A 51,203-nucleotide genomic window follows, 5' to 3' on the forward strand; every position below is an offset into this window, starting at 1 on the left:
AGTTGAAGATGGAGAGAATGTGTGCCTCTCCCCGAGAATGGAGAAGACGCCTCCTTTTATAAGCGTAGATCCCCCTTTTGTGTTGTATTGATGATTGTTTTTATTCCTTCTATTACGTAGTAATGATCTATCATTAATGATATTGTTGACCGATGGTTGTCTTGCTTGGTTGAAAATGGAGATTTTTAAATTTTTCTAGGTCGTTTGGACATTACGACCTTAGATAGTCGTATGCGACGACAGTCTTGTAGTCTGGACCGGTGAATGGGTTTTGCCACGAAGTGGTTGAGAGTGGAGATTATGCTTGACATAGCCCCTTTCTTTATATAGCATCGCTTTTTTAGAATAGTATTATAAAGAAAGATAATAAAGGAGACCGCGTGTTTTACTTGGTTGAAAATGGAGATTGCTATGAATTGAATTTTCTATGTTTGTAGGCTGGATGTTGTTTGTCGTTTAGAGCTTTGTTGGGAGTTAATGTGGTAGTGCGCAGATAGATTGTAGCTCGTAGTGCGTAAATCGTAAATCGTATGTCGTAGCTCATAGTGCGTAGGTCGTAGATCATAGTTTGTAGATTGGTTTTGACTGATAATTAGCCTTTGAGTGATAATTACAGTTGAATCAAACTTAACCCTGGCGTTGGTGTTAAGTTGATTGTACGCCTTTTGGGGGCGTTTTTATTGATAGTTAGCCTTTTGGAGGTGTCACTATAGTTGATAACTAGCCTTTTGGGGGCGTCACTATGATTGAATCAAGCTTAACCCTGGCGTTGGTGTTAAGTTGATTGTTAGTTTTTGGGGGCATTTTTGTTGATAGTTAGTTTTTTAGGGGCGTCACTATGGTTGATAGCTAGTCTTTTGGGGGCATCACTATGGTTGTTTCCCGTTAAGCGTCCTTGATTGCGATCTGACATCGTAGTGCGTGGTTCGAACTTGATCCTTAGTAGGGCGTCAAGCTTTGATTGGTTAATAGCTAACCTTTAGCTGGCATGCTTATCGCTAGCCCCCAGTTCGTAGTAGAAGCAGCCATTTGTGGGTGTTAATGTTGTTTAGCCCCAGTGAAATAACTTGTCCCAGTTCGGAGATGGCTATGGCTAGCCCCCAGCTTGATTCGAGAACACTTGGATGTTTCTCGGTTTGGAATTGTTGATTCCTTGATTTGACAAAGTATTGATTCCCCTTGATTTGTTATTTCAATTGATGATGGATATGTTGGCAACTTTTTGTGTGTGGTATAACTCCATGGCGAGTGAGCTTTTTTTAGATTGATTGACATCATCGACGCGAACTTTGCGGTGTGGTAGTCTGGGACGACCTGGAATATTGATGTTCGTTCAAGCTCCAGTTAACTGATAACAACCTATGTACATACATCGAATGTTTGGGATGTTATTTGTTGTTCGAGTTGTTTGTTGTGTGGTTAGTGACAGTTGGAATATTGGTTGCTTCTTCCAGGTTGTAGACCTGCTTTGACCTGAATTGAGAATGACTTGATCAGAGGACGACATGACTTGAGGAAGCCTTGAGCTGAGGATGACTTGATCAGAGGATGAGCTATCTGAGGATGACTTGGCTGAGGACGACCTGAACTGATGATGAACTGATCTAAGGATGAGCTGACTTGATGACGAGCTGTTCTGAGGATGAGTTGACTTGAAGATGACCTGTCTTGAGGACGACCTGAGCTGAGGATGAGCTGACTTGATGATGAGCTATTCTGAGGATGAGCTGACTTGAGAACGACCTATGTTGAGGACGACCTGAGCTGAGGATGAGCTGATCTAAGGATGAGCTGACTTGATGATAAGCTGTTATGAGGATGAGTTGACTTGAGGATGACCTGTCTTGAGGGCGACCTGAGCTGAGAATGACTTGACTTGAGGATGACCTGTCTTGAGGGCGACTTGAGCTGAGGATGAACTGATCTTTAGCTAATTGGAGTAAGTTTGGATGTGTTTTAGTATTTTGGCCATAACTTTGGCTACAGTTGTCAGAATCATGTGTGTGAGCCCAATTCGAAATCTCGGTGGCGCGCACGCTGTCACCATCCAGCCTTTGCTCCATGGTGACCATTTTCGAGGTCAAAATCCGCTGTTTTCCCCTCCAAATTCATTTTTTTCTGTTTTTGTCCGACCTGACTTGATGATGCACTGATTTGATGGATGACCTGGCTGAGGACGATCTGGCTGATAATTCCTTTTGTCAGTTAAAGACGTGGACAAGTATGATTCGATGGAACCAATTGCCTTTTCAGGTTTTTAACTTGGACCTCATTTTAGATCTCTAATATAATTCAACCACGTGAAATGTGCTTATTCTTTTAAATATTTAATATCATTGTTGTGTTTGGGCGTAGTATTCTAAAATTGAATTGATTAGATATAATTATGAAAATTTGATATTTTTATTGTATTTCAAACAACTATTTAGAAATATGTCATATAATCAGATTATATTATTATATATTTTGAAAGTGTGAAATATATAGATCCAATATAACCGATTAAATCCCAAATTAATTACCGATTAACCTATTAATCGCATATCGTTACCGATTAGTTCAAAAAACCGCTTAGCATGACAACATGCAAGTGCTGCTTTATTCGACGGAATTTTGAATTTTGATCAGATGTTGCTACAGCCAATAATTAATCTCAGTCCTAACATCTAGGGGAATCCTCTTGCTCCCAAACAGAAGCATTTACTTGGTTTTGTCAGTTTTCTCAATTTTTCCTCTGGACAGTATTCATTATCCGTATTAATGCCAAAACCTTGTTCCAAGAGTAGTAAGTAAAATATATTTCTCAATTATTTCCATCTTCTTTCCACCTATATATCACCATTGCCTTCTTTGAGCATAAACAACTACGATATGCATGCCTTTCTGATTAAAATGTATGGGATTTAGCTATGGTAACCATGACGATGCAAACTTCACTTTCAACAAGAAAATCAAGCTTAAGCATTATTGAGTATGATGATCGGTCTACAGGTAAACTAATTTCTATTTTCTCACTTTAATCTGCATTACTTATACCATTTGTTATCCTAAATGATAGAGCTCATACAATCTGGTATTCCACCTTCTGGGTTAACTTTTAACTTGGTTTTAGATATCTAGCTCATTTTCTGGATCTGTTCTTCATGCGGTCCGACAACCTAGGACCTAAAATATTGTAGCCCCGTGTCCATATCATGCACCACGATACGCTACATGGATACATCATGTTTTTTTTTTTTATTTGATTTTATCTGTAATTTATATTTTATTTTCAATAAAATGAGTTTATGAACTTTGTATACAGTATTATCAATAAACTATAAATGGTATCTTCTTACAAAGATAGGTAAATTAACGTAATGAACTTTGCTGAGTATGAAGTATATATGCATCTTGCACTATTAAGTTGAGAGAGCACCATTAAGCCAAGGCACTAGGGTTTGGAGAATAGAAACTTAAAGACTATATCTATGTTGGTTTTTTGGTCTTTGTATCCAAGTGTGTGTTTCAAAGGATGTTTTTAGATCAAGTCTTTCCATCCAGAGTTTAATAGCTTATTATGCCGTCATTTCTCACCACTTTATTCAGCAAATGTTACTTTACTTTATTTGCTGAAAAATATTGATCATATGATAATTGGATCCCTTGCTTGTTTCTCGGACTCTTTTAAAATAAGTTATGTTGAACTTTGGAGCATCCAATTTAAAATCGATTGGTGATGAGTGGAGAGGCCCAAAAGGAACTAATATATAATTATACGATTGTGCAAGCTTTCAATGTCCCGTGGGGACTATGTTAAACAATTCAACAATCCCCTCATGTGGCATTACTTGATCTTAACACATGAGCACACATACTAGGGGTGATGTGGAGTAAATAGGTCCTTTGGGTCAAACACATTAGCCTGCTTTGATACCATCTTAAATTTGGGCATCCAACTCGAAACTAATTGGGAATGAGTGGAATGGCGTAGGATTCTTATATTATTATTGAAGGCTTTACATACCTGATATGAGATAATAAATCTCAAAAGCTCCCTCATCTGTCACGTATCTTTAGCCAAACACGTGGACAGTTTTTAAAAATGGGTGGCGTGGAGTAGAAATAGCATTTTCAGGTGAGTTGCATAAAAGGTCAAAAGAAGTGCCTGCTTGTGTTTATTTTCAGCAAGTCCAGCTGGGGAGAGTGTGTTGAGATTATTTCACCCCATTTCTAGGTTTGTCCCACCTATGTCTATGTCCAAGCCTCCTTTTGATATTCATAGAATTTGCTCTATTTGAGAGTAATTAACAATTTGACAAATTCCTTCACCGTTTGGGTTACAGACATATTCCAACATTGTATATGGACCAAGTCTGGATACTATTTGTTATTGGTATGAGTATATGTAGCACAAGCATAGTACATGACAAACATGTGAATCGCATTTTGGAAACAGACCGTTGATGACACTTTGCAAACAGGACTTTTTCCGAACCAGGTTGTCAACGAGTATGAACCTTATCAGCATAGTTGCCTGCATGCCTGCATAGTTTCCGAACAGTATTTCATGCTGCATGCCTGCATGACCCATATGAATGGTAGGAACGTTTTCCTCATGCTAATTACAGAAGCATGGGAACTGCATTTTGAACATGTACCATAATGGTACAAGAACCAAATGTTACTGTAACTTGAGAGTAGCTTACACAACATGATCAAGAAACTTATTCAACTATTCTATTATATTGCTTTTTCATCTAAATTTCGTATTTATGTTGGATGTCTTATGTTCTGTGTTTTACTTTGCTAGAATTATGGTCAATGGTTTGATGTTGCTGGTGCTTGAATCTTCTCTGTTTTTCTTATTGACTTGAACACCAAGGAGGATCTTTCTTCAAGAGAATGGACCTACCAGGTTTGATTTCTTTGGCTTTACTAACTATGGTTGTGCTTCTTTTCCTGTAACAAATTTCCATGTAAACTTATTTTAATATTAGAGTAGTTTTGAACCAAACCGTGTATTACAAGTAGTTAGTAGCAAAGTCACATTGACACGGATACGCGTGTTGGTGTCCAATACAGATAGAGTGTTCCACATGGTGACCTATATGAAATAGGACATGGGGACATGGCTAATTAAAAAGAAACCTCTTACTATTCTTAAGTTACACAACTAATTTTTGGGTTCAAGACCTTACAAAGCATCTTCTTACAAATAAATAACTATGAAAGTGGCATATCATGGTGTTGTAACTATACTAACACATTATTTGGTTGGTCTTTTAGGGTGTAGAAGAAAGCTTAGTTTGAAATCGTATGCACAACGAGTCCATGTGTCCGACACGAGTGCCCGTGTGTTTGTGTGTCTGGCATGGATTGTTTTAAGAATATGAAATGTTCATGTTGCTTAGGTTAGTAGGTATTTTCACTAAGAAAAATCTAATAAATATCTTCCATTTCTATACTGAAAAATGCTTACCTGTATTGGCATGTATTGGGAAGGAATTTGGAAGGATAAAAACCTGGAAACATCTCTATTATTTTAGAATGCATGACTGTTTTTGTGAGATTGAGCCTTAGTGATCTGAGCTTGCTTACAGTCTGAATAGCATAAGTTTATCAATTCTTTCCACTTTGTAATCGTAGTTCTTGTTACTGTTGTTGTCATTATTGTCTTTGGCAACAAGGGGATTTTAGTTTCCATTTTTATGCTCTAAAATAATTCTTTGGCACCCTATTCTCAGGTAGGACTGGAGGGTGAATACCTGGGACTTGATAAATCGAGTCTTGCAAATAGTTCATTATGGACTTCAGGGATGGACTTGCCAATTAATTAGACTCTCATATGGTACAAGGTATGCCTTTATAGTTTCAAGTTCCTTAATGTAGAAGTGAAAAATGCATATTAAGGTCACACTTTAACTTTATAATCAGTACTCCTGAACTTTTCAGAATAACGGGACAGGATCTGCAGTTGACCTGTAACTTAGAAAGTGGTGAGTTTAGTTGATTAGGCATGAATGTGCAATGGTGCAGTCAATTTATGCTAGGTATCCTCACTGGAAAATTAGGACAGAAATGTTGACTCGTATTAAATTAGAAAGCGTAGCTTTATGTGTGATTTCCAGGTAGCCAGTGCATAGACAATTCTCGACAAAAGAAAACAAGGGTTCTTGTTTTTTCTTGGTAGCTTTGACAATGTTTGATTGACAAGAAATCGACCGCCAATGCACCTCTGTCTTTTCTGACTCTATCAGAATGACTGCCATGTTGACATATAGTTGTTACAACTTACAAGGCTTATGCGTGGTTTGAAACTTATGACATTAGTGGACATCACGAATTGAGATATTTTTTCTTCTTCATTCCATAAATTTATGTAGTACAAATTGTACAATTTCACCTACCTACATATTTACATGCTTACTGCAATCACTACCATCCTTACCTTGTATGTTCTCTGAAATTGGCCATGTTATTTGTAGAACACAAAAATAACCAAATTGGAAAACACCAAAATTCTCCTTTGTTATTGGTTGACAAATGTTCTTCTATAAAGCTATTGTTTTTAACATTGTTATGTTTGGCTTAATATTCCCTGATTTCCTTCTTGTCATATGCAGACATCATTCATTGCTCCTGAAGGAAATGGCCCCTTGTCTTTGAATCTTGCTAGCATGGGGAAGGGTCAAGTATGGGTTAATGGACAAAGCATTGGGCGCTACTGGTCTGCATATCTTGCACCATCAACTGGGTGCAACAATAGTTGTGATTACCGAGGATCCTATGATGCATCAAAGTGTCTCAAGAATTGTGGTCAGCCCGCTCAAATATTGTAAGACTCTCCCCCCGTGTTTACAATTCCTTGGCAAATCTACTATTGCAACAACCAGAACTATCATTGTCTTATATGCCCCTGCATGCGTTTTCCATTTCAGGTATCATGTCCCCCGCTCTTGGGTACATTCTGGGGAAAATCTTTTGGTTCTCCATGAAGAAATCAGAGGAGACCCTTCAAAAATCTCTGTATTAACTCGGACAGATTAGGAAATATGTTCGCTTGTATCGGAGTCTGATCCTCCAGCTGTCGACTCTTGGAAGCCAAATTCTGAAGTCATGTCTGCCATCCCTGAAGTACGGTTGAGCTGTGAACAAGGGAGGCATGTATCATCAATTAATTTTGCAAGCTTTGGAACTCCTACAGGACAATGTGGAAAGCTCAGTCATGGGTTATGTTATGCTCAAAATGTTCTACAAATTGTTCAGGAGGTAAGAATATCCCTCACTCGCTAACTGTCAACCGGAAAAGACATGAGAAATAGAAAATGATGAAGTAGTGCATTAAGTGCCCTATCACAGGCATCACTCATGCACTACGCTAGATCATCATAATGACATGTTTGGTAACACTCACGTTATTTTGCCAGGTAGGCCACTTAACTGTCTTTTGATACCACTGCTTTAAAATCATTTGAAAATGATGACCGGCATGCAAGGTAGATGGGTTGAAACTAGGTCATGTTTTTTTTTTTTTACTTCAGCTATACCACAAAAAACCTGTAGATGCGGATAGGGGGTTTAATGGAAAAAGATAAGTAGACAAAAAGTGAAGGATGCCTGGCGTGGATGGAGAAAAGTAATGGACATGAAAGGAGGAAATACAAGGATGAAGCGCAAGAGCACATGGCATCCTTTTGTTTCCACTGACCTACTACTTATAGCTGAAGAGGTGGAAAGCTTCTCGACTGTAATCATGCGAGACACAGATGACGAGATTTATTTACGTATTCACTGGCTGGAATATTTTGTGTGGACCTTGTTCAGTGCATGTCCTTGTCCTTACAGTGGTCATTATAAGTGACATTGCCATTGAGTGTGTGTGACTGTGGTAGCGGTAGCCATAGCTGTAGTCATAGTGGTGGGGAGGTGGCTTAGAGTATTTTAGACCACAATATGTTGCTTGATAGCTGCCAGTCAAGTTTCTGTTTGTAAAGGGTCTATTATATAGGTATTTCCTGAAACAAAAAGTGAATGATCATATGGCCAGATATCAATTTAAGTGGGTTCGGTCGACATTTTCTTTTGAAGGCAGTCAGTTTAGTTAGTAATCACATAGCGACCGAAGCTTAAAAATGAAAATTCTTGTCAGCTTTTTAATATCTGAAGGAGTTGTTGTTCGCTCATATAGTTTAAAGCCATTTTATAGTGATCAAAACTTTGTAAAGGCCTGCTTGGTACCCCTCAAATCACTTAGTTTAAGCAAAATGTACTTTTCAAACTTCAGCTGGTAAGAGCAGAAGCTGCAATCCAATGAGCATATTTGGGGTGAATGATTCATGGAGATTGAATGTAGATTGAGTGAGGTCAATCCAATGTACAAATAAAAATTTGTGCATGCTGCTAATCGGCAAATTTTTTGTGGCACTTATTTTGACATATGTTTTCTTTGATTACAGGCCTGCATTGGTCGTGAGCACTGTTCAGTTCCCGTTTCCACCACTCTTCTTGGGGACCCATGTCCTGGGGTGTTAAAAAGTCTAGCAGTCGAAGCTCTATGCACTCTGCAGTGATTGAGTGACTATCCATTTTCTTCTTCCTTTTTCTTTCTTTTTCTTTTTATTGCAGGAAAAAAAGGTAGCAGTCGACACTTGTGGTGACTCTATGTTGATTGTATATCAAGAAGCATTTTGTTGCTCAAGTGACTCACTAACCCAAAATGGATAAAGCAGTTCTGTTCCAACTTTCAACGAGTCTGTTTTCCTTTTGGTCTTAAATTCGAAGGCAAAGATGATTTTATACTCTTGCACATTGTGTTCATGGGTCTACTAGCCTTCTCACTCTTGCACCAAAACCACTACCATACGAAAAATGATTTGCTGAATACAAGCTTTCTCCTAGTTCAATCTGTAGTAGAGAATCAGAAAGTCTGACGTAGTTCAAAGCATTAATGCTCATCTGCTCCTATGGAAATGTTACCAACTAAGGATATGGTATGAAGATGTAAGACTGATGGATGGATTTTCCGCTTTTAGTTCATGCTCCATAAATTGACAAATCTTATAGCTTGAAAACTCCGATATCCTAAATAAGTTTTCAGTTCACATTCGGTGCATGATCCAATTGCTATAAAACACAATTAGCGATTCATGTTTGTGGGTCTAAGAGAATCTCCAGACCTTGCTGTTTACTCATTCGAAAGTAACAATGGTATTTGAACTTCAGTTCGTAGTTGTAAAGATAGGTGGCCGGCTTCAAGTAAAACCTCAAAATAAATCAAATAACCTCGTAATATGGAAACTATTCTAACAACGGTTCCAAAGGATTGAATTTCTACATACACAAAACCTCGTATATGGAGAACTAGCTCGAATATAAAGCCTTGAGTCACAATATGTAAACCCTGAGGCAAATCATTCTGTAAGGATTTACCAATAGTTGCCAATGCGTATATGAAACTGCAAATCAACTTTCGCATTGAAAATTTATACTTACACTCTCACTGTACCAGCCCTGAAGGTAATCGACCCTTGAGCAATAACTGACTCTAGTGAAATTTGGCCTAAATGGTATAATTATCGTCCCTGAAGGGCTTAGAATCTGGTTATGGCTCCCTTATCCATTTCCTCCATTGTGACTAATTAGGTGGCGACGCATAGCATGTTTAATTGATTAATTAAGACCTCGTCATAACACATAACATAGCAGAAGTAATTGACAATTCTTTTCAGTCTAGAGTTAGAAAAACAGCTTAACTTCTGGTTGACATGCATGCTGTCGTGCCCGTCCAATTCATCAATCAAATGGTTGGGAGTTCCTATCTGCATTCAAATTTGCATGAATGGTGCAGTTATGTGGACTGTGATGGAACAGTCCAATTATGAATCTAGCCACTAGGCAGTTAAAGTTTGTTGATCATTTTGATGGTTTGGACTCTTGATACTACTTACTATCTCTCAATTAGGTTAGATCAGCCATCGACTCGTAACTCTCTTGTATATGTCTTTCATTGAACTTACTACAGTGATATGATGTTTGATTATAAATCATACAAGCACAACCAAAAACAGCTTACACAATTTAATGTTCTGTACATACCCTTAAAACTGCAAGCTACACACCTATATATTGCACCTCATTTGCCTTCGTATCCCTCACAAGTTCTATCCTTCTTGCCTTCCGTTCCTAACTAGTTTTGTCGAACACCACCAAAGAATCAAACCATGGTTAGACTTGCATTCGATATGGAGGCACAGTCCTCTGCAGATAAGTTATGGGGTGGAATTAAGGAAACCACAACTCTCTTCCCTAAGATCTTTCCTGAACAAATTAAGAGCATTGAGGTACTTGAAGGAGATGGATTTAGTGTCGGTACCATTCGGCTCCTGAAGTACGCAGAAGGTTAAATAATATGTAGAACAAATTTTTTTTTGCCTGCCTAATTCATCTTAAACGGACTATCCGTTAACGGAAATGTTATATAGTGTCTTATTTTTTTTTCCCATAATACCTTATATATATATATATTGACAAAAACTAAAGTAGTACAGACATAACATTTTGTGGTCAGTAGAACTTGATAGCTTGCACACTTATAGCTGATGGTTAGTCCATTTTGCTAACAAATGTGCATCTCCATTGGACATTTACTGATCCAATTAAACTTACAAAAGGAGAAGGATATAATCAAGTTTAAAATAGTCTCTCAAGCTTTCTAGTAGCCGTGAACAAGTAGAACAAGTAGGGCTATTGTCTTGCACAACTTATAACTTATATAAATATCGTAAATATAAATTGCTCACACGAACATATTCGTTTAAGAGAAAGCCTGGCTAATTATATGTGGATCAGGTTTTAATGTGGTCTCTTGTGTTATTTTATTTTTCCATATTGGCTAGCTAATAGTTCATACATCTTACTCTTAATTGAGTCCAAATTCTTTTTACATTTTTAACAAACTTTTGGCATTTCGGCTATAGGAACTCCAATGACCACCTTCGTCAAGGAGAAGATCGAATTTGTAGATATTCCAAACAAAACTATAGTGTGCCGTCTCGTAGATGGAGAAATTACGTCTCTTTACAAGAATATAAAGGCTAAGATACAAGTTGTTCCAAAAGGTTCTGGGAGCTTGGTGAAGTGGTCTGCGGAGTTAGAGAAACTAAGTAACGATGTTCCTGATCCCATCATGATCCAAGATTATGCAGCAAAGTTCATTTCTGGATTGGATGCTTATCTCCTCAAGGCATAGAGAAAAAAGGCATACACTTTAATGATGGTTCTCCTCCTACACAAATAAATGCATCTTACTTCGTATGAATAAAACGGCTGCTGATGTTTTCCTTTTGGGCTTTGTAAGCACTAGTATGGTTACCTGCCTTAAGAAATATAAGTACACACTTTGGTTGAATCTAGAAGAAAACATACAATTTGATATAGAAATCATTTCAGCAACTAGTAGATTTTGGTTTATCTATCTTCTCCTCTCCTTATCCCTTTCACCCTTTGAACTAAAATCCAACTCAAGATTGGGTTAGTCATTAGTGTTCATTAGCCATAACCGAATTAGGGTTGCCTAAATCCCAAGTCTAACGTCAAAACAGAAGTTACGTACGCTGTTGGTGGCGTGTATGTTAACTTTCAACCTGTGTTTATCTTCTGCAGTTGAATATTAATTAGCCCCTGGGTGGTCACCTCATATAGGTAAACATTATTAGCCATAGGATGTTAAAAAATGAGGTTAGCAGCACACTCAAAACTCATTGTCTCTCAAATTTGATTGGGCATTTTGAGTGAACCACTGGGGTTTGCTTTCGTTCCTTCTTACTCGGTGAAATATTGTGTGAATGGAGATGCTCTAAGCCTCTAAAGCCATGGCTGGCTTTCACACTGAGATATAGGCATTAGAATATTAGATAGACCATGCATGTCCAATAAAGAAGAAGCTGGTAAGGCAGTAATAACCTACGACCACTATTTGATGCAGACCAAAAGGGTTGAACACGTAACGATCCAAATCAAATTAAGGATGGCTTGCTGTAAATTGAATTACTGCAACTATAACCAGATTAATTTGGTCAAATGAAGTCAAATCTAATAAAAAATAAATGTTTTTCTATTAACCAGAAGTGACCAATATACACGAAAGAGGAGGGTAGAGGTGCCGACTAGCGAAGTCGATAAAACCTTTGGGTGATGATACCAGAGGTCTGGGGCTCGAACTCCGTCAGCCGTCAGCATCAAAGAGTTACTGATATCATTAAAATCAGATTAGCCAATCAAAAAAAAACAAAAAACAAGGTAAAGGGAATTTCATGTCTCACATAATTGTTGGCTATAGCCTATAGAAGATCACAAGGAGTACAAAAAGCTGGACTCTATTCATGGAAAGAGAAGGATCTTCCCAATATGCTTGCTACTTTCCATTAGCTGGTGGCCCTTTGCTACCTCGGACAAGGGGAAGGACTTGTAGACAATAGGCTTCACTTTGCCTTCAGCGACTGCAGGCCAAACATTTTTCTCTACCTCACTCACAATTACTGCCTTCTTCTCTGGGCTTCTTGTTCGTAAGCCTGCCCCTGTAAGCACATTACTGCAGTTAGAAAATGATTTATAATGACTGATTTATCCTGACATTGAAATTACGGCTAACACATAGGATAATTATGTGTCGAATAAGATATTTAAGATATATATCAACCGATATGTACCCCTTTTTTTCCAACTTTTACTTGTCCAGAATATAGGGATTCAATATGTACACTGGTGGAAATCAATATTTTGGCCTTTAGAAGAAAGAATTCGATGAAATAGCAATGCCAGCAAAAAATCAAGGTTGATCAGCCAAAACAATTTGCACCTACGCCACACAGGAAGCGATGCAAAATGAAATCACTTTGGCATACTCCCATAGACATTTAATTGCAATCACATACCGAGATAAACTGAAGAAGCAAACCAACAACACATGTCCAGAAAATAAACAAAGTTTTTGTTCTCGGTGTTGGGCATGATCACAGTCAAGCTGCTTCTTTTTTCTTTTTTTGATAAGTAATCTTTATTGGAATAAAAATATATACGTGGAGAAAGATCACACAAGGTGTTACATGAGCATGAGGGAAATCCTCATTACATCCCCCAGCTAAAATTACAGTTCCCTTAGTTAATCCCTGAGAAATTCATCTTCTTCCCAATATGACATCATTCCAATTAGTAATGAAGTCCTTGAAGAGATATTTGTTCCTCTACAACCAAGCTGCTGCCCAAAACCTAAAGAAAGCCTTAACCTCCATATTTGCTCTATTAATAGAGCCCACCTTGTTTCTAAACACAAAATTATTTCTCGACTTCCCGGTAACCCATAACACAGCATAAGGTGTCAACCTCCAAATTTTGCAGCCAAAGGTCACTACTGCCATGTCATCTCTATTTGCTTTAGAGAGCAAACCATAGAAAGATTTAACAGGGAAAGATTTACTGGAGAATGTACTTACACCACCTCCAAGAATCTTCCTCGTCACTGAGAAAAATGGTATCCAAAGTAGAGGTTAGGTAGAGGTGAGATTGGTGTACTGTTGCAGCTCCCAATCATTGCTAAACCTCCTAAAATGAAGATTCCAAGACATACCACCAATTTCGTGATGACCAAGCTAACCATTTAAAGGGATTTCAGAGTTGTTGCTTGACAAACCAGGGGGATGCGGTCACATAAGGGTTTTCCCCCTGTCCGGGTATCCGCCCAGAAATGAACTTTATCACCACTCCCCACCTTGTAACTAATACCCCTGCAGAAATCAGGTAGAATAGCCACTACACCCTTCCATACACTGCAACCATGCGACTGTGAAACACCATTAGGCCACCACTCTATTACCATTTTCAATAAAGAATGGTCTTCCACTCCATATTTCCACTGCCAACGACCTAGAAGAGCCTTAGCCATTGTTACCAGACCTCAAACGTCGAGTCCTCCTTCCTCTTTTGAAGAGAAAACCTTATCCCAGGCCACTAAGTGAGTTTTCCTCCACCTCCGTAGAACCCCATGGTTTTTGCAACACTTACTGGAACAGTAAGAATCGACACATAGTAACTGGCTAGTTTGACAGCACACTTTTGACAAAATCAGCCTTGCACCTTTGGAAAGGAGTGTACCACACCATTCACGCCGCTGTCTTTGAACCATCTCAATCACGGGATCCCAAACAGCTTTGTTTATATAAGAAGCGCCTAAAGGCAGTCCCAAGTACCTACAAGGCAGACTATCTTTCTCGCATCCCATAGTACGAGCGAAAGTTTCTAATCTTTCCTCACCAACTTCAAAAACCTTAGTCTTCGTCATGTTTGCCTCAACCCAGATACGGCTTTGAAAATTAATAAGACAGACTTCGCGACTAGGAGATGAGAGATTGATGCATCCACCAAAAAAAGTGCATCGTCGGCAAACTGCAAGATCGTCACCTAAGGGGCATTTTATCCGGTTTGAACCCCTCGGCAACACCCCAAACTCATTGACCTTGGACATCAATCCACTCAAAGCTTCCATTACAACGTTGAATAGAAACGATGATATGGGGTCCTCCTGTCGCAAACCTCTCTCACTTCTAAAGTGCCCTTCGGTGAACCATCCACAAGGACAGTTTAAAGTAATGCATAGGCTGATCCACCTTCGATACTTCTCCCCAAATCCCATTCTTCTCAACATGTAGCCAAGAAACTCCCAATTCACATGGTCATATATGCCTTTGTAATATCGATCTTGCATAGAACACCGGGTTTTCCACTCCTGGTGCGTGCATCAATGCATTCACTTGTTGTAAGAGGATCATCTAAGATTTGGCATCCGCCCACAAAAGCACTTTGGTGGCTTGACAAAATAGATGGTAAGACCAACCTGATCCGAGTGGCAAGTACTTCAGAAATGACTTCATAGATATCCCCGACCAAACTGATTGGCCTGTAATCTTTAGGTGAGCTGCTCCTTCCTTTTTCAGGATCAATGTGATGAAGGTCGAACTATTTCTTCTACCCAGTGTAGCATGCTCTTGGAATTCCTGTACCACGGCCATGAAATCAGATCAGAAATTCTCCCAACACGTTTTAAAGACCAGCATTGGGAACCCATCTGGTCTTTCGGCTCTAACCCCACCCAAGTCCCTAATAGCAGCCAAAACCTCATACTCTGTTATAGGATCTTCTAGCCCAAGCGTTTGCTCTTCGGAAACAGTGACAAAATCTATACCGTCTAACAGCGGTCTCACAATCGGATCTTCAGAGTAAAGTAACTCGTAGAACACCACAATGTGTTTCACAAGCCGATTTATGTCGTTTACCTTACTCCTGGCATTTGCAGTCTTATGAAAAAAGTTACCCTTCGTTTTGAGAAGCGCGCTCTAGATTTTTGTCTCCATGATATTTTCTTCCTTTTTTTAAAGAACTTGGAGCCCATTTTTCAGGCTAGCTCTATGAACTTCTTCATTGAGGGATAAAGTTGAGTTCTCATTCTTTCCATCCAACTCATGAATCTCCTGACCCTTGGATTTAATGAGCAAATCAACTCTACCAAGCACTTCCTTGTTCCACACCTTGAACTTATTCTTGAGTTCTTGAACTTTACTCCACCATACAAAACAAGGAGAGGCTTCAAAAGATAGCGAACACCACCACTCTTCGATTAGCTGAGTAAGACGCGGGTCTTCAAACCACATAATTTCGAAGCGGAAACGAACCTCTTGTAAACTGGTACACCCAAGGCCAATCACTCTGGTCAAAAGATACTTCGGCTGAGTAGCCTCTTTTGCTTGACTGAACTGATCCTCCCACTCTACTAAAGCTAGAAATTTGGCGATTCTACAAAGACCTCTGCTCTTCGACCAGGTATATTGAGCTCCAGTTGGTATATTGCGCTCCATTATAAGAATAATCCACTAAACAGTTCCTGGTCACAAAGTCATCGAATACACATGTATTTGGTAATCCTGCTACCTCCACTTCTTTCATGGCTAAACCTGATCAGGTTAAAGTCGTCCCCTAAATACCACGGTAAATCAGATCATGCCCTTACATCCTCTAGCTCATCCATAAAGTGAGACTGACACTCATTTTTACTTGCAGGTCCTAAGCCAAGAGAAAGCATTTGTCTTCTAACTACATTCTACTGATAAGGTGAACAGCCCAAAGAAACTATCATTAACATCAATCAAATCGGAGTTCCAAGCCACTATCAGATCCCTGAAAAACCAATAGTGGCCCCACAAATCCGCAAGCCTAGAATGATGCTTCTCCCCTAACTTAGCTGGCCTATGCTTCGACATTAACAAATAAACATTATTACTTGTCTTGTCATTTCAGAGACCCTTACATTCCAGAGATGATGTTAATCGACATGACCCACTGTATTCCTCCTACCTGTGTCGTCCAGGTCACCAGAACCATCACCACTTGTTTTTTCAATACAATTCTCCTCAAGCGACATATTGACTTATTGCATAATTCTCCAAATATTCTTTCAAGACCTACACCAGAACCATCACCACCTGTTTGTTCAATACCATTCTTCTCAAGCGACTTATTGTATAATTCTCCAAACAGTCATTCAAAACCTGTTCTCTCCAATCGTGACGAAATCCCTAAGTTCCCTGCCAAAGGCACCACCATATACTTAATCCAATTGCAAACATCGTCAACATTTTGGCAGAAGAACAAACTATTCGCTATGCTAGACACATAGCTAGCATTATGACCAGTATTTTGACTACACTGTAAATGATCGCTCCTTCCAACACACTCAGTTGGAGACTCACCAGACCCATTTATGCCCGTACCAGATGTGGATGCTGAAAAAACCACCAAAGGGAGGGAGAGAGATACCGAACCTACATCTTTTCATTGAGAAATCCTTCCATCTCCTGATGTTGACAAAGAAGATGGCTGTTCAGATGGGCCAGGATCTCCTTCCTTTCTTTTAACTAAGTCAGACTTCTCACCTGTGTTTGGCTTTCCTTTTATGGGCCCTACGAAGACCCATTCTCCTCATAAGATTTTTGGAACATGGTGCAGCCCCCCAAACCTCCAATAAAATCTTGCTTCCTCCTTGCCCTAGATAAGGTCCGTTTCCTCCTATTTTGCGCCTCAGAAATTGGATCTGGGTCAAGGGAATTAAGCCATAATTGGATAAGTCCTGGACTTAAGTATGAATCCTCTCGAACCAAGTTAACATTAGTTTCTGGGACACACCTTGAGACGATTCCATATTCTCGGTCATTAACCAGTACAACACCACCATCATGATTATTGCACAGAGCGGGAGTGAGTGCAAGTGCAGGAACGGGAGCAGATGCGGGGAAGCGGGTGTTTTAAAAAGACATAGGATAGGGAGTGCCTAACAAGCGTCTAATATGTGTAAAAAAATATTTGAATAAAAATGATTACCATAGAATATATTGTTGGAAGCATCGCAGATATGGAATAGAGTTTATTGTTGATACGAGTTCTATATCCTTTTCCTAGGAAGATTTCTATTTGTATATTTATACCTTTTGTAGAAAAACTAGTGAACAAATTCTTAAATTTCTTATAAATAAAATAGAGAAATCCAAATTTATACTACTTTAAATGTCACATACATCAGTTTTAATTCATTGACTTATTACGTAAATGAAAAAGGTTAATTTTAAATAAGCGAATATTCAATTAATATCATACGGAAATAGAACCGATTTTGTTAGGTGTAGAATTCCAACTAGTTATGAGCGAGGTTCCGAGGAGGATCCTAGTGGGGGGAGCGGAATCAAGGTTCCGAGCTGGTGCTGCACCTTGTATACAAGGATCCTGTAACTAAGGATTATTCAACATAGGGAAAGATTTCACACGTATGTTACCAGCCATAGGTGGTGTCAAATTACAAAATTCACAATTTGAATTTTGTGTGCTTCCCTCCTCATTCGTGAAGCCAGGTGGCCTACTCAATTTCGACGTGGCACAGCCATGGCTCCTGACTGGAGTTTGCAGGGAGACAGTTTTCAAACTGCCCTTGGTCTGCCAAGGTAAGACCACTGTCGTGGTTCTACCACAACGGAATCTTCATGCACCCATTCCAGCCAAGCCTCCAATTCCTCTTTTTCTTCATTGACGAACTCAAGCTCGACAAATATGGGGAAAACCTAGCCTCTCTTCCACATTTATAATTCTAGGAACAGATACAAGCTCCTCGATTTTTGTTTCAACCCACATGTTCTTCCTATTCCCATAGCAGTCTAAGGAATTGTCATCTATTTCCACCATACTGCCACATATCTCAGCAAGAGATTGAATAATCTCTTTGGTACTCAAGTGAAATGGGATCCCAGAGAAACCCAGCAAGACCTCACTAACCAGTAAAATTCCTTTTCAAGCCCTCCAAGTTCAGGGTTCCACCATTTGAAAAGAATTTTTCCTTCTTCGAACTGCAGTGATGGCATTTTCGTGAAGTCTGTCGACCTCTCTCCCTATTGGAAGTAGATGAGAGCCTTTCTTCCTTCGTATTTCTGAAAACAACCTGACCAAACACAGTTTCTATGTTTATTTTCACCCAATTCCAGTCAGGGGCTCAGGGCAACTATTTTTAGATGAGCAAACAACGGACGCTACCCACCAGGAAGAACTAAGTACAGAACCATTTGGTCTCACCACAACTTTCGACTACATCACCTGCGGCCTGCCCAGGTTCTGGGTAATGCAGAGTCATGGTTAACTATTGAGGTTCCTTCCCTTACCTCCTAGCTAGTGAGAATGCTGTGAGATGGATACTAACTCGGGTTGACTCGACAATCTCTGAACAATGAGAGTTGGGGTCAAGTAGCTTCAAGAGTTTCGAACCGAAATTTGCCCATCCCTCTTTATCCTTACCAGCCGGAAAACACATCGATCTGTGCTTACTAGATCCAGATCTAAGGTATACCAATAATAAAAGGAAGTCACCTCTATTATTCCTTCTAACAATTCCGATCAACTTACTGGATGGCTCTGCATGGTAGATAGAAGCCCGACTTCAAGCAGCCCTAGGGAGCACTGGCAAAACAGGTTTCCCAACAATCTCCCCCCACCTACAGATATAGAACAAACAAAAACACCACAACCACCTTTCTCAGGCAAGCCCACTACTTCTCCCACCTCCGAGCTCCTACACCATTCCGCTTCGAAAAACTTTCCCTCAACCACAGCAAATTGTCTTCTTCTAGAATTAACTGTCCTACTTGGCCATTCTCTCAATCTCACTCTCAATGACAATGTGACTCTTTTCCAGGCATAGATAACAGCCTTGGAGTCACAACCTCTGTCCGTCTGGTTAAGACAGCAATGATAGTTTAAGTGGAACAAAATAACCCACAACTATGAAAATCATAGCTGCATCTTTTGCTCCAGTCAAATTGTCATTGGATCAATTAGGTCCCTTGGCAACTGAGTCCTGCCTAGTGTAAAATACTGCATATTGAACCCAGCTCTATATAAGTCGACATTTGATACTCAAACTTAAAAGCCCAGGAATACCTTGCACTGTAAGGCGCCTTGCAAGAATAAATGCAAGATTTATGTCTGATGCGACTGGGCCACCTTGGAAGCCAAGTAAAAAAAGTCGGCCATCAATGCTTAAGCTGTTGAGATTTTTCTGGAAGTAGGGTCCGCCAATATTATCCAATATGACGTCAACACCTGTCATAACAAATTTTTGGGTTTCATTAGAAACAGAAACTTGACACTGTCTTGAGCTTTTGCATTCTAGAGAGCACCATCAAAAAATTCCTGATTAAACTCCACGATATAAAATTTCAAGTTTAAGATAATATGGCAAGGAACAGACCTCTTCCTCCTGTTTCTTCTGTCACCCGCGCAGCAAAGTCCTCAGTCTTATAATTGATGCAGACATCAGCGCCAAGGTCCTTACAAAATGCTAATTTCTCCTCACTTCCTGAACAGGAAAGATATCAGAACAGTTATAGAGAGAATCCATTTATTAATCAATTCATTCAGTCAGCCACGAAATCTTATAGCTACTTTAAAATAGGAACTACTCTGACATTAATGCTGTCAACCTGCTGTGACAAATACTCTTGCTCCTATGTATTTAGCCATTTGGATCGCAAATGTACCAATCCCACTAGAACCGCCATGAACCTGCAATTGGACAAATTTTCAGTTCACCCACTAATCAATTTCCAAGAGACAAGAATGCAGCCAGTGGCTCACTAGAATCAGGATCCTGAATTCCAATAATTACTTTAACTTTTCTCCTTTAGTGTAAATGAATGGAAACACACTTCCTTCATAATTAACAAGGGTGCCACTGGAAGCAACAAACAATAATGAAGTGTGTTCAGGTAGCATACAAATTGAAATGTGTTTATAAAATAAAACAGGAGGTTTACGCTAGTATTTAATTTGAAATCAGTGTTGTCATGCACAACCATCTGACTCTTTGTAATTACAAAGAGAAGCAAATTTCTCCAAAAACTCTCACAGCCATAACTTACCAAGAAAATTTCTCCCACAGAAAGTCTACTTGTCATGAAGACGGTCGACCAGACAGTACATGCCACCTCAGGAAAACTAGCAGCATCTTTCAGAGAAACACCAGGTGGAACAGGAAGAACTTGGTTGGCTGAAACAGCTACCTTTTCTGCGTACCCCCCTCCACTAAGAAGAGCACAAACCTAGGAAACATATTTTTCATCAGGCCATGCAGCACTAATAAAGCTTAAAGTCAGAATCAGGAACCACAACAAGAATTAATGAATCACAGAATCCAGTTCTAGCCATTGTATGAATGTATCTAGTAGTCTCAAAAGTTTTTCTTAATGTCTGTCAATTTTAGAAAGTTTTTCAAACCCTCTAAGATCTCACCAAGAAGAGAAACATCCACAATATGCTTGCCATTATCAGTAAATTAATGAATCCATTTTGGTCCTGACAATGACCAACTGGTCTAGATAGGGCTGACTTACTAAGATATCGTGGGAACTAAATAAAAGGAGAAATACCAAAACAAATAAATGGCTAAATAAAGTTCATGGGGAGATTGTGTTACATTGTCTAACCTATTAATTCCAATTCAAAAGCACCTTTACTTAATTCCAGCATAGCCAAATAAGTTTATTGGCAAAATCTGACCAATATAAGGTAGATCGGAAAAAAAAGGAGCAGAGAAAAAAATAAAAATACCCCATGCCAATTATGCTTATTTTTAGAGTGTTAGTGGTGATGCTAAGAGAGTTTAAACATGATTGTAATGGGGAAACCAAGTTGGAGAAGATTCGAGAAGAGTGGAGGCTGGGAGAATATTGTTAGAGAGATCTCCCTTCTCTACACCTTAGTTCATATATTTATGCTTGACTTGGGTGTCAAGCTACTCAAAACCGCAATTACTAATTACGTATCCACAGTCATGCATGAGAACTTTTGAAAGACAACCACTCCACATGAAGTCCTAATGTCACCTGATATCTCAATTAATAACATGGATACCCCTCATCACCAACATCAGTAAACGTAGGTGATTAGATTAGGGCAACCACCTAATTCCAATGTGCAAGAAAGTCGTTTGTCGACGAGGGTACGTGGGCAAGACAAAGCGAAACAAGCTTAAAAAGAGAGTGCATCCAGAAAGAAATTGCATAATATTCTCGACGACGAATGTTGTTGAAGATACACGAGACCGAAGCAAAAAGCCCTCTGAAGTTTACAAAGCTAGTGAAAAAAATTCTTCAAGAGGTAAAAGATAAGTGAGCGAGTTGTGACATTGTGACATTGGAGTGGGAGCACAAATACTTCAAAGATGACACCACAAGGGAAAAGGTGGTATGACTTAACAAAATGTCAAATTATGAAGCTTGACAACATGCAACTGCAACACTCTCAACAACACCTAAGCTTCAAGCAAGAAGAACAAAGTATCATCCATAAACTCAAGCACGGCTACTAGTTTGAATCCTTTAATATACCCCAAATCCACCAATTTCATAACCAATTTAGTAAGAGCTTCCACTACCACAATGAACACTAACAGAGATGGGGTCACTTGTCGTAAACCCCTCTCACTTCTATAATATCCTGCTCGTGAACCATCCACTAGAATAGAGAATGAAGCCGAAGAAATACAACTCCTAATCCAATTCATATATTTCTCACCAAACCCCATCCTCTTTAGCAAGTAGTCGGGAAAGAAAAGTCAACGTGGTCGTTAGGCTTTTGATAAGCCAACCTTACAAAGAATGTCATTCTCTTTGTTCTTCCACCGGCTATCAATAGTCATTATTCAATTAAGGGCACATCCAAAATTTGTTTGTCCACCTACAAAAGCATTTTGTTGGACTGAAATGATTAAATGGAGGACACCACAAATCCTGGTCGCAAGAACCTTGTACATAATCTTATAAAGAATACCCGCCAAGCTTATTGGTCTAAAGTCCTTGAGGGTATGAGCTCCCACCTTCTTAGATACAAGTGTGATAAAGGTCGACATGTTCCTTTTGTCCAGAGTAGCTTCATCATAAAATTCTTTTACCACATCCATAATATCACCTTTAAAGAGGTGCCAACACTTCTTAAAACACACTCATCTGAAGAAAAAAAATCAGACCCTGGTGCTCTATCGCCCCCTAATTTAGTAATAGCATTCACTACTTCTTCGGTGATTTCTTCAGTGATTCCTGCATCCAACCCCATTACTTGATCCTTCAAAAGCACATGGGTTATTTAGGCTTATGGGGTATTTGGGCTTTTTTCCTAAAATTATCGGTTATTAGGTTTTAGTCCTACTTCCATCTGTTGACCGTTAGTCATCTCAGTTGACCGTGGTCAAACTGTTTAATTCTCTTTGATTTTCTCAAATGACCAGAATACCCTCAGAGCATCTTTGTCACGTGACTTGAAATTGCATAAAAGTATGACCAAAACCTAAATACCGCGTAAAAAGTAGGACCAAAACCTAGTTTACCCAATTACAGGAGGGGTAAATCCTAAAAAAGGGATTCTGACATGCACTAAATTCTAACATTTTCTTAATATGTTTTTTTTCACAGATTTGTCAACTTTAACTCCACTACTGAAGCAAATGGAGTTCTGACGTTCTGTTATTAAAGTTGGGGTATTTAATGGAGAAGATGAAATTTGGTTAAGGTTTCAGTGATGAAGTTTGGTTAGGAAAGAAGATGAAGTATTGAGTGTATGTGTCTGAATGAAATGGGGGGAGTGAGAAGAATTTTCCCTCATTATCTCACCTAATTCATCAAGATAAACACTATCAATGATCGAATGGCAAATGTAATTTATGTAGGAAACTTATTCTAAAATTATACTTATTGTTAAGTAAACAAGAAAATCAAATTGATACAACAAATATGTCATGAAACAAACCTTTAGCTCAACAAACTAACTTAATTTACCAATGATTAAATTCGAGCATAGTGATAATCACTATGTCCTTATTAAGACAAATTTGCTCTCTCTCGGTGCTCAAGGTTGATGAACAATTGTCTCCCAAGATATAACGGATTTCAATCCTATGAATGTAGCACTCCAATTCAAAAGACTCAATGAATGAACGCAACATTGTATTGCGTAGTCGAACAATTTAAAATTAAGACTTATAGAGAGAGAATGCACAAAAAAACAATACAATGACTTTTCCCAAAATACATTTTTTTTTTAATGCAAGTTAAGAAAATGTTAGAATTTAGTGCATGTCCGAATCTCATTTTTAGGATTTACCCCTCCTGTAATTGGGTAAATTAGGTTTTGGTCATACTTTTATCCAATTTCAAGTCATGTGACAAGCATGCTCCAAGAGTATTCTGGTCATTTGAGAAAATCGAAGAGGATTAAATAGTTTGACCACGGTCAACTGAGACGACTAAAGGTCAACAGATGGAAGTAGGACTAAAACCTAATAATCGATACTTTTAGGAAAAAAGCCTAAATACCCCATAAAAAGTAGGACTAAAGCCTAAATAACCCATAATTCAAAGTCGTCCAAGTCTGATTTGACCAAACGATCCTCTAAATATGGACAAAACCCAACAATATGCTCTCCAATAAATTCTTAAGTAAGTTGTTGATACTAATACATTTGCAGTTTATGGAAAGAATCTATAAAACTGGTATTGTTTTCGCCCTCAAAGTATTTCGATCTTGATTCCTACAGCCAAGAGATCTCTTCCCTTCTTAAGAGGACCTGCTTCTAAGATTAGATCTATGACCGACCCTACAGCCAATGAAAAACTGGCAAATATGCAAAGTATAATTTATACAATATAAAAAAAAATACCTGATCACCGACTTTCCAACGAGTGACGTCATTTCCAACAGCTTCAATTGTTCCAGAACATTCTAGACCCGGGTACGGACTAGCGCCAGGTGGAGGAGGATGGTTTCCTTGTCTTTGATACGTGTCAGCTCGGCTAATTGCAGTTGCTTCCACTTTTATTAATACTTGGTTGTTACCGATTCCAGGGGTTTCCACTTCTTCTAGTTTTAATACTTCTGGACCTCCAGGTGTCGTGATTACAACTGCTTTCATGTTTGCTTTGGAAGGAGAGAAGAGAAACAAATGTTTTGGGTTTGGGAGTTTCCACAGTGCTTGGGAGTTTATTCCAATTTGTGTGAATTATTGGAGATGGTCTTAAGCATAATACCAAGACTGGGTAGGCATTGGATCAATGTTTTGAAAACCGAACTAGTGATCGAACCGATTTTTAGTTGAAATGGTTTTAATTGGTCAGACTGATTGACGCTTATTTAACAATTTTTTTAATAATTATAATAATAAAATGAATAAATACATGTTTCAATTCAATATTAATTGGTATTATAAATCAAAAAGAATTTTTTTACCAGAAACACATAATAACATGTTGGTTCGGAGTTTGGACTATCTTGTTTAGGTGTTAGGTTCAACCTTAGTCACACAAACCATGGGGTTAGTACAGAGCTCCCGCTCTAAAATCGCGGTTTGTTGGTTTTACCTTAAAAGCTCATTCAAACTGCGCTCTCAATTTGTTGAAATTGCGATCTCGATTTCTGAAACCACATTTTACACTTCCAAAGCAGTTGAGAAGGGTTTTTTTTTTCTTCAATAATAGCCCTGCTTTGAGAAGGTTTTTGACACTTTATTTGTTAGTTAAAGAACTTTGAGATGATACTTCTGAATACTAATCTTGGGATAGATAATTTTTGAAACAAAATGCATAGGCACAGTTGATGAATGACATAGTTTCTCACCTTTTTTCCTTATGCTAAGGTGTTCTACTTTTTTTTTTCCACCCAAGACCATATAATTTCCTTTGTCTCATGCGTTGTGCTAGTGCTCTAGTTCCTTCCAGTTTTCTTATCAACGTCATAAACAAATGGGAGAATGTGATCCGTGATGGTGGAATCCCTTAGACAATAATAAGGCCTTGTGCATTGACAGAGGAGCCAGCTGCAGCTGATCTCATTTTTTAGCAAGGAGACAATATTCCGGTATTCACATTCAATAAGCTCTTTTGACCCTTTACTTGCTATCTTGTAACTCATTAGGTTATTCTTTGAAGTATTAACATTATTGTTGGCCATAGTTAGAATTTATGTTTCATTAGATTTGGAAAATAGAGATTCCATGACTATGTTCAGTAGATAAAAAATGGTTGTTAATGCATGTATCTGTTTTTATACACAAAGACAGTACATATACATGTGCAAAAATGTCAATAGAATGAGTTGGTTTGGGCTGGTTGCAAATAATGCTAGAATCATCATGAGGTATTGGGTACCATCACAACTTCACAACCACATAGAAAAGTCTAAATCAAAGAGTGGAGGTGTAGAGTCAAATAGAAAAGTAGGTAAACATAGAGACGGTTAGGGCTGGAAACACCATATACCTCATAAAAACGCGAAGATGTGGTATATCGTATACTATAATAATTATTATAAAATCATTCCATTTCCAATTCAGTTGATTTAAACTTAAAATTTTCATACCAGAAAACTAAAGAAAAATAAAATAAAACAATCTAATAGTTTATGCTGAAAAAATAGAGCAAGCACTATCTTTCTGATATTTACTTTCATAATATAAGGAATATGTGTGATTATTGTTGTTATTATCAGTGTGTGTGCTTATCCAACACTTCAAGGTTTTTTGCAAACTCAAGGGACAACAACATGTTAAATTCTAGGCATGTTTGTGTTTGAAATACATTACCGCTGCATACCTTTCCCCACAGAGTGAATATAGGTATTAAGATTGAATCAATACCTATTTTTTCCTTTGATTTTATTCTTGTCTTTCTTGCTGCTCTAGGTTTTTGTAGAGAAAAAGGGATGTTTTTTTTTCTCTTTCATGTCTAGAGTGCACTAAGGCTTCTCGATGGCTGACTGCTTATTTGTGACCCAGTGTTTTGAAGCGCACTCCTCAGATGGGCGCGACCCTCCGGTGTTTTGGGCGACTTAAGATGGTAGCGACACAAGCTCCACCAATTTCAGCCCGAAATTCACTGTTTCGAAAGCTTTTCTGAAATAGTATAAAAATAGGTTTTTTCTGTAGAAACCTAACTTTTCCAAAACCAAGAAAGAGAGAGATTATAAGAGAGCAATTCTTTGTGAGTTGAGTATTCATTCTTTGTGAGTGAATTGAGAGACTTGTAATCTGTTACTCCGGACATCTAGTAAAGTTTGGAACTCGCAGTGTGGACGTAGGCAAATTGCCGAACCACGATATATCTCGTCTTGTGGTTTGTTCTTCTTTTACATTAATTGTTTTACTTTATATGCTTGTTATTTGATATTGAGAAGTGTTGGGATATTACTTGGAGGGTGTTGAAGTCTTGTCTATTGAGAAGGATCGATCCTTGTGTTGGATTGATCCGTTTGTTGTGGGTAACGTTGTTTCTGCAGTCATATATTCACAACAATTGGTATCAGAGAGTAGGTATACGACCTAGGATTTTGAGTTTAGTGCTCGAAATTTGTGTAGACAAGGTGTTCGATTAAATTCCGAGGTGAATTTTTTTTTTTTGGTTATTGTGTGTAACTTGAAAGATGGCTCCCAAGATGTCAAACGCAAGGTTTGAAGTAGAGAAGTTTAATGGGAAGAATAACTTTGGGATTTGGCAAGTCCAGTTAAGGACATCCTCATCCAAAAGGTTTGCAAAGGCTTTAAAGGGGATTAAATATAAAGGCGGTGAGTATGAGTAATGATGATTGGGAAGAGTTCGATCTTGAGGGCTTGTTAATCAATCCGGTTATGTCTTGCTAATGAGGTCATGTATAGTGTGATGGGAGAAAATACCGCCCGATTTGGCTCAAACTAGAGTCTATGTATATGACCAAGAGCATGACGAACAAGATGTACCTTAAGAAGCGTCTTTATCGGTACATGATGGTCGATGGTTCAACGATGCAAAAGCACGTTAGTGAGTTCCGTCGACGTCTAGCGGATTATTTGAATGTTGGTATGAAGATGGATGATGAGGATCAAGCGGCATGTTTAATATTCTCCTTGCCAGAAAGCTATGAGCATCTAATGACTACATTCATGAACAGAGAAGTCGTCGATCTTGACGAAGTTCAGAGTGCACTTCTTTCTTATGAGTTGATGAATAAAACACGTGTAGAGAATAGCATTGATGCAGTCGGGGGCTAGTGGCAAGAGGAAAATTGCATGAAACGTAATTATTCAACTAATGAGAATTCTAGGTCCAAGTCAAAGAAGCCTTTAAAACATGTACAGTGCTACAATTGCAATGAAAAAGGACATTACACAAGTAATTGTCATCACCCGAAGAAAGAGAACAAGAGATGGTCAAAAAAAGGTAAGGCAAAAAAAATTGAGGCAAATTATGCTTGGGGCTCTCAAGAGGATGAGTTAGGTCTACGTGTGTCCACACAAGAGTATATGACCGAAAGGTGGATTCTTGATTCCGGATGTTCCTATCATATGTGCCCGAATAGAAAGTGGTTTACTTCTTATGAGAGCATTGATGGTGGTTCCGTTTTAATGGGTAATGATGTTGCTTGTAAGGCGGTAGGAATTGGAACTATAAGGTCAAGATGTATGATGGTGTAGTGAGGACTTTAACCGATGTGAGACATGTTCCCCGAGCTAAAAGAAAAGTCTTATTTCTCTAGGTACCTTGGATTCCAAAGGCCACAAGTTTGTGGGCGAAGGTGGAGTCCTAAATATTGTTAATGGCTCTTTAGTTGTTATGAAGGGTAAAAAATATGGAACCTTGTATACTCTGATAGGTAGTTCGGTGATAGACGATGTAGCAGTGGGTGCATGTAGTAATGATTCTGAGTGCACTAAGATATGGCATATACGTTTAGGGCATATGAGTGAAAAGGGTTTGTCTGAGTTGTGCAAGCGAGGGTTCTTGAAGAACTTGAAGAAGCCAAGTATGGGGTTCTGTGAGCATTGCGTCTATGGGAAGTAGTGCAAAGTCAAGTTCAAGTCAAGCAAGCACACGACAACAGGATCTTTGACTATGTGCATACGGATGTTTGGGGACCCTCCAGGGTGGCTTCCAAGGGAGGTAACCACTATTATGTCTCATTCATTGATGATTATACTCGCTATGTGTGGGTGTATATGATGAAATCGAAAGATGAAGTGTTTGAGACATTTAAGAAGTGGAAGGCAAGGGTTGAGAATCGCACAGATAGGAAGGTAAAGACATTACGGTCTGACAATGGTACTGAGTATACCTATGGACCTTTCCAAGAGTTTTGTTGTAACAGGGAATTTCGGACCTTTGAATCGACAAATCGGGGGCACGCCACGCAATGAGAATGGAATGGTAGAGAGGATGAATAGAACTTTGCTTGAAAGAGCAAGATGTTTATTGTCTAATGCCAGTCTAGACAAAGAGTATTGGGCAGATGTAGTGTCCATGGCGTGTTACCTGTACAATAGGTCACCAATACCAGCTATAGATTGCAGGACACCTTATGAGGTGTGGTCAGGTAACCCAGCTGATTATAGTATTTTGCGAGTGTTTGGATCGACAGCTTACTACCATGTGAGGGACATCAAGCTAGATCCTAGAGCTAAGAAGGCCATATTCTTAGGCTTCGTAAATGGGGTAAAGGGATATAGATTGTGGTGTCTAGAAGACCACAAGTTCCTGGTCAGCAGAGATGTTACCTTTGATGAGACTTCCGTTATCTTCGTAAGTTTCCAAGTAGGTAGGCGAATGGTGAGTCTATAGAAGTTCAAGCTCTTGAGCTTGAGTTATTCGATCTGTGAGATGACTGGTTAGATCATGATGAGGTACCAAATCATGGAACCACCGCAAAGCAACAGGAAGAAGAGCAAGAGCATCCGCAACTTGTAGTGGTGACCCTAGGCCACGAGACAAGTTAAATAAGTGCACAAGTATAGGCACGAGAAGTCGGTGAAACACTATGGTCGGTGGATTTAGTGGCATATGCACCGAATATCGAAGATGATGAGCGGATAGCTTCAAGGAAGCCGTTAGATGCTCATTCTGAGAGATTGGTTGGTAGCTATGCAAGCGAGATGGAATCTCTTGATAAAAATCACACATGGGACCTAGTTTTATTGCCAAAGCGGCAAAAGGACTATCGGCGATAAATGGGTGTTCGGAAAGAAAGAGGTCCTTCCCGAGTCCGGCAAGATCTTGGGTACAAGGCAAGAGTGGTAGCAAAGGGTTTTTCACGAAGGAAGGAGTCGACTATAATGAGGTATTTTCCCGGGTCAAACATAATGTCCATTAGGTGTGTTATTGAGTTTAGTTGCTCACTTCAACTTGGAGTTAGAGCAACTTGATGTGAAAACTGCTTTCTTGCATGGGGACTTGGAAGAAGAGATCTATATGAGACAACCTGAAGGGTTTGTCGTTGCTGAGAAAGAAGATTATGTATGCAAATTGAATCGGTCACTGTACGGGTTAAAGCAATCACCCAGGCAATGGTACAAGCGCTTTGACACATTCATGATGCAACATGAGTACACCCGAAGTAAGTATGACTGCTGTGTCTACTTTAGAAGGCTTCGTGGTAATGACTTCATCTATCTCCTGCTTTATGTGGATGACATGTTTATTGCTTCCAAAAGCATGGTGGAGATAGACAAGTTAAAATCTCAACTTAGCTCTGAGTTTGAGATGAAAGACTTAGGTGGAGCCAAGAAGATACTGGGCATGGAGATTGACAGAGATAGGAAGAAGCGATGGATAGTTGTATCTCAGAAGAAATACCTTCAGAAAGTAATTTCTCGATTTGGTATGGAGAATGCAAAGTCGGTTTCTACACCTTTAGCTGGGCATTTTAGGCTTTCAGCTAAGTTCTCTCCTAGTTTGGTGGAGGAACAAAAGCATATGGCTAATGTTCCTTATGCAAGTGCTGTGGGCAGTTTGATGTATGTTATGGTGTGCACACGCCAAGATATTTCACAGGCAGTTAGTGTTGTAAGCAGGTATATGGCAAATCCTGGGAAGCAGCATTGGGAGGCAGTGAAATGGGTACTAAGGTACTTGAAGGGTACCTTGGATGTGGGATTAGCTTATGGTGGAGGCACTTGTTATGTCGATGGGTTTGTGGATTCGATTATGCGGGTGATCTAGATAGACAACGATTGACTCTTGGTTATGTGTTTATGATGCATTGTGCGGTTAGTTGGAGGTCTATGCTACTCACGGCTACAGTTTGCTCTATCTACTCACCGAGGCAGAGTATATGGCGATTAGCGGCGAGGGCGAAAAAGAGGCACTATGGCTTCGAGGTCTTCTAGATGATATGGGTATTGAGCAAAACAGTGTTGCTTTGTATTGTGATAGTCAGAGTGCTATTCATTTGGCGAAGAACCAAGTTCATCATGCTCGGACCAAGCATATTGATGTCCGTTATCACTTTATACGGGATGTCGTTGAGGATGGTGATGTAGCACTTGAGAAAGTGGACACCCATGACAATCCTACTGATATGCTGACGAAAGTTGTCACCGGAGTTAAGTTCCAACACTGTTTGGACTTGCTCCAAATCCTACATGTTTGAAAGAGCCCTTTGTGGGCATGGCCCTTCGAGGCAGTTGACTGCGAGTCTTCCTTGCTGGATGTGTTCCTACTGGATGTGTTATTGCTGGATGTGTTCGGCTTGATTTTATGTGTTAAAACCTCACCGAGGTGGAGAATGTAGAGAAAAAGGGATGTTTTTTTTCTCTTTCATGTCTAGAGCTCACCTGCGCCTCAGATGGGCGCGACCTGCGCTGTGACCAGTGTTTTGAGCGCACTTGCGCCTCCGATGGGCGCAACCCTCCAGTGTTTTTTAGAAGCACTGCGCCTCGATGAAGCTGACGATCTCCACCAATTTCAGCCCGAAATTCAAATTCATTTTGAAGCTTTTCTGAAATAGTATAAAAATAGGTTTTTTCTGTAGAAACCTAACTTTTCCAAAACTAAGAAAGAGAGAGATTATAAGAGAGCAATTCTTTGTGAGTTGAGTATTCATTCTTTGTGAGTGAATTGAGAGACTTGTAATCTGTTACTCCAGACATCTATTAAAGCTTGGAACTCGCAGTGTGGACGTAGGCAAATTGCCGAACCACGATATATCTCGTCTTGTGGTTTGTTCTTCTTTTACATTAATTGTTTTACTTTATATGCTTGTTATTTGATATTGAGAAGTGTTGGGATATTGCTTGGAGGGTGTTGAAGTCTTGTCTATTGAGAAGGATCGATCCTTGTGTTGGATTGATCCGTTTGTTGTGGGTAACGTTGTTTCCGCAGTCATATATTCACAACAGTTTTGCTCTATTTTTTAATGTTCTACCACTGGTTGAAGCACGCTTTGATGTTCCTTTTGATACCATTGAAGCTATAGAGTTGAGAGTTTTAAGAAAGGTGAGTTTGATATAAGAAGTGGAGTTTTTGGTTTAGTAGGTTTTAGGCATTCAAAATTTAACTCGGCTGCTAGGTTTGAGAGTTTTAAGAAATAAGAAGTGGAGTTTTTGGTTTAGTAGGTTTTATGAATTTTGTTTTATTAGGATTCGTATGAAAGCCTAGAAAGGTTTTTTTAGAAATTTGTTTGTAAGTGTGTTTTGATATCAGACTCGTGATTCTTGTGTATCAACTGGACCTTCTGTTATACCTTATGATTACCACATAAGTATGTTCCTGTTGACACTTTATGTTGATCAATTCTCATGAAATTAGAAGTTTCGACCTTGCTGCAAATGCTCCCAACTTTACTTTAGTTATCTGTTCAAAGGGTCATTTTTAGATTTGCTTAGGCCGCAGCCAAGTTACTACATCAAGAAAAGTATCAAGCAGATAAAACTTTGCACATCTTGTTCATAGACATCGACAATTCATTTCCTTCCTATTTTCAGCAATCATCAGTACATTATATGTTTCCATGATGTCAAGCATCTCAATGGTCTGCCCTTTCTTCTATCAAGGTGTGTCTCTTTGTAATATATTTGAATTTATACAATTTTACTGAACTATATTTTAATTGGAGTTGACTGAGGTATTTCTATTTTAAATTTGTAGATGTTCTTATTAAGAGCAAACATCTCTTGAATCTTGATCGCCGTTTAAAGGTGCGTCGCGAATCCCCTTAGTCAATTAATCAGCCACAAAGCGAGGAATCTAATTCTATAGGGGATTGAATCACGGAGCTTGGCGGGAGATTTCTTGTTTCTTTTCTTAAATCATTAGCCATAGCTTGCAAGGGGCTTCCTGTGGGTTCAGTGGAGGCATCATCCGTACAACCACTTGGTTCAGCCTAACTTCCTTCCGTGGTTAGGGCCCTCTCACTGTAAGCTACTTCTGCTGTACTTGATCTAGAATTGTTGGCATTGACTACCTAAGCTGGGCTAGTTCAGCCTGCTTGGCTACATGATCCGGCGAATAAAGCCTGCCTACTATCCAGAGATGATGTAGTTGGAGAAAAGGGTTGTCATAACCTTTATTCTGCTTGGTCGAGTGATGACGAATAAGGACAGCTTCAACTTGGATGTCCCAAAAAACATTAGCATTATCGTGCCTCTGTAGCTAACATATCTGGGACAGGCAACAACAAAGAATTCACCTATAAAACACCATCAGTAATGCATTTGTTTACCACTGACTTGGATAAGCTTCTCTATACTTTGTGTCTTATCCCATCAGTGCTTAGATAGTGGGCATAAGCCTTCCAGATTGATCACTAAGGGTTTCACCAGTGACTCTTATTTTTGTTGCAGGCAGGTAGAAAGCTCACTACACACCATATTAGTAACGGTTATCTTGCGTTGACACAATTGCGTGACAAATATTAGTAACGAATATTTGTAACGGTTAATATCCGTTACTAATATTTGTCACGGTTGTCAAGTGTTACTAAAATTAATTTCAGTAACGGATACCTAACCGTTACAAATGTATTAGTAATGTTTTTTTTTTTTTTTTTTTTTTTTTTTTTTTTTTTTTTTTTAAACTGTGAATATATTAATATTAATATAAAGTTACATAGATAGGATTCCACCATAAGTAACAAAAGGAGATCTTTCTACACTTTAGGGGGATCTAAAGTATAACTGATCCGGTTTTTCTAATTTTGCAACAAAAGTAATAGAATATTCATTTCTTATGTGGTGGAGGTTTTCGTGCCCTTGTGGATGGCAGAGAGTGGTCCTGCATCATCCATTAGTGGTTTGTATTTTTTCTTGGATATCGTCTGCCATGGTTCATCACCATCCTCCGATATATCCTCATCATCAGCAAAGTCTGCCCAATTGACCGCTCTCAAAATAAAGTTGATTTCGTTCAATACATTAGAGAATGAGGACTTTTCTCTTGTTGTCGATGAGGAATATGAATCTAGAACTCTATTTATCCTGGCTTGAGCTCCAATAGCATCTTCATTTGTAGAGATGAAGTTAGGCGCTATGTTGGGTGAAGTCCCATATGCCACTGGGGAAATGAATGTTCCACCGACTGTAGATACATTCAGGACCTGTAAACCCACCGCCTCTTCGTTAGGGGATCGGAAGTTAGTCACTATGTTTGGAGTAGAGTCATTTGAAACTAGAGAGATTGGGATCCCCTCTACTGGATAGTTTGTCGGTGTTATTTGAGTCACTTTCTGCAATGTATCCTCATCAAATAAAGCCACTGCTTCGGTCATTCTTTGGACTCACAGTCTTCTTTGGACTCACTGTTCGCCGCCATCGACTCACTTTCTGCACCCCCCAACTAGTGTATCTTGAGGGTCCATCACTTTCTCCACTATTGGACTCACCGGCCTTCGAATTTCCTGAATTTCCATATCCTGACTTTCCTCAACTTCCAGCCCTTCAAATATATATTTTGAACTTGAGTTTCTTTGTCTTGTCCGATTGGGTTTTAGGAATCCAGATTGCTTCGCCTTGTCTACTGGTTTCACCTTGCTTTTGTTTTCTTCCTCTCTTCTTTTGAGTTTTCTCTGCCAAATTTTCCGTTGGTGGAGTGGAATCAATTACCACCTCTTTGTCCTTATTCATTGCTCATTTTAACTTCCTGCATTCTGTAACCAGGTGTCCCAGTATTTTGCAATGTATGCACATCTTGGGCAGCTTTCCAACCTCCACAGTTTGCCAGAATTGCACCTTCTTAGTCTTGACGTAAATTAGCTCCGGTATTACTTCCGAGAGATCAACATCCACTATTATATGGGCATAATACCCATAATCCCTATTCAGAGTTCTCTCATCTATCTGCATTGGGGAGCATACTCCCTAGTAATGGTCATAAGCGCTTCAGGCTCCCAGTACTCCTGACTTAGTCCTGGGAGTCTTATCCCTACCAAGGCATGGGATTGAAGTTGGCTTTCTGGACAGACGTTAGGCGTCCATTGACTGATGCTCATAATATTTTCCTCAAAATCCCAAGCTCCTTTCAACCATACCTTGTTAAGGTCTTCTACAGTGGAAAATTTTAGGAAGAGATATCCTTTGCTAATTGGAGTGATAAGCCATTCACCCTTTGGCCGCCAGATTTTTTTCGCTATAATTCGAACTCTCCCTATTGGGACCTTCTGCAAATCAATTATGCCCACCAAACAGTTTACAATAGAGCAACCCTTGTTCATACACCTTTTCAGGAATGGTGATGGCAGGATATTCACCCATCTTTTCCGGCATAGAAAGTTCATAGAATTCCACCGGCTGTTGGTTTTGTTGCTTGGTTGCCTTTGTATAAGAAAGTTGTTTTCTTTGTGCGGCCTCCTCCTTTTCTAAATCCCCGACCACCACTTGTGTCAACTGAGTAGCGACTGTGATATGTGTCGTTAACCTTGGTTTTTCGAACTCAGAGATATCCATTTGGTGTCTTTTGTTTCAGAGCTCGCGCTGTTGCTTGATGAAGATTTTTATCCGAAACAGAGTTGAACTCGAAGAAGAAAGAAGATAAGGGTTTCTCGCCAAACGAATTTTGCTATATTTGGTGCGAAAAAGAGTATTGGATCATGGAGACTACTTACATTATTTCACAACCTATCTCCCAAAATTTGTCCCCATTACCAAGTTAGTGGAACCTATCTCACTATAAGTTAGTGCGAAAAAGAGTAACGCTTGCTAATTTAGTTTGCAACTGATCGATTGTTGGCAATTATCCATTTGTAATGGATACTCATCCATTACTAAATCTGGAAGCATCTGAAAAAAAAAACATTTAGGTTACCTACACCTACTGCTTCTAGTATACATCCCACATATATTATATAACCTTTCCATCCCATCCCATCCCATTCCATTAAAAGGCTGCTAAACATATACACAATAAGCAAAAATAGCAAGAAAGAAAAGCACTTAAACCAAATGTATTCCATAATTCATTCATATGTACAAGTCTTAACTCTAATTACATTTTATTCAACAATGAAAAAATATCCAAAAATATAATAACAACTAGTAAAATTCATTAAGCCTTTTGTAAACAAAATTCACGGATATAATAAGTCCTAGTAGCTCTCAAAGGAAACATTTGATCTCTTATATCACATCAGATCAGTTTGTGACCTTTTACAGTCATACTTAAAATAAGGAAACTAAGAGTTTGCCAAACTTTCAACATCTACAGAGTTGTAGTATGATTAGAGAACTATATATTGGCTAACACTCCAATCAATTGAAGGTTCACACGTAATTACACATCGAACCTAGATGGAATCATGTCCAGGGTTATTGATTTGACTAATGAATCTTGGCTATTGTACATGATTGGTACGGATGAGCTCGGGAGATAAGGTGCCCAATCAAATATAATCTTATAATTAAGTAGAGTAATAACTATTACTTATCAAAAAAAAAAAAAAAAAAAAAAAATATATATATATATATATATATATATATATATATATATATATATTGAATCAAACACTTACTGCCGGTCAATAAGGAAACTAACATACTATCTAGAGTGGTTGAAGGATCTGATGCCAATGCGAGGTCATTTTGTGAGCACATTCGGTCATACAATGCGTGTAATGCTTTCACAAGCCTTGGTGTTAATCTGGACATGCGTGTATTGCATGGGCGTGGTCCAATGTCATTTGTTATACACGAAGGACTCTACCATAGAGTCGGATCACTACTGGCAGATCCAGGAAGGGATCTTGTATATTCACAGCTTTACTTTTATGATGGAAATGAGGCTTTGAATCACCTCCTTCGTTGGAATCCTCATTTGTCATGAGACGTCTTAAAAATCATTCAAGACACTCTTATTCAGTAAACCGACTTCTACAAGTTCTATAAGAATGCTTTTGAGATTTTAAATTCAAATGGTTCTGCAAACAACAGTATTTCTGTCCATCTTCATTACAGCTCTGGTAGTGACCGATGACAATATAACCTTCCGTCTACAGAGGAAATTGTTGTGGTATTACCAGGTAATGGGAATGAGGTTGATAGCTTGCGAGATATTGTTCTTCGTTTGAGAGGGGGAGGGTTAGAGAGGATAAGTGAGTGTAATCCCATTTATTTGCCATTGTATTATGTTCTTTTATTTCCTCGAGGAGAACTCGGATGGTCTCCTGATCTACGCCGATGGGACGTCATAAATAATCGTCCAACAGATGTGTGTTTGACCCAGACGCAGTACTATGCTTATCGTTTGTTTGATCACCAGATAGAATATTCAACGATCTTGCAGGTAGGGCCTATATGCCAAGAATTTGTTGTTGACGGTTGGGCTTCAACCAAACAGAACAAGTTGCACTATTTCAGAGATCATCAAGCTGAGATTCGTGCAGAGTTGTATTCAGGATTGACAGATGTTGCAACACAGGGATTAAATCCAGATCAAGTAGGCCAGTGTTTTATTCTGTCATCGTCTCATACAGGGAGTCCAAGGCATATGTATGAGATTTATCAAGATGCAATGGCGATCACACGATACAATAAACATCCAGATGTCTTTGTTACACTACAAATCTAAATTGGCCATAAATTCAAAATGAGCTTAAGAGTCACCATACAACATCTGATAAACCTGTGTTGGTCGCCCGAGTATTTGAGATGAAGCGAAAAACGATAATGAATGAAATCTTAAAAAATGACGTGTTTGGACGTGCAGTGGAACATGTTTACACCATTGAATTTCAAAAACACAGCCTCCCACACATGCACGCTCTCATATTCCTTCAACATGAGGATAAGATTCACACCACTGAACAAGTGAATTGAATAGTTTCTGTCGAGATTCCAGACCCAAACACTTAACCTGCACTCTTTCAGACTGTTATGAAGTGCATGATATATTCATGGTCCGTGTGGTGTTGAAAACCCAGAAGTGTCGTGTATGCAAGATGGCAAGTGCAGGTTCCATTATCCACAAGAATTTGTTGAAAAGACAACGATGGATCGAGAAGGGTACCCTCTTTATATGCATCGCAACACAGGAAAAGTGTACAAGGTCAAAAGCAAGATAAGAGGTGAGCATATATACCGTTGACAATCGAAATGTCTCTCCGTACAATCCGTATCTATCTGAAATGTTCAACTGCCACATTAACGTTGAAGTATGTGCATCAATTTGGGCGGTCAAATATATCACTAAGTATATTTACAATGGATTTGACAAAACAACTATGGTGCTAACTGGAGCGAATGACGAGATCCAACAATACATCGACGGGAGGTATACTGAACCACCAGAAGCTGTGTGGCATCTATTAGAGTTTAGAATGCACAAAGAGATACCAAATGTTGTTCGCTTGGCAGTCCACTTGCCTGGAATGCATCGAGTTATTTTATAAAGCAACAGAACCGATGGAATAAATTATTGCTCGAGCTAAGCTTCAGAAATCAACTCTAAATGCATTCTTCGAATGTTGTGCTAAATATCCACATGCCACAAAGTACACTTATCAAGAATTCCCTCAATACTTTGTTTATGACAAGTCTGAGAAAATTTGGACACCCAAGAGCAAAAGTTGTTATGCTATTGGTCAGATATATTTTGCAAGTCCAAATGCAGGTGAACGGTTCTATCTTCACTTGTTGTTAACTGTTGTAAAGGGCCCGCAGTCATTTGAATCATTGAAATTTGTAGATGGTGTCCATATAGTACATTTAGAGCTGCATGTATAGCACGAGGACTGTTAGAAGATGATGAGGAGTGGAAACAGTGTTTAAAGGAGGCAGTTGTTATGCAAACTGGGTATCAACTACGAAGACTTTTCAGTGTTATCCTTCAAGAGTGCACTCCAACACGTCCAAAACTATTGTGGGATAAATTTGCATTACAAATATGTGATGATCTTGCACCCAAGATGAAAACATTGTTTCTTATTTCAAATCCATCTGACGACCAAGTAAAAGACTACGACTTATTTTTATTGGATCAAATCCTTTTTGAGAGTGGTAAGAAGCTTTCTGATTTCCCAGACATGCCACTACCAAGAGAAAATTGGAATAAGCTAAGGTAGTTGGTAATATACTTATTTTGGAGCAACAACAACTTCAGTATGAGGGACTACAATAGGTGGCAAATGATAATGTCAATCGTCTCAATGAAGAGCAACACCAAGCTTTCAATGCAGTTGACGGATTCTCAGGCACAATGCTAAAGGAAATTTATTTTTCTTAAATGGAGCCGCGGGTACTAGAAAAACATTTCTATACAATACAATTACAACATCATGTCATAGTATTGGTAATATTGTGATTATGGTGGCTTCTTCTAGAATTACGTCTTTATTATTGTCCGGATGCCGAACTGCCCACTCAACATTTAGGTTACCACTAGATGTGTTAGAAGACACAATATGTGGATTTGGTAAAGAATCATTGCAAGCCAGACTTTTCAAAGAAACGAAACTTATTATTTGGGATGAAGTCCCCATGCAACATAGACACTGTGTAGAAGCTGTTGATCGATCGCTCCAGGATATATGTTGCAATAAGCAGCCATTTGGTGGAATCACTGTGATTCTCTGAGGGCATTTTAGGCAAACTTTGCCTATTATACCGAAAGGTGTCCGTGAAGAATTTGTCGCTGCATCATTGAGACGATCTCCGCTCTGGAGACATGTGGAAGTCTTGCATCTGGTTCAAAACATGCGGCTTGATATGACAGAGCCAGATAACATCGACTTTGCAAACTATTTGAAAGAGGTAAAATATCTACTTTAACCATTTATTTTTAACTATATTTTTGCAAATACTCTTACATAGTAGCTCATCGTCTAAGTTTAACTGATTTGTTAAGATTGGAACGAATCTGAAAGATATGGTATAGCTTCCATCTGGGATACGACATTGTAGAAATCTCAAAGAACTCATTTACTCTGTGTACCCAAATTTAAACAAGGAGGGCATAACTTCAGCTGATTTTCTAAGAGAGCGTACTATTCTAGCTGCACGTAATGACGATGTCAAGGAAATCAATGACACTGCCTTAAAATTGTTTACTAGAGATGTTATTAAATATTTAGCAGCAGATAAATCAGTTGAAAAAGATGGCAACTCTCCCGCGAATGGAGGTGATTATCCAAGTGCGTTTTTGAATTCACTTGATCCCTCAAGTTTACCTCATTTCCAACTAAATCTAAAATGTGGGAGCCCAATTATGCTGCTCAGAAATATAGCACCAAGAAATGGACTTTGCAATAGAACACGACTAATAGTTCTTCAATGTGCTCCTAAAGTGATTCAGGCTAGGATTTTAACTGGAGACAAAGCAGGTGAGCCGGTACTTCTCCCGAGAATTTCTTTGACACCTTCATCTAATGACATGACAATTCCAATGACACGGCGTCAATTCCCTGTAAGACTCGTATAACAACCTCAATTTTTAAACAACATAAATTACATTATTTGAATTCAAAATAACTATTATATTATGAAGTCTAACTTATTCTAGAATTTGTTTGGCTATTATTGATTTTTCAAAATTGTTTTTACTTAAATTTGTTTGTTAGAACTTTTGTGGGTATTTTAGAATCATTTTGGGCTTGAAAACATTGTTAAAATGTACCCATTCATATAGGTATGGACTTTGGGTGTTTTTAGACCTATTTGAGGCCCATAGGTTAACTTAAACAGACTTAAAATATTAAATAAACAATACCTGCGAATTTTCTCTATAAAAATATTATTATTCAAAAACAAAACCCTAGCCTCCATTAAAAAGAATATTTTTTATTGAAAGAAATAAAAAGAAAGGGAAGAAGAAGAAAAGGGATTGGAGAAAATGAAGAATGAGTATTCTTTTGCAAATTCAATTTCAGGTGAGTAGACATATTTTTATCAAAAAATATATATATATATATATATATATATATATATATATATATATATATATATATATATATATATAAATTATTTTTATGTGATTTTTATCTTGTTTGCTTCATAATTGTTTCTTCATCATTTTATAAAAGTTTCATCTTTAATTATGAACGTTTGATATTTGTTTTGTAATTTCAATTGTCGTTTGGAACGGTGATATGTTTGCAGAATTCTGCACAAGTACTGACTTGTGACTTGAAATCGACTAATTAGATGATATAACTAGTTTTACGACAGAACTAAACAATTTTAGTTCTCTGAATTATCTTACATTTCCAATTAGCCTTAAATGATTCCAATTTATATTTTATTTGATGTGAATTTTACAAGAAAGTGCGTCAGAAATTTTAATAGCAGAATTTAAGTTGTTGGGTCTGTTCCATCACATAGTTTAGTGGTACCCTAAACTATGTGATGGAACCACATAGATTGGAATCAAGCTTTCGTAGTTTTATCAATCACATTGTCAAAGTCAAAGTCCATCAATGCTAATATATATTATTGCATAATACCACGCCAAATCTTTAGCTACCAATATACGCTCTTTTAAATCATGGGGTAGGAACTAAAGGTTGGGTTGTATCTTTTAATAAATGAGTCAACGAGATAATTAATAAGCAAAGTAAAAATATTGATTTTACGTATAACTGAGTTATTGCATATGAATATTTATGTATTATGATGTACATGATTTCTTATAAGAAATATATACGTGGTTGGTGTGAGTTGATACTCACGAGAGATGAATGTACTCGCTAGTTGTGATTTTTTTCTCGTTCTCATAAGTAGGCGAGTGGTTAATTAGTAAAATATTGATTTTAAGTATGATGAAGTTATTGCATATGAATATTTATGTATTATAGTGCACATGATTTCTTACACGAAATATATACGTAGGTTCTGTGAATTGATACTCACGAGAGATGAATTGAATGCTAAGCAGTTAATATCGGATTAAATCACCGATTAATCGTATATCGGTAGTTAAGCGATACGTTTTATACCGATTTCTCAGTTATTACTCCGCTAGCGATTTATTCGGCCGAGACAACCGAGAAAACCGATTTCTTGCACAAATGAGAATAAAAAGTCACCGATAATATCGGAACCAACAATTTTTAACCCATCCGTACCATCTTCAATCCTGAAGAAATACAAAAACCACGGAAAGATGTTGCTAAAGTGGTTGTTGAAACCAAAGATGTGCCCGAAGGTGAGTCAACAAGATTTGGACGTCGTTTAGAATTTCAAATGTTAACAAAACTGGAAATTGGAATTTACCTCCACTTCTATGTTTTGATAAACATTATCTCAATCAACTTGTTTCATTTATACATGCAGTAGAAGAAGTGTAGAGTTTAGACGATGAAGTTGAAGTTGAATTGGTGGGGCGAGTATATTGATGTTACATGCACTTGCAGAGTTGCAGGAAGAACAAAAAAGGGAAGAAAAGGATGGTCTTTGTCACGTGTGTAGTGTATTCTCTCATTCTTAACTTTGTGTGTTGACTTTTTAGTAAAAAAAAAAAACAGCTTGAAATGGTCAGCAACTCAGTAAGTGTTTTTGTCTATGAAGTGGGTAAGCAAGTGATATGTTTTGCTACTCATTCTATATTTTGTAGTATAAAAATTAAATATGTATTTATTTTTGCTAAAGAAAAATTAAATATGTATATAATAATATAAAACCGATTAAATCGCTGATTAATCACTGATTAACCGATTAATCGCATATCGTCCTTAGACTGATTACTTCTGAATACCGATTTTAATTGCTTAGATTGAATGTACTCTCTGGTTGTGATTTCTTCGTTCTCATAAGTAGATGAGTGGATGCATATAATTTCTTATGAATGAATGTACGTGAATGTGGTTAGCATGATATGATGGATAGGGTGGTATGACATGAATGTTAATATTGGCGATATATTATGTCATATTATGTATATCCATGATGGTTGCAGTGAGAGTAAAATAAATGTAGATTTTTAAGGATTACATTTGGGAAATCTAATTTTGTTTTGCAGGCGGGTAGGGTTTAATAACTTTTTATACAGAGACGTTATCCTACCCTAACATATAAGCGGTTATAAGTAAAATTTTTAAATTAATTTACGAGATAATGGGATTGAAATCTTATTTGGGAAGAAACTACACGCCATTTTGGAAAACGAAACTATCTTGTCTTCCAAGTTGAAATGGTTGGCAATGTTATATTTATTTATTTGGAAGATGGAATGTAGTAGTGTATATTTTATTTTAGTCTTACTCATACCAGCAAATTTAATTTGCTGACCCATGTTTGCTTTGTTTTGCAACGTGAGTGTGTTCTTGAAAACATAGATGGTAGAATGCAATGGATGACAACGTTTGATTTGGATTCGCTTTTGGAGCTTTACTGGTTTAATTAGTTTTTTGAAGTGGAAAGTTTTGATTTGAAACAGATGTAATAGAGTTGGTTAGCATTTTTTTCATTTGTGAATTAAGAGTTGTTCTTTTGGTTTTAATTTGATCTCATTTTTTTTTCTATATCGTGTTTAGTGATGGGTTATTAGGGTTTCGTTTCATCCTGGGTTTTCAGAAGATGGAATAGGGTGTGGATAATTCCCTATTTTTAATTCTCTGGAAATTTAGGATGTGACAACTCGCGTATGGAATGATGATAAATAAATCACAAGGACAATCAGTCAAGTACGTTGGGATAGATCTACGGACACCTATTTTCAGTCATGGACAATTATATGTGGCCATCTCAAGATGCACATCATCAAAAATAATTAGTGTCATCCTTCCACCAGATACTTCTAATTGCACTACAAATATCGTGTATCCAGAAGTTTTGTTGGAATAAACATATATGTCATCCTTATTTGCGGAAGTTGTGGTCTTTTGGTTACTTTACTTCATAATTTTGCAACTTAAATAATTTTATTTTCTTGGTGATTATTTTTAAAAGCTTCGCGGACAAAGTCACGGCAATTTCTAGTAACAATACTGAGGCGATGTGGAGCCCGTGGGGCTTCCATCCCTCTCGAACCTGTTCTCTCTGCTTATGACGTGGACAATCTAAGCCATAAAGGCCCGTCTGCTGCTTTACACAACAACATCCGACCTCGTTGGATTTAATTTAATCTAACTCTCCCGATCGTCTCTCTCTTCTCGCTCTCTTTAGCTTTTAGTTGTTGCCGCTCCCTCACTCTCTCTCTATCACATCTCTGCTCATAAAAAACCCAGTATATATCGTTTCAGGTCGAGCAACCTTCAACCTGAGTAATAGTTGATCCTGTCTAATCCTTCGTGGCGTGTAATGTGCATGTGGCCTAATTTCAAAAGTTTGCTTCTGTGGAGCCTACACATCCAATGCCAGCCCGTAAGGTTAGTCATCTTTTAAATTGCTGATTTATGAGCCCATTCTCTGTATGTGAGTACGTCGGAAGTAGCTCTCCTAATCTATATTGATCCTTTGTCACATATGTGTCAAAATTTAGTGTTTTCAGTTTGAATATTGAACCCTCTGACTTTAGTTATGCAAAATTTAGTGTTTTCAGTTTGAATATTGAACAACATCAAATAGTGCTTCAACATCAAATCACCATAATACAAGGTATATGCCTGTTCTTATTGAAACATTGATCGTTATGTGCACCTTTGTCTAATTTCCTGACATGTTTGATATTATGTAGACAACAACAACTCCAAGATACCGTTCCATGTGATGTGAATGATGACATGACAGATGATGAAGATGATGTACTTCCTTCTAATGTTTTTAACCGTCCAATTGAACAAGGAAGTCACTCCTTAGGGGAAATGAATGTTCAATGTCCTTTATGCCATACACTTCATTGGAAAGACGAACGGTTGAGTAGATCGTCACTAACAAATCCTCAATTTGGGACTTGCTATTTGCAAGGGAAAATAAAATGCCTCGATTGCAAACGTTGCCTACTGCCTTTAAAGCTTTGTTCGAGTGAGCTGATCGCAAGTCAAAGTCTTTTCAGAAGTACGTACATGAGACAATACAATCATGCGTTCGCATTTACAAGTCTAGGTGTTGATGAAACGTGTCTTTGTTGGACGAGGTCCACGACCTTTCACTATACATGGAGAACTACGACACCGACCAGGAGCTCTTATTCCCGATCCAAGCAAACAAGCAACATACTCTCAACTCTATATTTATGATCCAAGTGCAGCATTGGATATTCGACAGCTTCGGAATCCTAATCTGGATGTAGATGTTCTTAGGATCCTGCATGAAACTATGCTCCAATATAACTGTTTCTCATACATTTTCCTCCATGCATACGAGGTTCTTAGATCGGCTTCTGTTGGGAATGACGAAAATCTCCACATCCATGCTTATTTACATTATAGTGCGGCCACTGACAAACGCCGCTACAACTTGCCATCAGCGGATGAGATTGCTGTTATTTTACCCGGAGATGGCAGTGAGCGGGACAGTATGCGAGACATTGTGATTTATCTTAAAGGGGGAACTGAATTTGTTCATATCAGTGAATGTCATCCAGCTTACTTACCTTTGCACTATGTGTTAATGTTTCCTCATGGGGAGCTTGGGTGGTCACCAGACCTGAGGCGTTCAGACCCCTCTACTTCAACCACCACTGATGAATGCCTCACACAAATGGACTTCTATTCTTACCTACTATTTTAGTGCCCCAACGAATATTCTGCTATTCTACGAGGGAAAAAACTGTTTCAGGAATTCTTAGTTGATGCATGGGCTGCCACTGAACAAAACTAATTGTGGTACTACATATTTGGGCAAGATGTTCTTTGTGTTGAATTATATCAAAATCTCACTGATGTCCCAGCAGAAACCTTAAATCCAGAGCAAGTTGGAAGACGTGTAGTTCTACCGGCATCATACGTCGGCAGTCCAAGGCATATGTTTGAGATATTCCAGGACTCAATGGATATAACTCACTTCAACAACCATCCAGATATATTCCTCACAATGACTATGAACCCGCACTAGGAGGAAGTTATTAATGCCTTGTAGAAGAACCAAACTACTACTGATCGGCCAGAAGTGGTAGCCCGTGTGTTTGAACTAAAGCGAAAAGACTTAATAAGAGAGATCAGAGACAAGGGTGTGTTTGGTATTGTTGTTGCACATGTTTACATAATTGAATTTCAGAAACGTGGTCTACCACATATGCACGCCCTTATTTATCTTCGACACCAAGACAAAATTCGTGTGCCTGCTCAGGTTGACCGCATTGTTTGTGCTGAATTTCCTGATCCAGATACTAAACCTGAATTGTTCTGCACTGTTATCAGATGTATGGTTCATGGACCATGTGGCTTAAAAAATCCAAGTTGCCTATATATGGTAAATAGGTGCTGCAAAAATCTGTATCCCCGTGCTTTTGAAAAGATCACAACCATGGATAAGAATCGATATCCTATCTACCATCGTCGTGACACTGGCAAGAAATATTATGTTAGAGGGCATGACGTTGATAATAGGGATGTTGTTCCATACGATCCCTACCTTTCTAAGATGTTCGATTGCCATATTAATGTCGAAGTTTGTGCCGGGATACGTTGTGTCAAATACATTCACAAGTACATATTCAAAGGACACGACAGGACAACAGTGGTGTTCGATTACTTGGATGAGATCCAACAATATTTAGATGCACGATATATCGGGCCACCTGAAGCGGTTTGGAGGTTGTTCGGGTTTTCTCTTCACCAAGAGAAGCCGTATGTTATGAGATTAGCACTTTATCTCCCTGGAATGCATCGAGTAGTTTACAATCCTAATGAATCAATGGATGATATTCTCTTAAGGGCTCAACAACAAAAGTCAACTATAAGCGCATTTTTCGAAAGCAATGTGCTTCAGATCCTGATGCACGAGGGCTTACATATCAAGAATTTTCAGAACATTATGTTTGGAGTAAAAGGTAGCATAGATGGACAAAAATGACTCAAGCACCTGCTATTAGCAGATTGTACTTTGCAAGTCCTAACTATGGTGAGCGGTTTTATTTGCAGTTACTTCTAACTGTTGTGAAAAGTCCGCAATCCTTTGATGATCTAAAGAGAATTGGAGATGGTCCTCCGCTTCCTACTTTCAAAGAAACGTGTGTTATGCATGGACTTCTTGAAGACGACAGAGAATGGGTGCAATGTTTACAAGAAGTTGCAATCATACAAACTAGGTATCAACTTCGTTGACTTTTCTGTATTATTCTCACAGAGTGCAATCCGGTACAACCCGAAGCATTATGGAATGGATTTTGTGAAAGCATTTGTGATGACCTTCCACACAAGCTTCAAACCACGTTCTTCATTCCTCATCCTACAGGCCCAAGTACAAGTTTATGGCTTATTTCTCCTAAATGATATTCTCTTCGAGTCAGGTGGTACAACTCTTGCTCATTTTCCTACAATGCCGCTCCCAGTTAGAAATTGGAGCTTAGTTGTTGGAACAAACTTATATGGGAGCAAAGGCAATTTCAATTTGGCCCACACACTGAAGAGGCACACGCTAATGCTATCCACTTAAATGTTGAGCAATACTTTGCATATAGTGAAGTGACAGATTCAGTAGCTCATAATAGCGGACGACTATTTTTCTTGAATGGAGCAGCCAGAACAGGAAAAACTTTTGTTTACAACTCCATTGCTGCTACGTGTCGTACTCAAGGACACATTGCTATTATGGTGGCTTCATCTGGAATAGCTTCTTTACTATTGGCAGGTGGTCGAACTGCTCACTCAACCTTTTGCATCCCATTAGATATTATAAATAATTCTGTATGTGGGTTCAGTAAGTGTTCCCCACAAGCAGAATTATTCAGAGCAGCTAACCTAATCATATGGGATGAGGTCCCGATGCAAAACAAGTTATGTTTGGAAGTTGTTGATCGCACACTTCGTGATATTCGAGACAATGATAACCCATTTAGGGGAATTACTGTAGTCCTTGGTGGTGACTTCCGTCAATGCTTACCAGTTATACCTAGAGCGGTCTGAGAGCAAATTGTTCGTGCTTGCTTGAGATGCTCTTTTCTTTGGAATCACGTCAATGTTCTCACTCTCGTACAAAACATACGATTAGAGCGTGACAATTATGAGAATTTACTATTTGCAGAGTTCTTAACGAAGGTATGAACATTTATGTACTAATTTATAACATTTATCTCTATTATAATTCTCATAATATTCTATTTCACATTTTATTCCTTCAGGTTGGAAACGATCCTGAAGCGGTTATTGAGCTACCCTCAACGATCCATCATTGCATAAATCTTCAAGATCTGATTTCTATTACTTATCCTCATTTGGATGCAACTTCCATTGTCACCCCTGACTATTTAACTGAGCGGACAATTATTTCTGCGAGAAATGATGATGTCAATGTCATTAATGCAGCAGCTTTACGTATGTTCCCAGGAGAAACTACGATTTTTCTGGCTACTGACAAGTTGGATGAGGCGGATGCAAATAATCCAAGAAATATTAATCAGTATCCAAATGAGTACCTAAACTCACTTGATCCCACTGATCTGCCACCATTTCGACTCAAGCTAAAAAGATGGTTGTCTAATAATGTTGCTGCGCAATATTGTCCCCAGAGATAGGTTATGCAACGGGACTCAATTGATGGTGTTGCAATGCCAACCCCACGTTATCTGGGCCCAAATTCTTACAGGTGAAAAATCGGGTAACCGTGTATTTATTCCAAAGATCTCTTTGTCTCAATCCTCTTCATGTTTTCCTTTCAATATGGCAAGAAGACAATTTCCAATCCGTTTGGCTTATTCCATGACTATAAATAAATCACAAGGACAATCCGTGAAGTTTGTGGGAATCGATCTTCGAACTGAAGTTTTCAGCCATGGCCAGTTATATGTGGCATTATCAAAGTGCACTTCCGCAGCCCGCATAAGTGTTCTTCTGCCTCCAAACGCTGAAAAACTTACTTCAAATGTTGTATACCCTGAAGTCTTGCTTTAAGCATTTCTCAGGTCAGTGCACAAGTAGTTTCTTTTCCTAATTATTAGTTTTATTTTCTTTTCATGGTTGTTTAAATTTACTTATTTAGCACGTGATAGAAACACTCTTTATACACGTTTATTGATTTCAGTTACTTATTTTCTTAAGTTCGAGGTCCACAGTCCAAAGTCTGAAGTCCGAAGACCCAAGTCCAAAGTCCAAAGTCCAACATCCGTATAGTCGTACGTTTTAGTCAAGTTACCTTACTCACGTGGGTTTGGTAGGATAGGTCGAGTAAGGGATCGTCCAAACCTTAGGGCTCGGAAAAGGTTCACAACTGGAATTACAACTTTTAGTGAGTAGGATTTTAGGTTTTTTAGTTGGATTTAATTAAATTAACGGTAGTGCAATTAATGTAAATTACTACGGTGATTTTGATGTAGGTAAACAAAGATGGAGAAACAGGGAGAGAGTTAATCATGCTCATGCAAGAATCGTTTTTCAACAGTTTACTATCACATCACTACATCTCTAATTCGTCTCATGTTCGGAGACGACATCGAGTATTGATCCCTAACGCATGCCCACATCTCTAGGTCGCATTGCACTAGCATAAGGAGTTTAACTAATATCTCATCTCTGGTATATTATTTCAGCTCCTGGCTTGATTTCACATCAGCTGGACAAATTGGAGAGTCACCGACACTGCAGAAGTCGCGAGAACATTTTGGGTCGCGCACGAGACTGTTCTGAAGCATCAGCACTCCAAATTGGTACAGTCTCAGTCATTTTGGGACCGGATGTCTAATCTATGCCTAAATCCTAAGTAGTGATTCTAGAATATTAACGAGCCAATCCAGATTTTCACACGAGCAGCATAACCCTCCCCCTAAGGGGGGGGATTAGCTCATGGTCATTGAAGGAATAATAAAACTTGTTGTATACATTAAGTAAATAAATGCAGGACAAAATTACACTAGAAAAGAAATGACCATTTATTAAGGGGTAAAATGACTTCTTATTTAAAATTTAAGCCTGGAATGAAAATGGCGGAATGTAAGTCTTTGAATTAAAACTAACTCTTGCTAAGCGAAGCTAGAGCATAAAATCTTTGAAGGGAAAATAATGAAGGCTACCCCTCATATATATAGGCGGAAGACCCTTCACGGAAATCCTAACAATTAATCAGGTTTGTTTGTTACCTAATTGAAAAGTTCAAAACTTTGAGAATCAAAGTTTTGTTTTTTAAATATTAAATTTTGTCCTTTAGCTTATAAGGTTTTCTCTTTATATGTTTTATTTTAGTCTTTTAGCCCAATTCAATTCAAACATTGAATTGGTGCGTGGCTTTCCTCTTGCAAGGTGGCACCAAATTGAACCCATCACTTGCCACCTGCCTATCTTGACTTCGTCATGCCTTTGGGCCCAGAGTGGGTCCAATTATGCGCCGATTTTTGGCATTTTTACGACTTTACGTCGCTTGCGAGTTAAATCGCCTAAGCCGCTATGGCTATCACTTTCACTACGCGTCGGCATCTAAATTTATCTGATTTGAGCTTCGAAGTTTGTCTTTGCTTTTTATATGTGGACCCGATTACGACCGTTTTGTTCTTTTGGAAACTTCGGCTCTAGTCAGGCTTTGTTGGGCTTCACGGGGGTTGAGTGGGAATCTTCAAATATTCCAGTATTCCCATACTTCGATGCATGTTTTATCATTATATTCATTTTAATTGCAAAAACCTGCAAAAGTACGAAAATATAATTATTATATGATTATTAAACACATAATCGACCAAAATGCTATGTCTCTCGGGGTTTAATATTACAGTTTTGGGTGCTTATTACACCACCCGCAAACAGCACTTTGCTTGTCCTCAAGCAAAGAAGAGACATTAAAATAATAAGTGGTCAAAAATGTGTTGTCCTAAGCTAAATCTCATTTCGCAGAGTGCGGTTGCATTGACCAGGTATGCAACAAGGTCTTGAACCACTAGGAATTCCCTAGTGGGCCGAGTTATAACCTTCGCGGAGAGTTTTTTCCGAGAAGATACTCACAAACTTCATTTATACTACAACGACTTAGTAAAAAGGCTTGTTTCCTTAATTAATCTCAGGTATCTAGACATCTCACTAGCGGGGGAAACAAGGATTTAATTCTTTCAAATTTCAAGTTAATATATATACAATAATCTAAACATCTACGTATGAGCATGCATATAGTGATCGTATAATGAAATGTACAAGCAGGGCCGTTTCTGGATCCTTTGGATAGCGTCCTTAAGTAGGTTCTCACAGGTGTGTGTCGAAACACAATTTCTCTCTTATTTTTCCACTCAAGCTTTTCTATCTCCAGTGTGTAGTGGGCACACGTTTCCTTACATACTCAATGACAGTCAGAGGAGCCGAGGTCGAGAAGTCACAACTACTACTTATTATCATACTATCCTACTCCTAATTGAGCTAGA

General features: G+C 38.5%; 5 protein-coding genes across 12 annotated transcripts; 4 read left to right on the plus strand and 1 right to left on the minus strand.

Annotated features, from left to right (window-relative positions):
* The first annotated feature begins 2,534 nt into the window (after positions 1 to 2,534).
* LOC147506375 (beta-galactosidase 6-like) lies at positions 2,535 to 9,083 on the plus strand. 8 transcript variants are annotated; one of them, XR_015193708.1, is made up of 7 exons: positions 2,538 to 2,991; positions 4,793 to 4,897; positions 5,727 to 5,837; positions 5,935 to 5,978; positions 6,606 to 6,817; positions 6,921 to 7,251; positions 8,439 to 9,083. XR_015193708.1 is itself a non-coding variant. In XM_086558551.1 (6 exons), exons 2-5 carry the CDS (start codon positions 2,974 to 2,976, stop codon positions 7,027 to 7,029), a joined length of 372 nt encoding a protein of 123 aa, XP_086414677.1. In that variant the 5' UTR covers positions 2,535 to 2,785; positions 2,908 to 2,973; the 3' UTR covers positions 7,030 to 7,251; positions 8,439 to 9,083. The 8 variants fall into 8 exon arrangements, 2 of the variants coding, with proteins under 2 accessions (XP_086414677.1, XP_086414675.1); XR_015193707.1 differs by lacking the exon at positions 5,935 to 5,978 and having other exon boundaries at positions 2,539 to 2,785; positions 2,908 to 2,991; XR_015193710.1 differs by lacking the exon at positions 5,935 to 5,978 and having other exon boundaries at positions 2,539 to 2,785; positions 2,908 to 2,991; positions 4,865 to 4,897.
* A 975-nt stretch (positions 9,084 to 10,058) lies between these two features.
* On the plus strand, positions 10,059 to 11,419 carry LOC147506376 (MLP-like protein 423). Its single transcript, XM_086604245.1, has 2 exons — positions 10,059 to 10,380; positions 10,959 to 11,419. Exons 1-2 carry the CDS (start codon positions 10,203 to 10,205, stop codon positions 11,228 to 11,230), a joined length of 450 nt encoding a protein of 149 aa, XP_086460371.1. The 5' UTR covers positions 10,059 to 10,202; the 3' UTR covers positions 11,231 to 11,419.
* Positions 11,420 to 11,913: 494 nt separating this feature from the next.
* LOC147506377 (uncharacterized) lies at positions 11,914 to 24,701 on the minus strand. The gene is made up of 6 exons (XM_086558552.1): positions 24,275 to 24,701; positions 20,484 to 20,663; positions 20,046 to 20,127; positions 19,814 to 19,921; positions 19,504 to 19,665; positions 11,914 to 12,557 (listed from the first exon to the last, which is right to left on the minus strand). The coding sequence occupies exons 1-6, from the start codon at positions 24,524 to 24,526 to the stop codon at positions 12,361 to 12,363; spliced, it is 981 nt and encodes a 326-aa protein (XP_086414678.1). The 5' UTR covers positions 24,527 to 24,701; the 3' UTR covers positions 11,914 to 12,360.
* Positions 24,702 to 46,174: 21,473 nt separating this feature from the next.
* On the plus strand, positions 46,175 to 46,723 carry LOC147506378 (uncharacterized). Its single transcript, XM_086605755.1, has one exon. It carries the CDS (start codon positions 46,175 to 46,177, stop codon positions 46,721 to 46,723), a length of 549 nt encoding a protein of 182 aa, XP_086461881.1.
* On the plus strand, positions 46,720 to 48,383 carry LOC147506379 (uncharacterized). Its single transcript, XM_086605756.1, has 3 exons — positions 46,720 to 46,958; positions 47,331 to 47,769; positions 47,991 to 48,383. Exons 1-3 carry the CDS (start codon positions 46,720 to 46,722, stop codon positions 48,381 to 48,383), a joined length of 1,071 nt encoding a protein of 356 aa, XP_086461882.1.
* The last annotated feature ends 2,820 nt before the right edge of the window (positions 48,384 to 51,203 follow it).

This window comes from Coptis chinensis, chromosome 4, assembly GCF_015680905.1.
Source record: "Coptis chinensis isolate HL-2020 chromosome 4, ASM1568090v1, whole genome shotgun sequence".
Taxonomy (NCBI): domain Eukaryota; kingdom Viridiplantae; phylum Streptophyta; class Magnoliopsida; order Ranunculales; family Ranunculaceae; genus Coptis; species Coptis chinensis.

What these genes read in the sequence shown, in the direction of transcription:
- LOC147506379 (XM_086605756.1), top strand. Translation starts at nt 46,720, where the DNA reads ATGACTCAAGCACCTGCTATTAGCAGATTGTACTTTGCAAGTCCTAAC. An exon ending in GTTGCAATCATACAAACTAG is followed by an intron (nt 46,959 to 47,330) that starts GTATCAACTTCG and finishes CTTTGCATATAG; the next exon opens with TGAAGTGACAGATTCAGTAG. An exon ending in TACCAGTTATACCTAGAGCG is followed by an intron (nt 47,770 to 47,990) that starts GTCTGAGAGCAA and finishes TTATTCCTTCAG; the next exon opens with GTTGGAAACGATCCTGAAGC.
- LOC147506375 (XM_086558551.1), top strand. An exon ending in CAAGAGAATGGACCTACCAG is followed by an intron (nt 4,898 to 6,605) that starts GTTTGATTTCTT and finishes TGTCATATGCAG; the next exon opens with ACATCATTCATTGCTCCTGA. An exon ending in GGTCAGCCCGCTCAAATATT is followed by an intron (nt 6,818 to 6,920) that starts GTAAGACTCTCC and finishes TTTCCATTTCAG; the next exon opens with GTATCATGTCCCCCGCTCTT.
- LOC147506378 (XM_086605755.1), top strand. Translation starts at nt 46,175, where the DNA reads ATGGATAAGAATCGATATCCTATCTACCATCGTCGTGACACTGGCAAG.
- LOC147506377 (XM_086558552.1), bottom strand. Translation starts at nt 24,526, where the DNA reads ATGAAAGCAGTTGTAATCACGACACCTGGAGGTCCAGAAGTATTAAAA. An exon ending in GTTGGAAAGTCGGTGATCAG is followed by an intron (nt 20,664 to 24,274) that starts GTATTTTTTTTT and finishes TATGTTTCCTAG; the next exon opens with GTTTGTGCTCTTCTTAGTGG. An exon ending in AGAAGAAACAGGAGGAAGAG is followed by an intron (nt 19,666 to 19,813) that starts GTCTGTTCCTTG and finishes TTGTTATGACAG; the next exon opens with GTGTTGACGTCATATTGGAT.
- LOC147506376 (XM_086604245.1), top strand. Translation starts at nt 10,203, where the DNA reads ATGGTTAGACTTGCATTCGATATGGAGGCACAGTCCTCTGCAGATAAG. An exon ending in GCTCCTGAAGTACGCAGAAG is followed by an intron (nt 10,381 to 10,958) that starts GTTAAATAATAT and finishes TTTCGGCTATAG; the next exon opens with GAACTCCAATGACCACCTTC.